Source organism: Lepisosteus oculatus, chromosome 16 (assembly GCF_040954835.1).
Source record: "Lepisosteus oculatus isolate fLepOcu1 chromosome 16, fLepOcu1.hap2, whole genome shotgun sequence".
NCBI lineage: Eukaryota > Metazoa > Chordata > Actinopteri > Semionotiformes > Lepisosteidae > Lepisosteus > Lepisosteus oculatus.
In genome coordinates this window covers 198,604-270,692 of record NC_090711.1, presented here as the reverse complement: position 1 = coordinate 270,692, position 72,089 = coordinate 198,604, and the positions used below count along the sequence as shown (strand labels likewise).

At 41.4% G+C, this 72,089-nt stretch overlaps 2 protein-coding genes and 2 long non-coding RNA genes across 6 annotated transcripts; 2 read left to right on the top strand and 2 right to left on the bottom strand.

Annotated features, from left to right (window-relative positions):
* Positions 1 to 1,864: 1,864 nt before the first annotated feature.
* On the bottom strand, positions 1,865 to 3,109 carry LOC138223318 (uncharacterized). The gene is made up of 2 exons (XR_011181744.1): positions 2,906 to 3,109; positions 1,865 to 2,242 (listed from the first exon to the last, which is right to left on the bottom strand). It is a non-coding gene; the product is annotated as an uncharacterized lncRNA (long non-coding RNA).
* Positions 3,110 to 22,105: 18,996 nt separating this feature from the next.
* sdc4 (syndecan 4) lies at positions 22,106 to 35,475 on the bottom strand. Of its 2 annotated transcripts, none has more exons than XM_015365173.2 (5): positions 35,230 to 35,475; positions 26,206 to 26,386; positions 26,057 to 26,091; positions 25,612 to 25,804; positions 22,106 to 24,862 (listed from the first exon to the last, which is right to left on the bottom strand). In XM_015365173.2, the coding sequence occupies exons 1-5, from the start codon at positions 35,284 to 35,286 to the stop codon at positions 24,711 to 24,713; spliced, it is 618 nt and encodes a 205-aa protein (XP_015220659.1). In that variant the 5' UTR covers positions 35,287 to 35,475; the 3' UTR covers positions 22,106 to 24,710. The 2 variants fall into 2 exon arrangements, with proteins under 2 accessions (XP_015220659.1, XP_015220658.1); XM_015365172.2 differs by having other exon boundaries at positions 26,206 to 26,389; positions 35,230 to 35,473.
* A 335-nt stretch (positions 35,476 to 35,810) lies between these two features.
* On the top strand, positions 35,811 to 42,644 carry LOC107079617 (uncharacterized). Of its 2 annotated transcripts, none has more exons than XR_011181716.1 (3): positions 35,811 to 35,897; positions 38,685 to 38,780; positions 40,065 to 42,644. It is a non-coding gene; the product is annotated as an uncharacterized lncRNA (long non-coding RNA). The 2 variants fall into 2 exon arrangements; XR_001480570.2 differs by lacking the exon at positions 35,811 to 35,897 and adding an exon at positions 36,251 to 36,446.
* A 13,307-nt stretch (positions 42,645 to 55,951) lies between these two features.
* gdf5 (growth differentiation factor 5) lies at positions 55,952 to 61,278 on the top strand. Its single transcript, XM_006639674.3, has 2 exons — positions 55,952 to 56,269; positions 59,312 to 61,278. The coding sequence occupies exons 1-2, from the start codon at positions 56,164 to 56,166 to the stop codon at positions 60,172 to 60,174; spliced, it is 969 nt and encodes a 322-aa protein (XP_006639737.3). The 5' UTR covers positions 55,952 to 56,163; the 3' UTR covers positions 60,175 to 61,278.
* The last annotated feature ends 10,811 nt before the right edge of the window (positions 61,279 to 72,089 follow it).

The window sequence follows — 72,089 nt, the reverse complement described above, 5'->3', positions numbered from 1 at the left end:
GTGTGAAATAAATCATGTAGTGCAAATCACCACATACAGTACTTCAATATTCATTCGATAGTACAATGTGCTGCAGTAAATGCTTTTTTTTAATGACAAAATGCTTTTTCATCTTGGATTAGATCAGGTAACATTTTAAGATCCATTTTTTCCACTGATGTCTGCTAAATTCTTCGGTTATGTGGGTGATTTACAGGCTTGGCTAAGTGCAGCTCCATGGATCCCAAATCCACTACCTTTCTCACTGAGGCCTGGGAGCGGGTGTTTTTCCATGACGTCATGGATAAGTCATGTTATGAAAGCTGTTCAGCTCCAGCTCTCTCATCTGTGCTCATACCTTAGGCTGGACTTCAAAGCAGTTCCATGTAAAATATTCCTAAAGTAGCAAGGATCCAGTACGCCTGCCAGGGGTGGTGTAAAATGTCTGGCAGTTACCGCTTTCTGAAATGTCTCTAACTCCGACGCCTGGCAAATTGGTTGTGGGCAGGCTCTGCGGTCAGCAGCTGACACACTTCATGAGTTTCTGTCATTGTGTGTAGACAGGTGAGCTCTTCTGTGGCTAGAAAGATGAAATAGGAGTTGAGGCACTGAATGTGTTTCTTTTTTCAGTCAAAAATTTGAAAGTTTATGGTCAGACCTCTATATATTGTGTCTTCCAGATTTGAAAAGAGCTGTAAAACCTGACAAAGCCAAGGCACTGCAGCACTGGCACGGCTGTAATGTGAGGATAGACTAGAAAACTGTTGTTCTTCCCGGCACTTATTACGTATGAACATCTTTTCTTCTTTGCCTGCTCTGGGTAACAGTCCAGGCAGTGGTGCTGCATGTGGTGAGGACAAAAACAGACTGTCCAAACCATGACCCGGCGTTGATACCCCTATTTAAAGCAAGAAGGAAATGAGATAAGTAAATATTAAAAAGCAACAGTATTTTCTTTGTACTCATCATAGAAAAAACAGAAAATAATTATTTTACATTTCAAGCTCTGCGTGAAAGTATAAAATTCCAGGATCCCAAAAGCATTTATTTTAAATTAATATTTATTTTATGTTCAATATTGTTTGTTTTTTTATTGTGAAGCCTAAGACAAATCTTCACCCTTGTGAATGGAAGTTATATAAATAAAGATAATAACCTTGCAAGTATTTTCTTGTCATAAGGGAACTATATTGATAAAACTCGAGATGATTAAATTCATTGATAAACAAGGAATCGGCCTGTGTGTTTTGTAGACGGATCCAGCCTCAGTTGAGTTGAGAGCAATGTATTTTGACCAAACTCTTAATCATGATCACCAGTCCAGGGTGTGAATAACCAGGAATGCTCGAAACTGTGACTCAGACCCCTGTCAAAATAGATTGATATGAACTAGATTTTACTTGAAACAGAAAACAAATATATTTCAGTCAAGAATAGATATGTTCTGAAATCATTTTTCATTTTTCATGAAAATAAGATCATTTTTGTCAAATATTTGCAAGGTGATTGTTTACAAAACATACACTCCTGTGTTATGGATCTAGCCATGGGAAAACAGCTCACAGCTCTATTGTGGCTTTTTCATATCCAGGCTCAGTAACAGACGACAGACGTGGAACTGCAAATGACTCCTTACTGGTCTCTGCCATTAGGAAAGTCTTCATGATTCACAAGCACAGCGACTCACACGCAGTGATAAATGGATTATGGGAAACTGGTGCTCTAGCAATAAACATTTCGAATGAATTTACTGAGAGTTCAGTCAGCGTTTCATGTGTTTTCACAGTCCAAGGGTCTCGTTTTGAGTTTGACAGCAAGTACAGCTAAGGCGAAATCCAAATGTCTTTCTGTATGCAGGGTAATAATGCAGGCTTGAAATTCCAAATCAAACACAGAAGCTTTATTTGTATAATGAATCACCATTTATTCTTTTGTGGAGGTATCACTGTGTGCCTGTGTACCTCTGTGACACAAACTTTGAAATCTCTAATGTAGTCGAACGATATGCATTAAATGCACTGATTCATCATGAAACAGCAGGGGAGCACAGATTAGCCTTCTTTTTCCACATCATGGTAGCGGTCTCTGAGAACATGCATGTCTTTTGATGAGTGTAAGACATCACTGCACTGCAGGTGACTGAACCTGAGCCTTACAGATGCACGCTCTGGGGGCAACCCTGACTCGGCTCTGTCAGTCTCACATTTCACAGCTGCTCCTTCCATTGCAGGTTTCCCAGGACGAGGCCCCTGTGCAGATTACACTGACGAGGAAGCAGAAAGACATGGTCATGCTGGAGCAGTTGGCAGCATGAGGTGAGGAACTGAAATCCAAAGGCAAACAAGTTACACCACTGAAAGGAGGTCTAGACTGCGTGGCAAAGTTGCAACACACTTGTCCAGTGTTCATCGTAGTACATCAAGACTACCAGCAAGTCGTGATCACATGGTTAAACTTAGCCTCACAGTCACCTATCAGCGCACCATGCAACAAAGTATACTCCAAGGCCAGCGTACACTGTGCAGGATAAAGGCCTAAAACATATAGTAGTCTTAGCTACAGTGTGTCTGTCTAGCATGTGCCAAGCACAAAATCTGTTATTCATGGCACTGATTTTATAAGGATGCACAATATCTAGAATGTAAAAGGCTTTATAGATGTAGATATATAGATCCTCAACAGGTGAAGAGTGTTAACCTAGTTAGTTAAGTTAATTGGCGCAGCTGGGTACATGAAGAATTCAGGTGGAGTGATCTCTGATGATCTTGCTGCTTTTGCGGGTGAGAACTGTGCATCACTGACTTACAGACAAGAACATGCAGCCTGTGAAATCTAAAGGCACTGATTTCCATTTCTTTGCTGGGAGAAACCCCTAGAATTTGGTACTGCTGCCCTGTCACATGGATATTATGGATTAGTCACTAACCTGTTTAATAGTGAAGCCCAAAAAAGGCTGCTCGTCCACGTCTTCTCAGCGCACCAGAAGGCCAGCAGCAGAGCCTGTCAGTTAGGAGGCGGGAGCAGTTAAGGCTGAGGTTGCCACCATGGCAACCGGGGAAGGAATTCTTGGGAGGGTACTGGGGCTTTAGCTGAAGAACTCATTTCCATCACAACACCGACCCTGGGTGTCGAACCTGTCAGAGAGGAGTGAGCAGTATCATAGTTCACAGGCGCCTCTCAAGTCAGCATCAATACCTTTTAAAATGAGTAAAGCAATTAATTCATATTTCAGCACAGCAGCTATACAGGGGAGTGCAGTGTCTTCTGCATATACAGATGTCTGCTGTTTTGCTGATTCTCAAAGCTATGAGGGTTTAAGTGAAGATGTTTGAGTTGGGAGGGTGGTGAGTGAGAGGGTAGGTCTTGAACATTCTGGGAAAGTTCAGAATAAATCAACTTCATTAGACTTAATGGACTGAAAAAGAGGAATGCAAGCTACACAGAGAGATCTCCACCCCCCAACCCCCCACTGTGATCTCTAAGAGCAATACCGCTTGACTTTGGGGTCTTGAAAACTTTGCAGTCGCCATAACAACTTGATCCCCTCTCCCAAAAAGGCTGCAGTTCATGATCTGGCTGACAGGTGGCAGCACTGCCCATTTCTACATCTTTTTAGTCAGCCATCCCAGGAGGGCAGGCTACCCCCTCTAAAACACACACAGAAAAAATAAAAAGTGGATTCCAAACAACTGAACATCTTTGCATTTCTTCTTTAACAGGGTAGAGCACAACTGGAAGAGCAAACAAACAACCATGGAAATGAAGAACACAAATAATTTTAATCATAAAAAAATGTAGGAATTCCCACTCAGAAAAAGATCAGCCTTGTTTCTGTAATTTGATCACTCGGGTCTTGTTCAGACTTGCTGTCTCCCCAGCCCCTGATTTGTTTGTCTCTTTATCAGATGGAATGCTGCCCTCTCAGATTGTGTTCACTGTACCTATAGAAAGCCTTCCCATTGTCTTGCCCCCCTGGAGACATTATCGCAGAGTGTTCTAGTGCCCCTGAGAGCTCCACTGGCAGGCACAGTAATGTAGGCAGACTTGCACAGGATCTTGGATGTGAGTGACTGGGCCCAGTGCTACAGACCGTGATACTTGTCTGTTGATTTCTGTGAAGTTGTACAGCTTGTTTTAGATTTGTCTAGATTGTCTTTTGTATTGCTGGTTTTTATGTTGTTCGAATGACCTCATCTAAAAACTGCCAAGAATCACAATGTGCAAATGTCTTTTCACTAGAATGTGAAAGGCAAAAACAGTATGACAAATCCTGCCAAACCTGTAGCTCTTCAACCTTTCAGCTTCTCAGCCTGGAAAATGAAGGACACACACAAAAAGCGTTTATAAAGAGTTCAGCAAGTTGCATGGTACTTAATCATATGCATGCTCTGTCACCTTTCTGTTCCCCAGAGCCTGCAGGAATACAAACAGCCTTGAGGATTGCTGCTGTGTTTTTTACAAGATTAATCCTAGATTATTGTGGATAGTTCATGACCATGCATTCCATTCTCTGTTTAGAGATGATGTACAAAATACCTGACGATTGCTACCACAGCACACACCTCAGATCTGTGACCTCTGAACCCTTCCAAAAGAATTGTTTTGCTGATTCAGTCATACGACCAAGGAGAAGTGTAAACACTTCACCCGCATGCAGTGGCTCTGTTTGCCAGGCTCAGCAGGATGCATACAAGACCATACAGCTCACAGCTACACAACAGCGGGCTGTGTTACTGTGGTCCAGTAAGTGGAAAAGACAAAGTGTTTTTACAGCTTTGGTGTTAAAGGGATACAGCTGGGGTTCTTCACAATATCAATACATTTTTATTGCTTCTGGGGATTTCTGTGGGGGCAACAAATTCAAACCCCAATCCCATCCATGAATATATACTGCTTTAGCAAAAAGTTAGAGAATTAGTACTCCTAAAAGTGACTCAGCTGACCTCCAGTAGTGATAAGAGCAGTGATGAACTGCAGGGCGGCGCTGATTAAGGTACGTGTTGTAGAGATGGAGAGCACCAAGCCCACATCAGCAGATGCAGCTCTGAGATTTGGGTAGCAGTTAAGAAGCCTCCTGCAGACTTAATTGCTCTTTATACTCTTGAAGCTGTCTGAACTGATAAATAAGACATTAGTGCTGTTAGCTTCAGCAACACAGACACGCTCAACAATGGTGATGCCTTTTGTGAATCATTTTCAACAGCTTTCATTCCCAGAGCACAGCACACAGAGGCACGGTCTGCTACTACACTACAGTGCTCAGGAATCGGCTAGGTCCTGTTTTCTATTACACTAGAGGTGCTTTCAAAGTCACCCCACAGGTTCTCAGCCAACTTAATTGGAGACTTTATTAAATAATAAGTAACAAGCATATCTAAAATAGTGGTTTAGTTTAGATTTTATCAGACTAAAAATAGACACCACTGTACTTTACACATGTATGAGTTAATTTCCTCCCTGTGATTTTCATATCTTTGAGTTAATCTCTTGTAACAGGAGAAGATATCCACCAAGTCTCATCGAGCTTCACAGACCAAGACTAAATAGGTTGGCTGGTAAGATTAGACAAGACTAGAGAGGATCCTGTCCTTAGAAAAATGTTTGCTCTCTCATGTGATATAACAGGGGTCACTTCACAACTTTCCAGTTATTTGACAAGTAGCTCAACAACCACAAGTTTCACAATTTGACGACAGTTTGTGCTGTCGTGACTGAAGACAATATGAATGTGGTACTTGGAGGTCAACAACATAAAAGTCACCAACTGTGATACATTACGAGAGTGAAGTGACAGCTCTCCCACTCGCTGTTTTCTGGAGCAGAAAGAAAAACAGCCAGAGAGGAGCTGAAAAAGGTCCCTGGTTCTCTCAGGAAACCTATCATATATCTCCAGCTCCCAGTGCTGTTTGCTTTTCATCTTTAGTTCAAATGTTAGAATTGTTATGTACAGTACAGCAAGATAAACATTTACCTTGGGAAATTGTGAGGGAAGGAAAAATATATATTTATATCCTAAATATTTTTTTTTCCATTTACTCAGCTGTTTCTGTCTGTGAGATCGTAATCAAGAACCGTATCAAGAAAATGTGAGGCAGGAAGTAAGGAGCAGAAGGCATTCAGGGGCTCCGGGAGCAGCACTGGAGGGTAAAGGGCCAATCGCTGTCACTGACGAGATTCTCTGCAGCCACCGAACACCATGGAGCACAGTCTTTCCATCCATCAGGGTCACAAAAGTGGAGAACATTAGGCAGCAATAAAAGCATGCTGTGGGGCTGCAGGCAATAATCCACTCAGACTGCATTTCCTCCCCCAGTTTCCAGTCTCACCTGGCCGGTGACCCCCTCGGAGACACACAACCTGCTGAAAATAAATTGCAGGACAACTCACTTCACCTGTCCCAAATAATCAAATAATCTGGACTAAATAATCAGAAGGGGACATTTATTTGGAGTGTATGTTATTCATGCCACATTGTCTGTCTTTAAAGTAAAATAAAGTCAGTAGCTCACACTCAGCTAGGGAGTGAGGTTGGGAGTAGACACCAGGCCCAGGGCAGGTGGGTACAAAACACCTGAGTAAAAGGCTCTTCTGGCTGGGTTCCCCCACATATCCTGGTACAGTGGAAGCTGTTGCTGGATTCTGGAGCAGGGGGATTCTCTCAGAAGGCCCACAGTCAGCCACAGGTGTTCTCATTGTCTGCTGTGGACAGTGGCAGGAAGATGGCTGATGGGCTGGGTTCTCTTCTGAAACACCTGCAGAAGTAGCTGAGGTGATTCCAGGTTTTCAGTGGTTTAGCTGAGACTCTCATGTGGCTTTTACATGAAAGAAACAGAGAAACAGTTACACGGTAATAATTTATGTCATCAGCTTTGACAGATTCCATTGCCATTTCACTGATTCCCTGACACAGTAATGGAAAAGCTATTTGTACGTAGGGAGACAGATTTGCATTTACAAAACCAACTCTTCCACTCGCTATATTTAGCTGCCACCATGTTAATGAAGAAGCAGAAGTGAAAAGGTCAGGAAACTCCGTCATTGAAAGACAATAAAGGAAGTGAGACAACATTGACGCTTGTTCCACAGAGGCTGTAACCGAGGAATCAGCCCCAGTCTCTCTCACTTCCCTCTATTTCCTTGTTCATGGAGCAAGAGTTCAGCATCAACTTTAATGGCATTACAGGAGCTGGAGTCACAAGTTTATCTGTCTCAGCACTATGAACTCAGCAGGCATCAGGCTCAGTTCTGGCTCTAAAGCTCATCATGAGTCCTACTGGACAAAACTGGGGGAGGGGCTGATGATGTCATAGACAGAACAGGACACTGAATGAAACAGCTTTTCTGGTCAGTGCTTCCTTTAAGGGGGTCATGTTTTTACGAAAATGCAAAAGTCACGGACACAATAGAATTTATTTCCATGAAAGACAGAAATTTGGTTTAAAATTTTGTATTCTTGCATTGACCCCAAAAGGCAGAAATGCAGACATTTAGACCAAACTACTCTAACAAGAAACAATAACCAAAACAAGTACGTATTTAAGTTGTTTTTGAGTGGGCAAAATCATAGCTTTGATGTTGTGGCCATGTTGTGGTGGACATGAGCTGGCTCAGCTTGCTGAGGCCAAGGAACAGCAGGGTGTGTCTCCTTTGCTCCGCTGAACTCCTCTCCCAGACCAGACTAGAGTCACAGGTTCCTGAGTCCACAAGACCTCTGACAGCCAGCTGCTTTGCTCTGCTCTGGCGCAGAAGTCTTCAACACTAAGGCCAGCAGCTGGCTGTAGCGCAGGTTAAAATCAGAACTGAGTCCACACAAACTTGAGCTCTAGAGCTCCACTGCTCTCCAGTGCTTCAGACAGATAATCAAGTGTTTCAACTAAGTTCTGATGAGCAAAATCCTCTCTCCCTGTCTCATTCACTGTGTGGGCACCCACTCACTGTCTCTGACACCGGTGTGTGTGTGCAAGTGCAATGGGCTGATATAATCTCGACTCAGAAAGTGACTCACATCAGTGCTCGATCACGACCAGCCCCCGCACACCCCCTGCCTAGAACTCACCAAGTCCTCACTTACTACAGCATTTCAGAACAGGACATTTGTTTAACACAAATATCAAATAAATATCTTTTCTTGGGTGCTCTGCATCTTGATTGACCTTTACTTTCTTAAGAAAATTCATATGAAAAAAAAACAAAACTTGAATTTCTCATTTGAAGAACAACTGTTTTAACTGTTTAAAAGATGTCCTGTAAATCAGAAGCGAAATCCATTATATTTTGAAATGTTACACCTCATTGAAGCACAGAGCCCCTGCAGGCAAGGCCTGATATCAATGCAGTGGGAGGTGTAATACAACTGCATTGTTTCTGCAGACTCTTCACGATAAATTATCCATGATGGTGACCTGATAGCGAGACTCCAGAGCTCGTAAACTGATCTATAATGACTTCCTTTTTTAACAAAAGCGTTACCTGCAGAGCTTTGGAAAATATGTGACACATCACACAATATTCCTATTCAACTGTTTTGTCTTGAAACACAGAAAAGCTTTATGATTCCTTTAGTGTTCATTGCTGCAAGTTGTGTAAATGATCGTCATCATCAGTATGAAAACAACCTGAAAGAGGTAACAAGTTCCTGTAGAATAACTTCCGCTTGGCTTGTACAGAGAGGAAGGTCTTCACTGATCAATCAGTGCTTTGTTTAACCAGACAAGCCAACTCACGATAGACTTTCATTATCAAAGTCTCACAAAGGAACTGCCTGTTTTATAAAAAGCCCCACTAAAGCACCTGGTTCAAGCCATTGCTTGAATAAAACACCTTATGGACAAAATACAGTCTAGCAAAAGTCAGGAATCCATTGACAGCATGGTGCAGCGTCCCTTGACCATGCATGGTATTTTTACCTAGAAGTTATAACCCTTATAAATGTTACAATGAACTCTGTTGCTTTGTTTTGTGTATAGCAAAACAGTTGCATCACAAACGCAAGAAAATCGATCTCACAAGCGGCTTTGACTGTGGCATGATATTAATTTTGATCGCACTAGCTCTAACTGAATGGGACTCATTAAACAAATATTTCAAAACTGTTGTGAAAAGATAAGAAGCAGTAATAATTACATACTAATGTGTAATTATTTACACAACCACGCTGACAGGTGGAATGTGACCTGCTCATGAGGAAACAAACCCCAGTGTTGCTGTGTGGTTGGCCTGCTGTTGACCATGCTGGAGGGTTGGGCTTGCTGTCTTATCTTGCACCTCAGTATGCCAGCTGTGCCTTCTGAGCACATTAGTTGTCCTGGTCTCAGTTTGTACAGTGGGTGTGAGGAATATTTAATGTTTTTCAGTCTGAACCACAACAGATCTGTTCACCTAACAATTCCTGGTCTGGACGTGAGTATCGCCTGCTGCCATGTGGGCTGGGGAACAGGTGTGTCTCTCAGGCTGGAGGGAAGGAAGCAGAGGAGGTGTGCGGCAGCCATGCTGACATCAGTTCTGGAAAACTCACCTCTCGGGCCGCAGTCAGGAATGTCATTCAGGACAGATGCTCCACCCAGGCAGAGTGTCTCATGACACAGGAGACTGGAAACAAAGGGAAATGCAGAGCGAAGGGTTAGGTATCAGAGGCTGCTGCAGAAGTGCTCTCCATGGCCAGGAAGTTACTTCACAGAATGCCTTGTGCATTATTAGGTGCTAATAGTGAAAATAAAGAACTAAAACATCACAACATCAACAACAACATCAATTTGCTAACAACGTCAGCTGGTCCTGCTCCTTTCTTCCATGTCTGAGGGGTAGTTTCCAAGGAGACGTTTAAGCCAGGCAACATGAATATGTTCAATGATGGAGCAGGCACCAGGGTCTGTGTCAGAGCTGCCCGTGTCACATGTTGCGATGCACTGTGCTGAAGCGCTGCACACTGCTGGATGTGATGAGCTCCAGAAAGTGCTTTCTCTCTTTACAGTGCCTGCTGCCATAATCACCAGCTGAGGAGAAATGGCCCTGAACGGCACAGACACTTTTGGGCTCTGGCAGTGTGAGAGTGCCAGCAGTATTAGGGTTCTGGCAGGCTGCACCAAGCAACATGGAGCAGCGGGGCTGCACACTATTGAAGTAAATATTCTTTTACTTTTAAAAATACTCCCACTGACACAGAACCTATTCTTTGCATATTATATGAAAGTACCCTATAGTCCATTGTTGACTGAGTGAATGAATGCATTGATGACATACAGTAACACATTGAAAGAGACCACATTCTTCCTGGGGTTATTTCCAAAGTCAAGTATGGCTAGGATGCTTGTGAGGTGATTTCACTCAAATAAGCTGCTCCTTAGATGAGAGACAATCAATTAAAAAAAATCCCCTTTAATCTTGTTTAATGAGCCTGGAGGAGTTAAGAGATGCTGGCTGGGCCTTCTTCTCTGAGAGGGAGCTCTGCTGCAGTAATCAGTAAATATTATTCCTTATATATACTCACCTGTATAGCATCACAGTGGTCCAGTGCTTAGCACCAAATGGAATTCTAATGTAGCTGGTCTACAAGCTCTCAGGTGTCTGTCAATATATTTGATTATTTAATTCTAAAGTAAGAAATGCAAGAAATGTATACATACACTTTATGCAACAGGCTACATGCCTGATACATTTCCCGCTAGTGAAAATATATTTCTTCAAAGAATGGTCAGAAACTGTTCTGTTTATTAATTCTGATCAAAAATGTTCAGCTCACAGTCAGAACCTTCGGGTAGGGAATAATCACTATGCATTCTCAAGGAAGCACAGGAGGACTTGTTTTGGCTGAAGCTGTGGAAATGTGGCAAAGAAACTCCAAGACGGAAGCGGCACACACCCACTTTGTTATTTGTTAGTGGCTTGCTTTTAAGGGCAGCATTCCCAGGACTGCAAGACCGAGAACTCCAGTAAAAAGACTGCAAAAAGTCTGTCCTGGAACGAGATGACACAGATATTTGATTGCTAATATCAGGTGTGCAGAGCCCTGAAGTCTGCTGAAAAATTTTACCTTGTAAGAGATGATCACGTGCAAATCACATGCACAAACTAAACAGAGTGTCTGCCTGCTCTCTCAGATTCCTGGAAAATAAGAATACCAGCATGGAACATCTCGCACAGGGCACAGAATGGCTCCACTTACCCTCAAAGCACTGGGGAAAAAGGACATGAAGAATCACAAGAGTTCTCACACAGGTTACCTGAGTCTGGGACACAGATACACCATTGTGATTTCAGTGCACGGCACTATGACAGTGTTATGTCCCAGTGTGTGTTCTGTGTGTGTTTTTTCTGTTATGTCCACACTGTTGACCCTTGATTGTTCTCCCTTCCCCATTGGCCAACCATCACACCACTGTAACAATATGATGTCATCATCAAACAGCCCTCAGCCAATCAGAACACATCTTATTCACTATATAACATGGAGGCTTTCAGAAAGGAGGGGCCTTTCGTTTGACTTTGGTCCCGTTCGGTTTTGGTTATCGCTTCGCTTCGCTCCTGGTTATTGCTTCGGCTTCGTTTGTTGGTTTGTTTTGCTTTGTGTGTGTGTATTTTCGTATAGCTTCGGCTTTGTTGTTTTGTTGGATTTACGTTAGTTTCTTTGTACTTTCGTTTGTTTGTGTGTTTATCCTTGTTTTGTCATTACCTTGCCCCAGTGTTACATGCTCAACTTTTGTGTTCTTTTTGTACCCTGCTCCTGTTTATTACTCTTGTTTTCCCTTATTTGTCTTTCTGGTTCACTTGTGTTTTTGTGTGAACTTTTGTATATAAGGTTAGTTTAGGTTGTTGGGTACACTTACACACTTAGTTGATTTTGTATTAGTACACTAGTTTAGTTCGGGTGAGTGCCGTTTGTCTTGTATGGTTTTGGGTAGTCAGTGCATGGTTAGCTAGGGTGTTGAAGACGCCGAAGACCGTGTGTTTCGGGGTTTCTTTTGTAGTCAGATTAGCTTTCCCTCACTGTCCTAGCCAGCTCCATTTTTGTTTATTTTCTTTCCTTTGGCACCACTCTAGTTCCTTACCCTTATCACGCTTCCTAGTCCCTCACCAAAACCCCCCCCTGCTTCCAAAAGAATTATCCTAAATGTTACACCCCTTTTCCCCTAGACACTTGGGGTCGTAACAGACAGCAATGCCCTGGAAAAAACCAACCTGGTCCTGTGAAAAGCTCTGACTGATTAAACTGCACCATAACAGCACTACAGAAACTATACTGCAGTGACTATCTACAGTTAAGCCTCAGAAAAGGATGATATTTTTCCTTGAGAAGCAACATAGATAGAGTACATGGCTCTTTTCATCTGTGTGCCATATTCCTTCATTTTCTTAAAACAACACCTTAAGGCATTCGTTCTTTAAGTGCAGTCTCTTTGTGAGATATTCAGTAAATTCAGTAAAAATACATACTTCAGTGCATTTAAGAACATCAAGATATTCATGATACAGTGTTGCAATACTCAAACTATGTAAACGCCATACACTGAAACAGCTTTACAATTTCTGTGGAAATATCCTCATGCTTAAATGTGCATACCAGAGACATAACAAAACAAGCAACACAGGTCAAAGAAATGCAGAAGAGAAAACGAGCCCTGTAGTAGAAGTCAAGACAACTAGACAAGTTCTAAACTAATGCTCCAGGAAGAAACAGCTCTTTGCTGGCTTTAGTAACAAGATGTAAAAACCAGCTCAAACTTAGAAAAATAGTGATGGAACTACATGTACTTTTTTCATCTCTGAAAAGATTAACATACAATGACCTATCTGAAACTGAGTTATATACAAAGAAATACCCCTTTTATTTCATCCAGGGTGGGTGTGTGTCTCCAGGGATGGACCGGTGGCCTGTCCAGGGTGTGTGTGTGTGTCCTGGGGCGGACCAGTGGCCTTTCCAGGACGTGTGTGTCCTGGGGCGGACTCATAGTTCAACCTTGTTCCTCAAGCATCCAGGTCAGACTTTTGTTGATGTTTAACTGTCAGATGTTTAGTACCAGCAGTGATTATTAATAAAGAACATATCAAGGCTTATTAGTAATATAATCATTTTGAGAACCTCTGTTGATCTTAATCTGGCCCATTGCACCAGCCTTTGTTCCCTGTTGACACAGACATAGGCCTCACTATGTTTTAATTCCTCTCAGCTCTTCTTAATTAGCTGTTCATTGCCACTACTTGACTACTACAGTGTCACTGCTTGGCAATTGTATAACAATATAGTTTTTGTTAAATTTAAGAAGAAATGTAATTAAATATTTTAACTTAACTTAAAAGCTGGAAAAATATATTTTCCATTTTAGATTAAATGTTAAAAAAAGCCAGTTCCTGTGGAATAAATGTAGTTAGACTGTGCTGGCTGTGCCTTGGAGGTGCCACAATCCCACAGGTCTGTCGTTATTCTTGTGATGGTTAAAGGCCAGCAGGTGAGAAGAGCTGTCTGAGGCAGGACTTGAGATCACCACCACAATGTGGCTCAAAGAATCTGAACACAGATCATGAACATTTTAATCAAGGGAAAGAGAAAGAAATACATCTCTGAACATGTTTTATGAGGATGATGGTTAAGGAAGAAGTTGAAAAGGTTAAAGCACAAGTCTGTCTCTTCATTTTTATACTGGATGAGGAAGTTGATAAAAGTAATTGAGAACACGTTGATCAGGTGGAATTAATTAGCTACAATATTATTATTGTTTTTTACCTGCACAATAATAACCTGAATTTCACAGTCAGTCAAGAGCAGTACTTCCTCAAATTTTACTAAATCCTACCTGAACTTCCTCAGTTCTTGTTTTCTAGCCCTTTCAGTGTGTCCTGTTCTCACTAGATATTATTATCTTAGACACCCATATCCGTTTCATGGCTCTTACTACGCTGCACTGTCAGAACTTCCTCATTTTGGGTAAGTCTCACAGCAGTGTGCTTTCTGTCAAATGCTCCAGAAGGCTAATCATTGTATTAATGATACATAACTCAGACTTTTTAAAGAGAAAATCTTTTAAAATTGGGGAATAACAGTTCCTAGTCACCTGAGGAAATGTCCAGAATTTTGACTAAAATGAAACTTGCATGTTTTTTTTTCTTGTTCTCTGCTTGTGGTGGGGGGAATTCGTAAGGCATTTTAGAGAAGAGATATGGACAATGTTTCTGGGTGCCATGCCAGCGGAAGGGAATTTTCCTGTGACACAGCATGGGCTACTGAGGGCACAAAGGCCCTGTGTTGCTTGGTAAGATGCACCGCATACAGGCTCAACACTATAGTCTGCTGATTAGCAATTGTGTTGGTGTCTTCAGGTGTGGTTGTTCTGCTTGTTTTCTTAACGTTCAGAGCAAACAGTGTCTGTGTGCTGATAATATAGAGACTGACTCCATGGCCTTCCAACATTACTCAGTCAGCCTGTCTTTTTTATACCCAGGTAGCAACGTTACTTTGGTTGCTGCCAGTCTGTTTTTACCAAACATTGTAAGCACCCATGGCATCTCATTCCCTATCTGCAACAATTTAATCTGAGAAAAAAAGCAGCTTGATGTTTAATTTTAGTCCACTCAGGTTTCCACTATACATGATTTATAACTAATTAACAACTTTGAAAATACTGCTGTATATTATCTGATTGTATTTTTCAAGCTTTCTTTAAGCCTTGAGGCAAATATTTAACTGTGTTTCTGCCTGAGAACCATCAGCTTGTGAAGCAAGTTTTCATGAAACTGCAGAATCTGCTGAGTGGTGAGCCAGATACTGGCTGCCTAAATAAAGTCACTCCCACTTTTGAACAGATTTATTATGTCAGTCAATAATGTTAATAATTTCTTATTGGTAGTAGTCATTGATAATCAAGTCTTCTCTTTGTTGTCTGTCATTTTGCTAGCTTCAGTTAAATGCAAATGGTATCTGTTGCAAATTGAAAAGAGGCCAGATTAGAGCTGAGCCTATTACAGCCCACTGTGTTTGAGTCTGCTCCTCTCTGCTGCTCATTAGGCTGTGGTGAAGTGAATAATTGCTACAAATCTATTTAGCAGCTGCCAATGTATAGTTTCTGCCACTAAGTTTCACCAGAATTCAATTGAGCAGAAAATTTAATGAAGTTAAAATGTATTCCATATTATGGGTTTCTGTTGAAACAATTTTATTCTTAATTAGGTTTGAGTCTGCAAGATTTTTTAGAGCTAAATTAATTACATTTTATTTTCTGTACAAGGTGAAACAGTTGATAGTATTGTATTTCAACAATGATTTTATTATTTTCTATTAAAATACTAAGGCTGACTTTGGCTTAAAATAGATGGTATGTATGAGTAACACCTGCTGTTGTACTAACCTGTAATAAAGGAGATTCTAAATGTAATTGGAAGTAACCATTACACAAGGTTTTAGTTAATAAATATGGTCTTAAAACTCCCAGATGACAGTATTACTGAGCATGTTAACACTACTCCTGCTGTGACAGGTGCTTTCTAAGCACTGTTTCTCCAGGGCTCAGTGTATGTATGTCAACAGCTTGACTTGCCACTGGCTACACTAATAATGATTCTTCAAATGAATTCCATATCAGTTATGGGAAAAAAGGAAAGTGGGGAAAAAGGGCAGCAGGGGATTTTCATGTATTCTAGTCCATATTCAAGAGAAAGATTCTGGTCTCTAACCCCATGCAGAAGTTTACTATTTCACTTTTTTTATTCAAAAATTACATTTTACCTTGCTCCTTCTTTTCCTGAATGCCACCATCAGAGGGGCCTGAGTACAACATGTTCACGACGTACCTATAGCGGCTTTTACCAAAATATGCAGGAGTAAACCATAAGAAAAAAGCCAGTCTTGTCAATAAGCAGTCTGTTCTGGCTTCAGTTTCATGCACTGCTTTCTAAGAAGAGAATTTATGAGAAAAAGAAAAATCTTGTACAGTTTTCCCATTGCCTAATGTGACCACTATTATTATATTTCATGGACGACACTGCAAACATTACTTGTGGGTCATATTCTAATTTTATTTGGTGTTCTAACCATTAGCCACCAACAGCAAATTAAAATGTCAACAATTCTAATGGAATTATTTATTAAGGAATGAATCATCAATTTATTATTGTGGTCTCTACATTGCTGACTAAAACACCAACCTCTACTATAGCCAGTCAAAGGGAAAGATCTGCCTGAACCAATTTCAAACTAACACACAGGAATAATACAGCAGCTCTGACCTGGTCCACCTCCAAAAGGACAGGCCATCCATTGTCAGAATAAATGCACAATCCTATACTGGGACGTATGGTGAAGTGATCTATCCGAATTTAGGCAAGGTATTCTTCGTAATGAGTAGAAACTGTGATGTAAAACTGTAAGATTAATTCCAACCCAGGCTCCATTGTACGTCCTGTGATCAAAGTGCGTTGTGAATGTGGGAGGTTTGCTGGCAGGTGAAGAACTGCAAGCTGTTCTAAACATTCTCTCCCTCATTTCGGTACAGTCTGTCTGTCAATGCATCTTCATCCTGCTTCTTGCTGTTTCCAAATCCTCTATCCCACTCAGTCTGGGATGTCTGTAAGCTATGCCCCATGTCAAGTCAATGTCTGGATGCCAAAGGAGACAATCGTGATCTCCAGGCCAAGGGCCAGACATAGCTATTCAGAAGCCAAGTCACTCTGTACAATTGAAATCTAATGGGTTAGGACACAGGCTGCCTGGCACCTTCAGGGGCCTAAACAAGGTTCGCCAAATTGCAGTCAGGAATCCTGACTCCATATCATGACCTGAGCTTGGTAGCTCTATATCTTTGGGACCTGATCTGATGCAGGCATCAGAGGACCAGGCTAAACAGAAGCAAAGGTAACGTGTTTAACATAAATCCTCCTTTCTCACGTGTCAGAGGGAAAATATCATATTTCATTTGGATCTTCCGCAATGAGAAGAATAGAAAGAGAAAATACAAAATCACACATTAAAAAAACTGATTGTCTGCCCCAGGAAAGAATACAAAGCCTTTCATTGTTGCACAGGAATGCTTTTCTGAACACACAAAAACTCCTGTGGAATTCATTTGGTATACTGAGACAAACAATGTGCAAGGTCAGATCTCAGCCAAGAACTGAGGAACATACCCAAAGAGGGCACTGAGCCCTGCTAATTTCATCCATGTGGATTCAATTAGAAGGTTTAATTTCCATTAGCTGGGTGCTGTAACACTACCCTGCATCCTGTCTCTCAGTGCCTATAAATGAAGACTTTCACTGATCTTCTCCAGCAGTGGTTTCCTGCTTGACAGTTCTGAGTAAACAAATAATCGCTCTTAAATTGTTCTTGCTGCCAGTGTCAACAAGTCCTGTGAGCCTGTGAGAATATGCATGGGTATTTCTTCCCCTTCAGGGCTCCCTGCACAGTGAACACCAGTGTAAGGAATGTAATATCCATACTGCACAAAATCCCCCCCTCTCCCCTGGGACCTGGAGTCCTTAGGACAGAACTTTCCCACCAGACTGCTGACGTGGGAACAAGGACCTCCTACATCCACCTCCCTTCCTCAGCAGGAGCTCAGGGGAAATGTGGACAGGCCAGTGTCTGTCTTCACTCACTGGGCTGCACAGAGGAGTATGGTCACAGTGTCGGCACAGGACACACTATAGTCACAAGGACCACAAAACTATAGGTAAAGTACAGCGTTTTCCTCTGGTAACCCTTGTGAGCTCTGTGCTAGTGACAGTTTGAGTGAATAGGTTTAGAGCTTTCTGCACTCTTGGACATTATCTGGCTGTTTTGCAGCTGATGACACTGTTCTTTATTAGTGCTCATGCTTATACTCGTTATTTTTAATAACTTTTTTAAAAGTCTACCCATGAAATCACTCCTGTACCGTATGTCCCATTGCATGTTGCTGTTCATGTTTAACTGTGCTACTTCTGCAATGGTATGGTGTGCACAACAAGGAAATCAACTAGATGTGTGTCTGAGTGGAGAGGTGTACAGGAAGCAACCTGTACCGGTATTTCTATTTAAAGACATTTAGTGCAGAGGAACTAGTTCTCTTGAAACAAGAGTTGCATATAACTCAGTCAGACTTCTTTTGAAGGTTTTTTTTTACGAGCAAGAGTTGTCCTTTCCAAGCCCTTTGTATTTAATGAGAGAATAAAAAGATCTCTGAACTTTGTGCTTGTGTTCAGAGCACAGGGGCAGTTGAAGCTTTGTTACACAACTGCTGATCAGTAACTGCAGCCCCATTGTCTCCAGAAGAAAGGAGCTCTGAGTCACCACTAGCACAGTAGGCTGGGGGCCATAGAACTGTTTTAACTGAAAGAGAGGAGGGGTTACAGGGAGTTGTGCCCTTTATTACAGACAGCTCATGGTTGTTATCTAGTGGCCCAGATTAAAGTTATCATTTACAGTAATAAACTGGATTAGAAGTGGCATCTTCAAGACTGCTGCCTGTTCTCAGACATATTATTGTCCTTCAGGCGAATCTTCTGTACTGTCAGTTCTGTGTCTGTGTGTTGTTTGCTTTCCTCAGCCAGCAAGGAAAAATATTAACCACTGTGCCTGTTTATTGCTTCTCCTCTATAATGTCATGGAGAAAAAAAATTACAGGGTATTAAAAGAATATTTTTTGTGATCCATAATTTATTCATACATTTTCAAAACAGAACAAGACAATGCTGCCTTTACCTGCCTTCGAAGAACCAAAGAACCCCTATCTGTCAGACAAATACAATAGAGGTACTGTGCTACACAGAAGCAGAGCTTTGTGGCTCCTACAGCTCTTCCACTGGGTTCAGCCAAACTGCTTTTTCTTCTGTATTCATGGGGCAAGCCTTCTTATCAGCAAAATGTTATCTGGAATGGAAGCTCTCACCCATTGACACCCACTAAACATGCTTTAAGGATCTCCTTAGGAAAACAACTGCAGTTTGTCCAGTAGTGCTTCCCCTTTCATGACAGGCAGCTGTCCTGTTGCAAAATGTTGTTATAATAGTTATCCTGCTCAAGACACAAGGAACTGCAGGTTCAGACATTTGGTATCTAAGATTTTGGCAGAGAGCTAAAGTCTGTCGGATTCTGACTAAACAACTCTGTCAGAATCCAGCCTAGAAGGTATGTTACCTTTACCTGACATCTGTACTTCAGTTGGCAAAGTAAAGAGAAGGATATCATAAACATGGAAGTAGGATGACTTTTAATTGCAGTGTCATTCCAAAGACATTAGATCACCTTAAAAAATAAGAAACAGCTTCTCATCTCTTAACTGAGTAAAAGATTCTGCCTCCTCTCCTTTTCCCGAATGTTAGAACACAGTGTGGCCCCGGGACACATGCTGTTACCCTGCAGCTCCAGGTCCAGAGTTCAGTTCTGACCCTGGAATTCTCTCTCTGGGGGCTGCATGCTCTCCTTGTGTTCCTATGGAGATTTTCCAGGTACTCAGGATTTTTCATGTTGACATGTTGTTTAGGTTTCATTGTTCCTTTCTCCATGCCCTTGCAACAGACTGGCGTCCTTTCCAGGACAAGAACAGTAATGTACTCTCCTTCCTGTCTTGTGCGACAGGCCTTCCAGGATAGGTTCCAGTTTGTAACCCGCTCATCTTGGTGCCAGTGGCTTATGAGGAGTAAAATCTCAAAGGAAAGTATGTGCTAATGTTTCTGGGAAACATAAATAAGTCAGCAAAAATGACAGTCATGGACCAACGGATATGGCGGCCAAGACAAAGACCCAAGTCTTGAGCTCAGTGCTCCAGAGAGAGTTCATGACTAGTGCTATTGGAGTAACTGGTGTTAGAGGTGCTGCTCTGCCCCCTTACTCATCCTGCCAGTGAAATTCCCGCTGTGCTCTTATCTTTTTTTGTAGTGGCTGCAACTGGCTGGTAGTTCCTAGTAATGCCTAATCATATACCAGTTTCATCAACCTGCTGGAAATGCCCAGAATCTTTTTATTAAATCCACATTGCTAGCACAAAGCTAGCAACAACATTTTTTGAAAAAACAAAAAAACAAAAGACCAACAACATGCTTTGCCAACTCGATTGTTCTGTGACAAAAAAAGCTTTAAAAAAGTTTAATACCAAGAATGAGGTAAACGGCCAGGGTCTCAAATATGTGTATGTTAAGGTTTATTATTTGCTTAATCAAAGTGGTGTTATTGAAAATACAAAGTTTTTGTATGGTACAAGGAATACAACCACTCAACTTGTCACCCTACCACTCTGTTACTGCAGTTAGCACCTTCATGTTGAATGCATACAGAAGCTAGAATCGTTAAGGTACAGATTAAACCAGTTGCATCATAATATCACAATGTAGTGGACAGGAAGTCACTCATATCCAGTAGGCTTACTTATGGGCTGCCCTTAAGAAAATCAGTTTTTTGACCAGTTACTTTGTAAAGTGAACCAAACATGACAACAGTCTGAATTAGTGTTGTTTGTGTTTAAATGAGAACAGTTTTTAACTTTTGGAAAGCTTCTGAATGACTGTCTCAACACAGAAAATATTCTGGTCCCTTATTGAGATATGTTCCTATTTAAACCTTTGTGAGGAACTTGAGAATGTTGTCATCCAATTTAATCATAAAAACTTGCATAAAGATTTTATTATTATGGACAGGTGCTTCTCTAAGGGGGGGCGCTGTGAGTTTTCACACTTGGGGACATTCTCTGACCGCCTACATAGTCAGGGCAGTACACTGGGCATTACTCCGAGACGACAACAACAACTCAAATTTCACACGGTTGCTAATCTGGGGTTCAGTCCACAGCAGCTCTGATTAGCCCCCTGGCAGCAGGTGGGCCTGACCTGATCAGGCCAGTGAAGACACGCAAATCTTGCTGTTCCCTGAGTCCTGGAAGACAGCCAGCTTTTTTACACAAACTCCATTAAAGCTCTTTTCATCCACGCATAAGCACCGCTCTTGGAAAACTGCATGTATCGTTAAGTGTATGAACTGCTTCTCCAATCCTGAGACTGAAGGAAATGCATTGTGTGCCTGTCGTGGAAACAGTGCACTCTTACAAGAAGTTACTTTGCAGCCCTACAGTTGCAAAGGGGATTTCTGTGTAGTTTCCTTTCTCTACAGCGCATAGAAGTTGCATTAATAGTTACTGGAAATCACATTGCATAATTCAGAAACTGACAAAAAGGAACTACTTTAAAGACTTGACAAGTGTCACAGAATCAGAAACTCTTTGTCCTTTGAATTTTAGTGGTTTATCCGCTTGTCTTGGGCTGGGCTGGGCTGCTGTAACACCTCAATTTCCCTTCGGGACCAATAAAGTCTTATGTATCTATCCAAAGCAACATATTGAATACCTGTTCTTACAGCAGAGCATTTTACAGGCTCAATCTGTGAGCAAAGTACCTTACCCAAGGGAACAACACCATACCCACAAAGGATGTGAACTTGCAAATGTCCAGTAAGGAGTTCAGAGCCCTAACCACTCCACCACACTGCCACTTGTAGAAGTAAAACTGTGCCTGCAGCCAGAATTTTTGTCTTCATTATCTTGTCAGTTCTTATCTTTTTATTGGCTTCAAAGAAATTTAAATTACAGCCAGGACCTGAATCAGCATGTTTGTTTGGATCGGAACAACTGGATATCGGCACAAAATCCCCTCACTCTAGTCCCAGCTGGGGGTTTCTGCAGAACACCAAGACACGGCTCACGGTAGTTCATGCAGCAATAAGGTAAAATGCAAAGCCACCCCATTCCACTCATCTTCCCAGCACTCTAAATTCCATTACTCTGATGCCACTTTCGATCAGGATCATTCAGTAGGTCTGTGCTTCTGACGCAGGCTGGTTGGTCCTTTGCATTTGTCTGTTTTATCAAATTTCAGCACTCTAATGAGGCGGCAGTAAACACGTATGAAATCTGAGTTGTGGCAGGAGTCTGAGTTTTCCTTGAACTGCTCCCCTCACTCAAACGGTGCTGCAAAGGCAGCTGAACACACCTTCATTATGCACTTGGCTACAGTGTGTCTAATATATAATTTAATTTTGTGTTTTCAACTATGTACCTGGAATGTTAATAATGATAAAACCATTTATTAATTTAATGTAATGTTAAAACATTAGCTTGACCAGAACAAGCCTGGTTTTGGAAGACTCATTAAGCAACTCCATTGGACACCTTAGGAGTTCAGTAAACACTTTTTAATGAATTCAGTAACAGAAAACAGAACAATATAACAATATAAATTCACATATTGTACAGAACAGAAGCCAGACCAATCATGTCTCAAAACACTCAAGCTTACCAAGAAGGTAATAAGACTACCTTCACATCAACACTGCAGAAACAAACATAACATGATTTACAGCAACAAATGGGCTTTTGAAGATGACAACATTCAGCTTTAACTGAACAGATCATGAATGAAAACAAAACATCCCTTTTCTGATTTTAGTATATTACGCCCTACCTGGAAACTGCATCAAAACAAAGTTCGCATCAAGAGTCCTTGTCTCTCACATAGAACCTTACATCTCGCTTACCCCAGCACTCCACTTTTAAAACACTTGAACCCCAAAAAGTCCGCTTTCCAAGCTCTGTGGGCAAACGTCCTGCAAAGGTTCAGACAGGTTAAATGATTAAGAGGCTTAACCTCAGATCCTGCCCACACAAATCAGTATAACAGACTTCTGAACTGGGAAAATGAAAGAGACAAGAGAAGCAGCAGCAGTGTCAAAGAGCTATGGAGAGGAAAGGAGAGACACCCATGTGGCACTGTCTAAAGAAGAGTCCAAGCTGGTGCACATCATTAGCTGACAATCCTGCTCCTGGAGGCCTTGTTTCCATGGGCTTTTAGTCCACTTTAACTCTTAAGCTCAGTCAGTTCATTACTGCCTTAATGGGACTAATTGCACAGCTTTTCACAGGCTTTTCAGGTGCTGCCTCTTAAAAAAAAAATGCAAAAATAGCCCATATCCACTGGTCCTCAACGGGCAGGATTGCCCACATCTGCACAGCTCTATAGATCCTCCACAGGGTGTAGCCATGGAGCACCACAGCACCCACACACCTCTGGGGGCATGAGCTCATGGTAACATGCAGTACTGTTAACTAATGTCAGCACCACCAGCAGGCTTTGAAATGGCTGTAGTATCCTGCAAGCAAGACTATACAGAGTCTAGTGCATAAAGTCATAAGTACCCTTATAGAGGTGAGGAGAATGTGCTGAATTAGGTTTTTAAACCGTATCAGTTGATTGCAAGTTTATTGAAGACTTGTGAATGGAAGATGAAAGATCCACCCTTTCCCAGAAAATACAATCAGATTTCCAGACTGAAGGTACCAAGTTAACTATTAGTAACCTTAACTGTTTTTGTGCTAAAAAATCCCCCCCAAAAAACTTTTTGCATTACCCAGGAGGAATGTTGCCAGTACGAAAAGTGACACCAAGAGAACGGAAGACTTCTTACAGAATTTCTTAGCTTATCAACTGCACATGCTGCTGCTGAGACATGAGGTTTTTTTAAAAAGGTGCTGAACAATAATCCAGGTTATACAGCATTCTGAGGGACTTCTAGAATGTAAACGGCAGCAATCTACCTGGAAAGGGTTAAGTTAATTAGAAAGGCTTGCAAAATCAGATCCACTTTTGCACCTCAAATCCCAGAGCAATCAGAACCTGCAATTTGAAATCAATGCTTCATTGACCTCATCATCCAATGAAAAGTGATTCACATAATTTTGTCTGAAGAGAAGCAGCAGATTTGCCATACAGGTGACGCATGGCTATTTTCAGAAGTAGCCCTGAAGATAGTTTTATTCCTTCTACAAAACATAAATATATACTGCTTACAATGGCTAAAAGAAATAGAAACTCTTACAATATAAAACTTGTTATAAAACTATGTTTCTGAATTAAAAATCTTCAACTACATTATATAAAAATTTAACACATATACAACAGCTTAAAGAGGGAAAAGTCCCAACCTGAAAAAGGCAATAAAATATCTGATAGTTAAATTAATACAAAATTTTTATTCCAGAAATTTCTACAAACCTAGCAAAACAATTTACTGGCAACTAGCACTTGTAGTAAAATACACTTGAGTACTCCTAGAACGTCTCCTCAGAGCTCAAACTCTGAGATGTTCTCCATTTCACAGGGGTTAAAAAAAAAAAGTCAAGCTATTAATTTTGCATATTTTGGCATCTGAGCATTTGGTAAAAGGTTGAGATGACAGCCAAGTAGAGAAATCAAGGGTTCACTGGAAAACAGCAGTTTACTCAACCCTGGATGTTTTAAGATTTTATTTCTGATTAACATATTTGTCACCTTCTATAGCACCAGGATGGATTGCAGTCTATGATGAAAAACTGAAGTTAGCGAGTGCCAGCGTTTTGGTCTATAAATTCGTACCATAGTACTCCACAATCTCTGAAGATCTTACTGCATCATGTAGTGTCGAGAAACAGGCAGGGGAGGGGAGAGGGCTGGGCTGAGACACACAGACCAAGTGTCTGCACTCCCAACCATGGAGCACATTTTAGGGCAAGTGGAGTAACGGTCTATAAAAGCATTTTAATAGTGCACTGGATTTGGCAAATATTTCCAGTGGAGAACATCTTTTTCGGTCACTTTAGTTTGAAGATTTTAAAAAAAAAAAAGTGTTTTGTCACACAGTCTTTTTTTCCTGGATAAAAAGAGCAGTCAGCTCTGACCAATGTTCCTTAGGCATCTAAGTAGCAGAAGGTCTTTGTTTCAGAGGCACCATTGTGAGAGTTTGTAAGCATTTATGCATAAATCTCAGCGGTGGGAGCCTTCTTGTAGATGGGCTTCTTGCCCAAGTCGTAGCTCCCCTCGTCCTTCTTCTTCATACGGTAGATGAGCAGGAGGATGAGGAGGATGGCGAAGAGCAGCCCCACTGCTCCTCCAGCGATCAGAGCTGAAAGACAAAGGAGGTTTAGGACGACAGTTCGTTGAAGTTTTATTAAGAAGTTGAATTGGACTAGAATACGCTTCCTAGAGATAAATGAAGAAAAAAAGACCTTTACATTAACACTGTATTGTTCTGCAAGGGGGGGGTCCACGGTGGGTGCAGTGCAACACTGAGACCCTGGCTTTAATTCCAGATCTAGACGGTTATCTGCAAAGAGCTTGAATGTTCTCCCTGCATTCACATGGGTTTCCTCTCAGTCCAAAGACATACTAGTGTAAGTTAACATGCTTTTGGGGAAATGAGCCCTGGTGTGATTGTGCATGCCTTTGTGCCCTGTGATGTAGTTTGTTCCCTGCCTTGCACCTGTGCTTGCCAGGATAGGCTCTGGCTTCCCCGTGACCCTAAATTGGATGCAATGCAGAGTTTATACGATACCCCCTACACACTTTAGAAATCTGCAAGCTGTCACAGTGGAACCATTGCCTTAGAATAATTCCACAGAACATAACAGGTCTTTAGTATCCAAGTCATAATGCTTCTCTTCGCCCTGGTGAAGAAGTCCCCTGATTAAAGTTAAGATGGCCCAACTTATCTTTTCTACCCGCAAAGTCATTGGTTGCCCATTGGGAGATGTAGAAAACCTGCTGGATACCAGACCCTGAGGTCTAGTTTGGGAACCCCTGCCCTAAACCATTCCATCTTCAGAGCATTACTTTCGTTGAAAGTGCTACCAATAATATCAGGTGTGATCTTACCTGCAAGGACTTCAGTTTTGTTGAAAATGCTCTCTTCTGCAGAATGGGACATCAGCACATTGGTGTTGACATCTTCTGGTCTCATCCTTCCATGTCCAACCTCATTCTGTGCCACAATGTCATTCTCATTAACATTGTCCTTAGGCTGGTCGGGTTTGCTCTGGTCAGGAATCCTGTTGTCAATGATGTCAGGCTGAGGAAAGGGAGAAGAGTCAACTACATCACTAGGCAAACCAGATTACTTTGCCTCAGTGCAACAGCTCTTCTGCCCTTTCATTATAACAAAACATTGTTCTGACTGCAGATTCCATAAAAATTTTACCTGTAACCCAATGGCACCAAAAAAATCCAATACAGTGTTTAGTAAACATTAGGCACAGCACAGACTTTCAAACATTTCCCCAGTGGGAAACTTAAGAGAAAAATACCATTCAAGTCCTCTTACCTTGGATGGGCTACTGCCATGGAGCTCTGGGAAATCTAGCAAGATCAAAAGAAAACAGTTAGCTTACAAAACATTAGAAGACCACTGCAATTTGAAGAGGCAGTGCTGTACTACTTGGGACCACAGATGAGAAGGGGAAGGATATTTACCTTCATCCCCAGATCCTGAGAAATCATCATCATCATCATTCTCGTCATCGTCGTAGGATTCCAGGTCATCCTCAGCCTGGAAGGCAAAATCTGAGCTGTTGGGCGAGTCTCCAGATGCCAGGTCTTCCAAAGACTCTTCTGTTGGTTGGCCAGAGGGCACCCAGGTTTCCGTCTCCCTCGCCTGCTGATCACAAAAACACAAAATCTACAGTTCAGGGAACTTCAACGGAGTACAAGCTGTAAAAAATTAAACACAAATATCACAATGCTACAAGAGCACAACAATTATGCATTCCATTATAGTTGTAAGACAGGCTTCCATCTGCACCTGCTCATCTTGCATCATCTTAACAGAGCTAGAGTCAATCTCCCACTGCAATTCTGGTACCATCCTGAGGATATGCGAGGGGGAATGTTGGCCAGCAGCTATATCACCATGCAGCTCACCACTGGCAGCCAATCTGAAGCTCAGCAGGTGTGAGCCTGGTCAGTACCTGAAAGGGAGACCACCTAAGAAAGTTAAGGCTGCAGCTGGCAGAGGCATTAGTGGGGCCAGCGGGGTGTGCTCACCCTGCAGTCTGTGTGGATCCTAATGTCATCCTTTGGACGAGATGTAAAACAAAGTCCTAACGCTCAGTGGTCATTAAAAAAATACCAAGGCTATTTCTAAAAAAAACGCAGGGATTTTGCATTGTCCTTTACCACTCATGGCCTCCTAATATCCATGAATAGATTAAACTGAATTGGCTTAATCACTCTGCTCTCCTACCAACTAATAGGTGATGTGGTGAGCATACTGGCACACTATGGCTGCATCATCACATCATCCAGGTGCGGCTGCACATTGGTAGCGGTGGAGGAGAGTCCCTATTACCTGTAAAGCACTATAAATTAGATGTCCAGAAAAGCACTTAAGTGTAAGGAATTATTAAATTCTATCAACAGGTAGTTACAGACCAGCCTCTCCTACCTGAAGCCCTAATCCTATTTACTAAAGTTTACAACTTCCCTTTGTTCCCTAGAGGTAGGAGTGGGGTCTACAGGGGTCACTCAAGGACAGGAAGTTAATCAGAGTGACCTTTGCACTCACAGATCTGCTCAGTGGGTTACTGTTCACATGGGACAGGAAACTGAGGAATGCAGGCAGACCAGCTTGGCCAACCAATTAAGACTCTTAAATTTACAGTTGGGGTGCATGTTGGTCAGGTGAACACATTCATTCTTACAGCAAGATTGCAGCTGCTGCAAGTTGCCATTTAACAGACAAAAAATTGGTAGGTTGTGATCAAGCCCCAGACAATGCATCCTTATACTTCTGAATGAACAGGAAAGTTATACAGTTAAGCCAGTGCTAGAGAAGACTGACAAACAGGCAGTCATACCACCTTTAATTTTCAGTCTTTCAGTGAAGAATTTTGCCATTGATCATTTCCATACGTCTTTGATTGCTTCCATTAGTTGAAAAAGGAACAGACTGTGCTCCCTGTCCTGATCACTGCAGAAGAAAGGGGGTGGCACTCTTTGGGCTTCACTGCTTGAACATGTTGACCGACTCAGAAAATTAGCATCCTCTTGAAGATTGAAAAAGAGGGAACGAAGTGCAGCCAATCGTGTCTGGAGCCGTTACACCAGATCCTGTCATGTAGCTCTCAAACTAAAGGCAAAGACTACAGCAGGGATTTTCCAAATGTCCTGTGGAAAGAACCCTGTAAAGGTTTTTTTTTAAAAATAATTCCCCTATCCCTTCCAGAAAAAACACTTAGTGTAAAACTAGGATAGTGTTGATTAAAGACCCTAGTCACACTAATCACATTAAAATGCTTAATAGGTTTACAGCTGGTAGAATGTTATCTGCAAACACCATGAATGAGATTAAACATGTCAAAGCTACATTGTTCAAAACTAAACTTAAAAAAAAACACAGGGGGGTGGCGGGCAGTAGTTTGGCATTCCAAAGGTACAGCAAACCAGAACAAGTTTGGGTTAAGTTGCTTCCTTACACAGTTGTCAGATCACAGTGCTTTAGCAGCGATTACCAAAGCAAGATACAAGCTTCCCTTAAACAGCAGCTGTTCTGGCTGTGCAAATATGTTCACATCTTCACTTAAACAAGCAGGTATACACGGTTCAGTGTCCAACTCCAGCATGGTGAACATTTTAACCAGTTTTTTAAATTGCACCCATCCTGAACTATTACAGAGCTGGCTTCCATTTATTCCTTACAATGTAATTTTAAGTTCTTCTAGTCTAAGTAACCCCAAGTCACCCTCGATTTAAATGAGTCTGCAACATGAATCCTACAGCACACAACTTTTATATACAGAGAAGCAGCTTCCTTAACTAGAATTCAAAACCAGTTGCACTCAATTGTTAAACATGCCTTGGATGGGCTTGCTTTCTGCAGCTCTCTAGCTGGCACTGCTTTAAGACGTTTACTCTAATTCTTCTTGGTCTAGAATACATGTACAGTACATGGGTCACAAAGGTTTTCTGTAGTGTAAGCACATTCCCCCTCCATCAGTACATACAATAACAGCTCTCCCCAGGGCTAGAGCAGCTGAACACACATCTGGAGCTTTGATTCTTCTTCTGTTACGGAAGACATCCTGTTCCTGCAGGCTGGGACCAGTCAGGCTCATTACTACAAACTTAACAGGCACTTCATCTACTTTTAGGAAGTTCAATTCCAAATCAATGCTTTTTCACCCGTACAGCTTTTAAATCGTGTTCCAACAAGAAACATCTGGGATGAGATTTCCCTGGAGACATCAGCAGACAAAAACACCCTCTTTATTAAGGGGGTAAGAGGCTTTATCACGCTTTGGTAAAGAGTGAAAAGCTTTTATCAGATCTGTATGCAAATAACTCTAGCTGCACTTTCATGAAAGCATGAAGCAACTTCCAAAATGCATAGCTCCCCTAACACAGCCCTACTTCAGGCGATAAAAACCAGCAGCAAACAGACCCAGAACATTTGCAGAAGGCAGAAGATGGCCAAGGCAGTACATTAAACTGACCAAAAAGTGAAGAAACTCCTAGTGTTTTGCATTAATTTAAGAGTTTTAACCTTTCATAGTCTAAAACTGCTCACAATGACATTGTTTACAGTCAATTAATAAGGACCATTCATTTCCTTTTAACGTCTGTGGTTTTCCTTTAGAAACTCCACATCGCACAACTTGCCCACAGCAGACTTTCCCCTCCTCCGCGTTCCACATCCGACTTCAAGTCTTGTCCCGCCAGCGCAGTGAAACTCTACACCAACACACCACTCTGCTCCATGCTCATGTATCTTCACTCAACATTTCACATGAACAGGATTTTATTTAGATAAAACAATGAGAGCAAGCAGCAGGAATTTCCAGAGGGCAAAACCTAAGAACAACCCTAATGCTTCACCAGGTTCGACAATGGCAACAGCAGAAAGATTTCCCTCATGTAAGTAAAATAAGACTATTAATCCCAAAGGGAAATTGAGGAAACATCAACACAGAGATTAAAGGTCAATCTAGTACAATTCCTTTGACAAAATGTCTCAAAACACCACTGTTGCATCTACAAAAAGCAGGACAAGTCATGTCCCTTTAAAACATTTTTAAATTGAATCCATGTTCCCATTTATAGAAAATCCAGTAAGTTGGAAATCTGGGATTTTCAATGAGTCTTAATGTCAGTGGGCTCCTTTAAATCAAGGACAAGGTACCCTTCCACCGAAAGCCACCTGCAATGTAAATTGAGGAAACGTTTGCCAAGCAAGGGCTCACAATTTCAAATGGTCGAGGTGCCACACCAAGCCACTCTCTCCTCACACAGCTGTAGTACACTGGTACTGCTTAGTTGTGCTTTTACATTATTCCAGTACTAACCTTCATTTTAGAGTGAGCGAAAGGTGGGCAGGAGACTGAATACAGTAAACAAATGGAGTTTAGGAAAAGCTTGAGGTGTCTTTCATGCAGCCTCTGTGGGGCTTATTTATACCAAAAGCCTTTTTTTCTTGGTGCAATTTCTGTTTGCACATCTTTATTAAAAGAGTACCAGCTGTAAAGAACTTTCCTCATGATAAAAACAGAAACCCCCTCCTCAAAGACTTCCCACACATTACAGAAATCCTTGTAGAGGTATTTAGCCTCAAGTGCCTCCAAGGTTAAAAGCCTGATGGGAGGCTTATACACACATTGTTGGCAATGGTCAGAGTTAGTGCAACAACCAACTCTGTAGTCTGTATCTTTGGTACTGAAAAACCATGTGCATCTTAACTGCAAACAAATTACCATAAGCTCAGCCCTGCCTGGTCCACTTCTGAGGTTTAACACCACAGGGACAAAACAAATCCCTCCCATCTGTCAGCAAAACCCAGAGCATCTGTTTCCCTGGGATAATTACCCTTCGCTCCCATTTTTGTGCACCCCTAGTGGCATCACTCGGAATCCTTACAAGATGAAAACCACATACCCCAAAACATCATGCCGATCTGCCAGATCTAAACACTCATCTAGGGTACATTGCCTAGGAATGAGCCAGACCAGTAACCTCTCACAGGCAGTGTACAGAAGTTGGGCACAGACTCTTACTACGGAACAGTTGTCTTAACACAAGCTGTGAAGCTTGCAGCAGCAAGTTCAGGGTCTCCTATGATCACTGGGTTTTCCAGGTCTTATTACGTTACAACTGCATGCGCCTCTCCCCCCTGCTGTCACTAGAACCGATCAGATTTATCACGCACTTCATCATCCTGGCTCTCCTCACAGGATGGAGCTTTCAGCTCAGTCTTTCAATCTTCTTCTGCAGTATAAGCCAGAGGGCCAAGATTCTCCCAGTCTGTGATCCGCTATTTATAGCATCATGTTTCAGTGTCTTAATGTGAATGGATCCTTTGTGTTGCTTGTTGCAGCACTTCACAGAACCTTTGTCACTCCCAAGTATGAATGTATACATTTATTTTGGAAAAAGATCTAATAACTCCAGAGATCAAGACGGGGAGAGAAAATACCACATCAAAGGCCAGTTTCTTACACAAGACTGCTCTAAATGTAGCAGGTCCTGCCACTGTAGGTGCTAATGTCCAGTGGGGCAGCAAGGTTTTAATCTGAGGTTTGGCCTCCCCTGAAAAGCATTGTACTAAAATGATTAGCTTGGTCCTCTAGCCTTAAGCTCTCTAAATTCTTTGAAAATGGCTGCATTTCGTACGGACATCCTTTATGACAGAAGTAGCAGGTTGAAAATTCCAGATGTAGCCACAACCATCCAACACCTCCAAGATTCTTCAATAATCCCAACAGACTAGACTATCCATTTCCAATCAGGGTCGCGGGGGAGTCAAGCCCATACCAGTAAGCAACAATGGCAGGGTGGGATACATCTCGGACCCCCAGCACCAGTCCCTCACAGGCATGCAACCTTGCCAGGGCCAAATAACCTACCGGTATATATTTAGGCAGTGTGAGTAAATTGAAACACCCAGATGAAACCCACATATTCTCCATCGTCATTCAAACTCCACACAGAATTGAACCCAGGGACCAGTGTTGAGAGACAGCAATGCTAGCCAGCGCACTGTGCTGCCCAGAAGCCAGGACCACAAGAGAAAAGCAAAATCCAGTGTTATTGCCATTTATTTGTTTTAAACCATGTTGAAAGCAGTTTGTATAATGAACTATTTGGCAGTACTTGTGTGGCTACAAAGGCAGGGTAAAGCCTCCAATTTTACAGACCTCGATGCAGGTGCAGTGTTTAATGGAGCCCTAAACAGAGAGGGCTGGGGAGCGATGCGCTGGCAAATTATCTTGAGTTTGGATCAGATTTATAAAAAGAGTCAAACAGGCTAAAACCCAAAGTTCACTGGAATCTGATATATTTAGTGATTATGGTTAAGGGGGATGTTTATTTTCCCTTTAAAAGCCTGATAAATAATATGCCTTAAATCTTTACAAAGAACATGCTTTGCTCCTGTTCTTGTTAGTAAGAACTGGAAACTCACTTCCCCTCTGTGAGTAACTCATCAATGGGCAACTTGGAAACAATTTCTCTGTAGCCTCCCACAGTTTGCCTTTCTGCCTTTGACATTTTCACAGTATAGTGTAGTTCACACCTCTCCTGAACTGCCAGGGGAGCAGGGGGGTGTCAAAGTCGATGCCGAAAAATTATCATCGCCAGCAAACCATGAGCAGTTCACAGCAGACTTTGAGAAGAAGTCTCAAAGTCTTTTGACTTTTTGTCATTTACCCTGACATTTACAGGGTAAATGTCACTGCTGCACAACCCAGTCTAGACTAAGCACATTGTGATAACTTAACTTCCTACATGCATGAATCTTTAAATCAAACCATAGACAAGCATGCAAAACAGTGATTAATGCTCTAAAACATGAAGCTCTCATCTAACTCTGCCATTTCTAGAGTGTCTGAGCACCAAGAGCCGAATACAAAAATGTTAACATAGCTACACACTCACATTTAAAAGGCTGCCTGCAACCTGTACTAATGGCACAGAGACCTCTGCATTTGTATAATCAATAACGGGTGTCGGCAATGTCGTCTTGGCAAACCAAAAATACATAAATTCTCGGCTTTATTAGACTGCCCTTTGAACAAAACACTCTCCCATTGCCAGCATTCCAGCCTCCAAAGGGATTTTATAGCCCAGTGGACAGCAATGCTCTAACCATTATTACATCCTGGTGAAAGTATTTATCATGTTCCCTCCACAGCCTTTCACTGCCATTGAATTAAGCCCAGCAAGCAAAAAGACAGCCTCATTCTAGTGCAAATGATGATCTGCGCTTTATTCCAAAGGAACTGCATTCCACCAGGCATCTGGCAAATAGCGCAGAGCCTACCGATAGCAACAGTCAACAGCTGAGCAGTTGAAGCAGGAGAAAGGACAGGAGGCATCCCGTAGGGTTTGGATGTCAGCAGAAACGGTCACAACAAATAGACGTTGCTCACAACTATTAATCTGCAGAAACATCTTTTGGGTTTCACATGAGAAAACTCAAGCAAGAAGAGAAAGGAGGGGGAAGTTGTGCTTCTGGGAAGAATCGGAAATTGTACATGTCCAGAACCAGCTCGGCCTTCTGTCCTGTCTGCAACGTAGGGGGTAAGGGCAATGGAAGTGAACATGTGGGCTTGGGAGTTTCTGAAATCTACAGGACAACTTTAAGTAGTAATCCAGAATCTGGTAGTTTATGCCACAATCAAACTGTTCCAGAAAAGCTTCAAATTCTTAAGCCAAAAAGAAAGAAAAAAAACCATTTGTATCCAAACCCGACTCCAATCCGTTAGCTGAGAAAGAGGCTAATGAAAAGGCTATGACCATTTAAATCCGTCCAAGTGTGCGAAATCCCAAAAGAGGTCCAGTCAAGGTCAGAAGAGGTCAAATTCCACAGGAGCACATAAAAACACAGAAAGGAAGGAGAGGGAACAGCTTCTGCATGGTGCTGAGGAATGTTACAGACTATTCTTGGCTCGGTGGTCCCGGAAAACTCAGTGAATCCAAACCACCACAGTGCTTTTGATGTTCAAACAAAAATACCCCCCCCCCAGGCCTTTCCAGACTACAATCAGATTTATTTAAATAAGATCTACCTTCTGTACAGCTCAGGGATTACACAGCTACTGGACCTGCAGTAACCATCTGCTTAACATAGCGCAGATCATGCAATATGTTATCCAATTTCCTCAGAACTATAACCAGTGAATTATTGCCTGCAGCACAAAAGGCCAGGGGATTGAGCACTGCATAGCAGCCGGAAGTGAAGAGAGTTAAACACAGGGCTGAAAGCAAGGTCACTACCCAGATAAGCCCTTTGTATTGAGTAGCAGATTACTAGACCCCATCTGCAAAGTGCCTCTATCCAAGGGCAAGGTGTACAATGTTTGCCACCCTGCCCTGCTTTTGTCCTTGGGCAGGCATTCCCAGTCACACTCACTAGCTGGCCTGCAGGTTCTCCCATCACACAACACAATCCTCATGATCCCACAGAGCAGATCCCTTCTAGCCCACCATACAAACGACATTCCAAGGTGCTGCAGGCATCTGCATTTCAGTCTATGGACAATGCATTTCAGGACACTTCCTTAGTGACCACACAGGTCACTAAGTCCACCAGAGCCCACCCCGCCATCCTGAGCACACACAGTCTGACCCACAGAGCACCAGGTGTAAGGAGCAACTGTCCCAACAGACATACTGCAGAAGGGCTGAGCTCCCAGGTGTGTGCATGGGCCACATGAAGACAGCCTGCAAAGAGTGCTGCTGCTATAAATACGATCCACGAATTGAGGGGAATAGGAAAACATAGGTGGGATCACCAAAACTACCCAAGGCTAGGTTAGCAAGGTAAACCCGAGGTGAAGAACAAGGATGTTCAGCATCCCACCAGAACTCTGAATACCTTATGCATTTTATATGTAGTATATACGCATAGTTATTCTTGCCTGGAAGGAGGTGTCGGGGAACTTCCAGCAGGCGCCGAGACGAAACTTGTGGTCCCTGGTACCGCAGCAGAGCGGTGTGGGACATCTACAGATACCCTGAGGTTTCCGATTTCCACACATAACCGCTAAGGCATTAAAAGCGTTTATGATCAACACATTTAAAGCTCTCCGTTTGTTTTCATTCTACTTCACACTTCTAAGAAGCAGCTGAGGGCTTCCCCCTTACTTTAAATTTTCCCTACGGTTTACCGTCACCTAGGGCTCTAGTCACATACCGGACCTGCCTGCGGTCACAAGACTGCCGCTCTTTACACCAACAGTTTCGCAACAGCCGCACACCAATACCGAAACTTTTCAAGGATTGTGTAAACTGGGACTTTGGAAATCGAAATTCCAATCAGGACACATAATACCAAAACACATGTATACATATATTCGCTCGCTAAGAAACCGCTGGGAGAAACGAGTGAAACCCGCTCGGAGACGAAAATATCAAGCCTCCCACCACCGACACCTCCCCCCCATAAACTCAAACACGAGCCGGCGGAGAGCTCCTGATCACCTGCGAGCACACACGCACTGTACTTACCGACTCGGCGCGCACCGAAGCGGCCAGGAACAGCAGGGCCAGACAAAAGCAACGCATCTTCCTCGGGTTGACCGACACGGAAACGGGAACTCGAAGCGTGTGGTGCGGGCAGAACGCGTGTGTTCAGGTACGTGAGTGTATCCCTAGCGCTGTGGACTCCCGGTAGTGCTCTTGCAGTTGGACCTGCTCAGCTCTGCAGTGTACTCACGGGCGGTGCAACACGCGCTTCCGTCTTAAAGAGCCACCGTGGGCCGCCCCGCCCCGCCCCCCAGCACAGCCAATCAGCGGCAGTCCGAAGAGAGTTTTACCGTACTGTGCAGAGCAAATGCGCATCAACACCGGTCAGGCTGTAGAAGAGCTCTCTATTTGCGAATGATAAAAATCAGTTCTTAAACCTGTCAGCAAAAGTTTCGAACATTAACTATTAATTAGGGAAACTCAGGCCACTCCAGGTGAAATTTGCCATATAATGAACAGTGTTTGGTAAATAGATATACCAAAAATGAAAACGAAATGGCCGTACTTTCCAAACATAATCGGTTTGTTTGGTTTCCTTGCGTCATTGTTATTTACGTAAAAGCGTTTTTAGTTCCTGAAGCGTGGAAAAAAAACAAGCCTCATAAATATGTGAGATTAATCAAACAGGATCTTAAACAAATGCCGAAAAAGTAAGTCATTCTTACAGAGTTCCCCATGGCTTTATTTTAACAATCCCTAAATTATGTGAAACAAGATTTTAATGTACTTTGATACAGTATCAGTACGGCTGTTCTTTTTAATAATTATTAAATTAAATATATTAGCAAAGGCATTTAAAATAATAGTTCCAAAAATGTCACTAAAATACCAATGGATTTCGTTCATATTTAAAACCTGCAACTGTTGTTATTCTGCGGCACAATTCAAACACCCGCCTGGGGAGAGGTTTGTCTGGTTTTCAGCAATTAATTATCCTGTAACGTCGCAACAGATGACCCGTTGGAAAGAGTAGGAAAAAGTAAGCTGGTGTGGGGCAGCGGGGGCTTGGAGAGACCCCCTTCCCGATTTTCCGTTTCGCTTTTCTCTGCCCTGCTGAGAAAACCCGATCACGTCACCGCCTCATGGTTTCTGGAACGCCGGTGACGTCACGGCGCTTTCCGGTAAGGGGCAGGGGAGGCACCGAGCTGTGACTGGGACCGGGGGTCTGGCTGTGGTTCTGGGTCAGGCTGCAGGCTGGAGTACGTGTCCGCGGTCACACAGACGGCCGCTCTGCCAATTACGGTTTCATTGCTGTCGAAGGCGATGCACACACGTTGTTTTTGCCGGTCGACTTGTTGTTTAGGTCGCGGTAGTATTTCAACCTTATATGTGAACTGATCGTTATTGACGCCGTGGCCCTGGTTCACGATTAGACGAAAAGCTAGAAGAGTCATGCGATATTGGAACCGTAACATTTATCATCATTATTACATAGGATTCCTTGTAGGAGCACTGTATTATCATGATTTTAATCTGGAACTTAAATGTCATTTATATGTAGTTACTGTATTAATGGGAAATGTTATTCTACGAATTGCAAAAAGCGGGACAGTCCCTCTCTCTCCCCTTGGCCATTGTGGTGTGAATTTGTCAGTAGGTATTATTTGCTGTGTGAAAGAAATTGCAAATACAGTACACTTATCTGCGTGCTGTGGTATGCAGTGCATTAGTCACTGTCAAGTGGGGTTCTGTGGTGGGAAACTCCAGGCACACTGCACTGTTCTGTGTAATTATTACTGAGATGCGGAGCCTGGAGTTGAACAGGACACTCGACTGCAATAACACTTGGATCAGTTTATGATTTCTGGTGTCTGTACAACACCAGGAGTCTGTATGGTACCAGGAGTGTACAGTATATTGTCCCAGCATCCTGCACTGTCCCCAGGAGTGTGTACAGTCTCAGGAGTCTGTAAGGTATCAGGAGTATGTATGGTGTCAAGAGTCTATGGTCTCAGTAGTCTGTACAGTCCCAAGAGTCTGTATAGTCCCAGGAGTCTGTATGGTGTCAAGAGTGTGTACCGTCTGAGGAGTCTGTATGATGTCAGGAGTCTGTACAGTCCCAAGAGTCTGTATAGTCCCAGGAGTCTGTGTGGTGTCAGGATGCTCAGGGGAGCGACTTCAGTGTCGGTGTCTTCTTACACATTGCCAAGCCGTGTTACAAATGGTACCTGGAAAAAAGCCGTGACTTTGATTTCATCTAGACTTAAGTCTATCGAGAGGAATCTAATTAGCACCTTCTAATCAAGCTGAGCCTTGAAGATCAAAGCATGAGGTATTTCACATCCCCCTGCCTGTTGTGTGGTGTGAAACCCCAGTGTGATGTGTGAGGAGTGTGAGTGCTGAGAACAGGAGCTGCAGTTGCCCTCTTCTCTTTCTGACAGCGTGCTAAGTCAGAGCCTGCTGGACACATGAAGCAGCTTGGGAAACAAATGTACTAAACCATTCGAGTCTATAAAGCATCTGCTACACTACAGCAGAGCAGATTTGTACTTGGAAAAGCTATCTCAGATCTGGACTGATGGACTGATGAATAAAATCTCCCCAATCTCTTTTTTGAGAAAACATCTCAAACTGCCTTCTCTCTGCTTCTTTATGATTCAGACTGATACTTAAGCCAGTTAACCTGTCATCACAATCCAAAGACTGCCAGATCAATGAACACAAGATTGATTTAATCTATTTTTTTATTTTACAATCAAAGTTGGAATTTTGCTTTATTTCACATTTCCTTTATAAAAGTTTGTCATGGTGCCCAATGGGAAGAGTAGGACAATGATAATAGCTGTAGCGTGGAAAGCATAGGGTGGTATTTCAAATCACTATAAACACGTGGAACATGGCCGAGAAAAATACATTTTTCAGAAAGCCTTGTAAAACAATACACATTTATGAAGGTGGAGTTTCCTCAAGATGTTTCTTTCTGTCCTTTTCTTTTATAATATAATCTCAACAAGTCTGGGCAAGCTACAAATAAGACTTTTGAGGTCTCTGAAAATAATAATTGAATTGATTTTCTAATAAAATCTGTTAAAAAGGCTAAGGATCTGCGCCTGTGGCTGGAAGGTTGCCGGTTCAAATCCCCTGGCCGACAGAGCAGTCATATTCTGTTGGGCTCCTGAGCAAGGCCCTAAACCCCAGCTGCTCCAGGGGTGCTGTACAATGGCTGACCCTACACTCTGACCCCAAGCTTCTCTCCTTGTCTGTGTGTCTCATGGAAAGCAAGCTGGGGTATGCGAAAAGACGAATTCCTAATGCAAGAAATTGTAAATGGCCAATAAAATGATCTTATCTATTTACTTTAATCATAATAATACTAACAGCAGCACCGCAGTTATATAGAGTTGCCTGATAGTGTGGAGTGGCTGCTTCCCAGCTCTTGGTTACTGGGGTGCACATTATTCCAGGTTTTCTCTGAATGGTTTCTTCCCTCCTCACAGAGGCCTGCTGGCTGAGAGAAGTTTTCCCTGTGTGCCCTGAGACAGCGTGGAGTCCCCTCCAGTTTGCTTTCCCGCCATGCAGCCTGTGCTTCCAGGGTGAGATCCCTGTTTCCTGATGATAGATGGATTAGGACATGCATGAATATATGACAGATACATTCTAAGAAAGTAATATTAGATCACAGCTGCAGAGCTTTGCAAAAAGGTACGGTGTTTGTGTCTCAGTGACTTTTACAGCTGAAGATCTCTGATCCTCTTATCGGCCTGGTTTAAAGGTGAAAACAATTCCAATGTCAGTGAAATCCGGAGAGTCATGGAAAGGGGGTGCATTCCCATTTTAGAAGCAGAAATAAATAACCTATTTTTATCCGCTATTGTGCATGAAGGCATGACAGTGTGGCGTTTTCCCCTTGCTGTGGGAATGACACCTGTCTTTTCCATCTGGATCACCACTGCTGTTTAATAGAAGATGACAAGTGACATAAACAGCCTCACTCCCCCACACCTCAATTCTCATTCTGCACTGCAGTACTCTGAAACCTGAGTCACAGAATATATTACCACTGCGACTGGGACAAAACATACAGCAGCTCAAAATGGAAAGCCTGCCTGGTCCAGCATACAGAAAGACTTCCTGTATCAGTTTCCATTAAAAGTGAGAACCTTCTTTGTAAAAAAGTATTTTCTCCTTTCTTCTTTTATGTTATTTTTACTGGATTTTCCACTTTTAGGCTTAAGTAAGAAACTCAAAGACACATTTTGTGCTTTAAGCCTTGAAAATCACTTCTCTTTTCTTGTAACGTATGTCAGGTTTTGAAAAGAGTTTACATTTTTTGTTAGGCCCAGAGATGCTCATTCGGCCTCTGTGGAGCAGTTTGTGAGCAATGGAACTGACCAGCCCATTAGCTCTTCAAAACCTCCAGAACTCCTCTTTACGATCGGATATTTAAGACCTTAACAGATTGCAAGTAAAAAAGCTATTAAATCAGCTACGTTTATTCATATTCCTATAATTAAAACAGTTTGATACATGCCCAGAAATCATTTGAGAATGAGGTGTGATGCAACATAAATATCAGTAAGTGTGATTGAAATAATAACAGCAATTGGACAGCACACTGACCATAGTGACCTTCTCTGCAGGGGCAGTAAACTAAAAGGAAGAGCTTTTACTTCTATTCAGTGACAGAAATGCACACTATCCATTCCGACAAGCCTTTCTCCTGTGCCAAAGGATGCAGAGTTTGTCATTTTTTTCCTTTCTGAAAACAGTTGTTTTACCCCAATTTAAAGAATGAGTCTTATGCTCTGCTAATTATACAGAGCATTGTAAACACGATGGGACAAAAACTCAAACTGACCAAGGCCCTCGGCTTCCAGCAGCACCTGTGTCCCGGTCAGATGTCAGGACTGAAGTCGGCTTTCCATTTCTGATGAAGAGGGACATCACAATTCCCAGTCCTCTGACCAGCACAAGCTGCACAAAGCTCCCTGCTCCACCCAGAATGCTGCTGTGGCTTCCAACACAGAGGCAGAAATTCTAACGAGTTAAGACGTTCTTTACTCCTGCAGGCTGGATTGGCAGCCTAGCCAATGGTCAATGGCTGTCAAGCAGTGATGTAAAAGCTTGCAAGTCCCACAAGCCCTTCAAACTGGGACAAGAGCTGCAGAAGCAAATCTGTGTTCAATAATAAATTGGAGGGGGTTATGAAAAGAACAACAGGAATTTCCATTTTTAATGTTACAACAAGATCACGCAATGCCAATTTCAAATAATTCAAAATGACAGAGGTTTAGGGCTGCTTTTCCAAGAAATAGACAGGCTTTTAAAATGAAGCCTCTCTTTAACCCCTCATTCTGTTGATGTGCTGATATTAATATCATAAGATATCTTACTGTGTTTGAAAAGGTGCTGAGTAAACCTAAAGTGACAATCGACTTGTTGATGCATTGCATCATTTGATCAGTGTTGATCGTCGTCTGCACTTCTTTTGGAAATGTTAGGGCAAAGAGCTCCCTTGCTATCTTAATGACTCTGAACAAATGTACAACTATGTCCACCTTTGAACTATTGTCTGTGTGAAATGGTGTAATTTAGTCAACCATTGGAGTCCTGTGCCATAAATGTTGCACTGTAATGAGTGCACTCTCCTTTTGTGGTATACTAGGAGGGATTTGTAACAACACAGTTTATCTAAAGCATATCTACAAACTAATCAGAGCATTGAACCACTTGCAAGCCTTCATTGATGACAGCTCTCAGGAGTTTGTTCAAAATCCAGAATCTTTTAAATATTTCCAGATACTGCTGAAATTCTACTTAAGGCCAGATCCCATGGCATATCACTGTTCTGTTTGGGCACAGCTTCCCTGATCATACAATTCTGTCATGATTTTCTGGCACAAAATAAAGAAAGGGTCTTTCTGTTGCAGATTATATATCTCTACTATTATTATTATAGAGATTTAATTAACAAGGGTAAAAGTTTTGCTATATCTATTGAAAAAAAATCAGTCTTGGAATGCAGCTTCTAGATTTTTAGTGGGTTCTTTCACTGTGGAGCATGATATATAGCTAGCAGATATATCACTCTGCAAATCACAACTGGTAACCCACTGAAGCTAAGTAGGTGTGAGCCTGGTCAGTACCTGGATGGGACGCCTCCTGGGAAAAACTAAGGTTGCTGCTGGAAGAGGTTTTAGTTGGGCCAGCAGGGGGCATTCACATTGTGGTTCATGTGGGTCCTAATGCCCCAGTATTGTGACGGGGACACTATACTGTAAACAGGCGCCGTCCTTCGGATGAGACGTAAAACCGAGATCCTGACTCTCTGTGGTCATTAAAAATCCCAGGGCATTTCTCAAAAAGAGTTTGGGTGTAACCCCGGCATTCTGGCCAAATTTCCCATTGGCCCTTACAAATCATGGCCGCCTAATAATCCCCATCTATGAATTGGCTTCATTACTCTGCTCTCCTTCCCACTTATAGCTGATGTGTGGTGAGCGTTCTGGCGAACTATGGCTGCTGTCGCATCATCCAAGTGGATGCTGCACATTGGTGGTGGTGGAGTGGAGTCTCTGTTACCTGTAGAGCGCTTTGAGTGGAGTGCCCAGTGTATATAGTGTAAGCAATTATTATTATTATATCTGCGAACTGTGGGTTGTGAACCCTTGGATGGATTAGCTATTAACTACTTCAGGGGCTAGATGGGCAAAATGGCCTCCTTCTGTTTGTAATGTTCTTGTGTTCTTATAATCAAGAAGAACCAAAAGCTTTATGTCAGCATTGATCCTACTGTGGATGAGCTGGGACTTTAAACCAATAATGGTACAGCAATAAAGAGTTAATCAAATCAAATTAGAGTTGTCAGTAATTCAGCTTCAGTTCAACGACATGAAGCATTTTGCAGGCCAGACTGAGGCTTTCACAACGAATATCTAATGATTGTATAGTAGTGAGAGATTCATGCAGATGTGATCAGTGTAGCCTTTCCTCAGGCATCCCACCGTGCGAGGAGAGGTCTTTGTTCAGGACGGCTGCTGTGCTGTATCTTCAAAGAGACCTGTACAAGGGAGCCATTCAGTGCGGGGGAGTGTGCAACACGCCTCCCACCAAAGAATAGACACCATTATGTGCTAGATGACTCGTCTGGGCCTGTTGTCCTTAACTAGCTGTGCTGGGTGGATAACTGCCTTCCTCACTGCTCAGGGGCCATAGTCTGTTAACATCCTCAGGACATGATTAAGATTCTGATATTCTTAGCAAACCAGTTACACTAGCAGGTGATACAAGGAGCTAATTGAACCCAGAATCTCTTCCAGTCTCTTTCATTGTTGAAAGCAGCTAGGGTATCGACTTCAACAGCATGGCTGGGTAGCTTGTTCCACACCCCCGCAGCCCTCTGTACAGATGCCCCTCCAGTTGCCAAGTTCTCAGTTTTAAATGCACCTACATGTTTTACTAATGGAATAAAACCCTTAATATTGTTTAATTAAGTAGAACTGTAGAAACAGCTACAGTAATATATAATTACATGAGATAGTAATATAGTGTTTAAATATTTCTGTCTATGGATCAGTAGGTGTCTTTCTTACATCTTGACATGAATGTCCATAACCAATGCCACACTGTGGTGACGGGGAACACTGTGCTGTATGAAAAATGTTTGGATGAGATGTTAAGCCATGGTCTGGACTACTTATTTGAAGATCCTAGGGGTGTTAACCATAATGCCCTGGATGAACTATTCTCTTGGCTTGCACAGTCTTACCTTCTTAAACTTCTCTCTTAACTAAATTGGTAAAACAACTTATTTAACGTCTCTCTTTGATCTGCTGTGCAGCAGGGCTGCTGGTGCAGAATGGTCTTTGTGTATCACTCTGCAATTCAGTGGTAGATGAAGCTGATCCCCTCCTGTAAAGCAAAACCTTTAGAATCCTTTGGGATGAAAAGTGCTAAAGAAATTACTGTTTACTGTCTTAAAGATTTAATTTCCAGCTTAGTCTTCGACTTTAGGGCAGTAATTGAGATGTCTCCTATAGTGCTGTGATTAAATGGAGAACTAATAAAAATGTATATCCACAAATAATTGTATTTATCTGGTGTTCTATAGAACTTTGTAATAACATTTTTGTAAATTAAATTTTCAAGACATGGAGAATTGATTTCCTGTTCAAAAAGCTTGCCCCTTGTGATAGAGCTCCCTCTAGTGATGTTGAGTAGTTATGCCATCATTGTTTCTTCTGTTCAGTCGTTATTATATGCAAAACATAAAACGAAGCATATCTCTTATAAATGCAAACAATTCATAAAGCTATTATCAGGAAGATGAAAATCTTTTCTGCAGCAGGTGACCTGATTTTAGTGAACAGACATGATGGAGAGCAATTGCGCTGATTAACATTTGTTATCAGTACAGCTGTTCAAGGCATCTGCAGTGCTAGTCACAGGCCAGTCGTGCTTATGTCTGCTGTACATCTGAGCATGAGTCTCCCGTGTACATGTTTTATGGTAGCAGGTTGCAGGCATAGTCTTGTGAGATTCAGCCCTGTTTCTCTCATAGAGCCTGTAAATGTTTACTAGTCTCTGAGCCCTAGATGACACAATTAATTCCAGCTCATCCCAATAATATTCAATGGGGCTCAGGTCTGGTGTGTAGGGTATCCACAACATAGCTGTCCATTCTTGTCTCAACAGAAAGCTGGACACATATTGGCCTGCTGGAATTTCATCTGTCAGGTTGATCCTGCAAAAAGGACAACAAGTGAGGTCCTCTGACAGGACCAGTGTAAAACTGCGCAGCCAGGTTACCATCAGTCACTGAAAGAGGACTGGACACTCCTGGTCACACTACTGCACTTAGACAACACCGCTATGTCGCTGATGGACTGTGTCTGGTTGTATTGTTTTGCCAGTTAAATCACTGCAGGCTGTCAGTATCTCAGAAGGTGAGGGACATGTGCACTGTCTTTATCCAGCCTCCAACATATTGGTGGCACAAAGGGGTCTATTCTCTGGATAGGTATGGCTTGACATGCAACAGACAAAAACATCTCTTCACCTGTGCCCAATCAGCTCTTTCACTACTGAAATAATTTGGTGCCCTTTCAACAGTCAAAACACTTGTACTCACAAGTCAAATCACGTCAGTCAAGAACGATCAATTAATCAAAATTATGCCAAAATGTGTTTAATTTATTTTTCTATGAACATGCAGAAATAGAGGGATTCTTCTTTTTTTCATAGGAGTTTTACTGATATGTGCAGAATTCCCCTGTGCCCTCACCGACACAGCAAACGTTTTGCAGGATTGTCTAACTCATATGTTGTTACAAGTATCACTCAGCCTTCATTTCCCTGATTGGTTGCTGTAGCACAGTCAACAGCTTTGTCTGCCAAGCCTTCTTTTTGAGGATTGACACCCAAAGCCACGTTTAGGAGCAAGGCTTTGATAATTGTCATTTTCAGACCTCGGGCCTCTATATGGAACTGCTAAACCAGCACATATTTGGACACGTCTTTTAATGAGAACACAAACGAAAATCTGTCTTTAAAGAAATTCCTTGCTTTTCTCTTTCTGTTGTTTTTATGACCTACTTTCTTATTTACTTTTCTAGACCACCTGCTTCCAGGATCAATGATAACAGGGATCAAGGTGCCTGTAAATCCAAGTAAATAACTCCTGAGCTTTTACTGGCAAAGTGAAACATAACAAAAACAGCCTCTGGCCCCTATCTCCCACCCAGGCTCTCATCCCAGTGCAGGCTGAGGGCGTGGACTCCTCAGGTGGGCTCTCCTGTCTCTTCATGCTTGTGACTTACAACACTGTTTTCACACAGAGCCCAAAGAACTCTGCCAGCCCGGAGATGGAACATGGCAGAACTTCAGATGTTGTTTCGGAAAAGGAACAAGAGTGGATTAAACTGAAAACTTGAGCCTGAAGGCATTTATAAACCCAGTACTTTATAGCAGAGGCTTCTTGCTTCTATCCAGTAATAAGTCCACTGGTTACAAAGGAATTAAACATGCTCATTCATTTTCCTCTCCACTGACCCACCTACAGTATGCAACCTCTGAGCTAAAATGGCTAAATTCCCTGTAGGCTAGAAGTGTGCCCTTGTTCCGTCTCATTTCAAAGGGGTGATATGTCAGCCTTTTGGTGCTTTTCTAAGAGCAAGGAGAAGAATCTTTGAAAATAAAATTTTTTTAGACATCATCTGAGATACAGTCAAGTTTTCGTACTAAGTGTGGATGTTTTGAAAAGTTCAAAATGCTATAATAGTGAGTCTTGATAAAAATCATAATTGTCCAGTTATCTTTATCATCTAAGGTTTTTATAAATCTAAGGTTTTTGATGGATCACTGGGTTGTTCAGAAACAATTGGATTGGTACTTGAAATGAACTCCCTCACATGGTTTCAGAATTACATAACCAATCTGACATTTGCACAGAGTTGATTCCCGGTTCCTGCTGTTCTCTCCATCTATATTAAGAAAGTTGTTCAGATCCACCAACACTATGCCAGTGATACCATCTTATACTAAACTGAACTCACTTTATTATCAGTAATGTGAGATTTGTGCCTCAGTTTTGACAACAACAGGATTGCTGTAACTGTACTCTGATGAAACCCCTCTGTGTATCCATTAGTTGAAATGTCTGTTGGACAATTTTACACTAGAAATGCTAATGTTTTTATAGAATGGCCTCTAAAGAAGTTTTTGGAACTTGATGTCTGTTTTCCACAAGATTTATCATTTATCATCATTGTGATCTTTATAATACATGTTTTAATACAAAATGAATCAAAAGATATTCACACAAAGGAGGGATCTAAGGTCTTTTGCAAATTCATCAGCCCCACCTGGGAGACACACGGCAGCCGTTCTGCACCAGCAGATCGAGGTGAGGAGTGAGATGCCATTATTTACACTTTATTGATTGTTCTTTTCTTTTTTTCACTGACACTGATATTCTCACCTGACTGATATGGTAAACTAAAGGATTTTTCTCAAAGTCTCATTTTAATTAAATCCTAGTCCCACACCTCTCTAAAGGTCACTGACAAAAACAGCACATCCTTTATAAATGACATATCCCAGTTTCTTGCGTTAAAAAGCATCTTCCAGACCCCTGACTCCAGACCCCTTTTACTTTAGTTCAAGAAAAGACTATTCAATTCAGCTCTTTTTATCCCACATTAACACTAGATGGCGACGTATTTCTACATTTCTTCGTCTTCTGAGATGGTTTTCAATGTGCAGCCAGCTTTTCTTAAAATAATTTCGACTACCCAGAACAGACCATTTTGTTTTCCTTTTCAAAATCTATATGTCATTGCTGGGCTGTGAAGTTTGTTGTTTTTCTTGAGATGCAGTACTGATTTTTCCATTTTAAGGAGCTCATCCCAGTTATTTAAGGTCTTTTCCTGTCATATCAAGAAGGTATGTGAAGTATTTAGGACAATATGGACAGATGTTTAAGAATGGTTGTAATGTTTTTCCATTGTCATGAATCATCCCATGTACTCATTCTGTGAGTTGCCGTGTAAATGAAGCACAGAAGGTAATTTGTAGGAATTTTTGTTTAACCCAGTAAGTTACATGCTGTCCAGAGCCCATTTTAGAAAGTGCCTCAGCATGAAACCACAAATCTTTTCAAGGTGTACAGTCTGTCTGTTGGTGGAAGCATATTTCCAGGATGACAAGAATAAGGGAGCTTGGTGACAGTCTTTAAATGGTATAGACTTAGTCTCTCCCACTAGAGCAGGTTTTTAACTTGAAAGAAATAACAGTTTGCGGTCTCTAGTCCTACAGTTAAATGGTTTGAACACTTACTGTCACCAGGCTCTCATGATTTCGGCAGGGCTGGGACTTGCTCAGGTGACACGCTGGGCTCAGCCAAAGGTGCCTCTTCAATCCTGACCTGTGTTTGAAGAAAAATTCAAAAAATGCAGACAGAATTGGCAGAGTAAAGCAGGGCGAGAAAAGCAGGGAATAAAACAAACAGTGGAACATATCCCAGACGAGTGCAGGTCATCCCGCAGGCTGAGAGTAATCAAGCAGTCCTGTAGGATGTGATACTGACAGGTTCATGTTACGGCATTGGTGATTTGCTGAATCTTTCACACTTTCATAATTCCCGTTTTCAGCCACTGCTGTCACTTTAAAGCATAGAAACCTTATCCGAAAAATAAGGGCTGACCCTGGGATATATTAATCTCATAGTGATAAAAAAGAAACCAAATTATTTGATAATTGCACTGGTATTTGTTCAGCTGTGAGGCAGCTCTGCAGGCAGTTAACATTGTCATATCTCAGCTTCTGTGTTTTGTCAAGATTAACAGCCAAGGGTATAAGCTGTGCCGTAATGACAGGGTTGGGTTAATCTGCTATTACTTTAAAAATGAAGAGTGTAATGTCTATTTACTGCAGGATTCTCTGCAGGAGTCTTTTCTGGAGTGTGAGAGATAATCGAGATTATTTGAATAGAATGAAAGCCCCACAAATGAATGGAAATAACAATGACATCATCTTTTCACAAGCAGGGAAATGCTACATGTGCATAATTATCATTAGTAATTTAATATGCCATAACTCTGTTTTTGCCTGCCAGGTCATGCTACACTAATTAGAGATTGAACTGGTCAGTGTATTTGTATTTTGCATGCTTTGAATATTTGAATTTCAGACAGTATTACTCACTAGCTTTGAGCTATCACATTACATCGAAAGGTAGGAATGAATACTGCCACCTTTTTTCTATCTGTCTGTCTGTCTAAGGAATTCTATATGAGTAATTGCCAAGGCTAATGCTGTTTCTTGGCTAAAAGCAGACCTCTGTTCTTGTTCTAAAACACTGCATATCTTACTGTTCTCTGTTCCAGGAATTATTGCCTTTCTGAACAAAAACGGATAATTTTAAACCAGCAGCTGCTGTCTTTAACTTTGTTTCTGTCTGTGCAGTGTATAAAGACACAAGTCACAGCTCCTGCTGGACAGACATGCAGAAAATTGCTTGAAAGGTTACCCAAAACAAAACAACAAAGACAAATGAAGGGGTGTGAATCACCTGGAGTTATTGGGTGTGGTGGTAATTATTAGTGGTTGAGTTTCATTCATAGGCTTCATTAAAGAGACCATTCACAATCCCAGTTCTGTTCTTCCATGCCAATCGCCAGCACATTGGTTTATTTTATCATCTTAAATCTATCGGTTAATACCTGTATATTTCCAGAATAATATTGTGCCTGGCACTGATTGCTAGGAAATGTATCCTCACAAAAATAAACTAAATACAGTCCCCACACTCAGTAATTTAGGGCCTATGCGCAGAGAGCAGTCATGGCGTCAGGAGAAAAAACGGCACTGCAGAATTGCAAACAGCTTCTGGGAGGCGCTGTGGGAAGGAGATCGCGGACCGGCTCTGCAACCTTGGAGGTAATGGCGTCTGGGCAGCTCTGCCAGACGAGGCCAAGGCCTAAAGACCAACGTGAATCTAAAGGAAAAGGCCCAGAAATCCCTCTCTCAGGTTACCCTTCACCCTATAGAAGGTGTCAAGACACATCCTTGTGATAAATAGGATCATCTGAACGGACAACATAAAAGTGCAAGATTGGATCTGCTTTGATTCTTTGGTGATTCGACTTTCTTTTCCTGACCCGAACTCTAACTGTAACCTAAAAGCATCTCCAGACTGGCAGAGGAAATGAAAATCTGTTCTCAGTGACTTATCTGGTAAAATAAAGAAATGAGTCATAACTGGCTAGCAAGTTTTTTTAAAGAGCACACATACAGTTTGTTCATTTTGTCAACTTTAGACACATTGGAAGATTTTTTAGTGCTGTCAGATGCATGTTTACCTTGCCTGAAACCCTTTGAAGACTAGGGGGTAATGTTTAATACCAATATGTATCATCCATCCAACAGAGTATTAGAGTGTAAAGTTTATAAACTCCTTTTGGTTTTTCCTCACTAGTTCTGATGCACTGTGCCATTCTCTAAACCCTGTTTTCAACGTTTGCTCCTGGAACGACTGCTACCATGGGCCTTTTCACTCTTTTCCATTCTTTTCAGAAGGATTAATGCAATTGCATGCCGACTTGAAACATTAGTTTATTATAACTGAGAAAGGGCCCTAAAAATGAGGAAAAGCAAATGACGGAAAATGCTAAGGAACTCTGACAAGATGCTAAGACTTTCACAGCTGCTGAAAAAAAAACACAAACATTTCCATCCCGAATTTAAGATGAATGGAGCCTAACCACTCAAAGCCACAGGCACGCAAAGCAAACACCTGCAGTTCAGGTGGAACAACATGGCTCAGATATAGAGACTTCTTTCTTCTCCAGACTCCCTCTGAAGCCAGAGCCAGAGCAGCAGAACTACAGCAGGCTGCTTGTAGCTTCTTCTTCTTCAGCAGGCAGAGATAACAAGGACCCAGGTGAAACCGAAAATTAGACCCACCTCTTATTGTGCAGATTACAAGTTCCATGACAGATCTATGTCCTCTTCAGGACTCCTGGAAACCTACAGCTTCTAATTTCAATGTTGAGTTGATTAATTTCTTATTTAATTCTGTCTACGTTCATCTCATAAAAACCACCCCAAACAACATGATACAAGTTCAAATCCTTGATACATGGTCTTACAAAACATTTCCAAATAGAATCTGATGAAACACCATGGGCCAAGAGTTTCCAGGGACCAGGACGTAAAAAAACATGTCAGAGAAGAACAGACTAAAGTTTTTTCTAACCTGTGTCCTGAGCACCTGCCAGGTTGGACTGCTCATGAGAGTACAGTGTACCAATGCTGCCTAATGTCTGCTAGCTGCAGAGCTGAAGCTACTCCAATAATTAATCTAAAAACCAAAGGGGACTCTCTCATTTGCAGATAGTTAACACTATCTGCCTAATAGCTAGCACTATTCTCTTCTGCCTGATCATGCCAAGATTTTCATGATTTTAAATGGTGAAGTTTTAACCTCTATCCTAGTAAGAGAAAAATATAAATAAGAAAAGTTAAGATGCTGTAAAAACGCAAGAAAGGTTTCAAATGCGAGGAGGCCATTTGAGCCATCTAGTACTTTAGGTAGCAGCTAATTGACCTGGATATTAATGATAATTTACATGTTACTAACAAAAGGTCCATTGTTGCATGCAGATATATTACTTTTGCTATTTAGATATTATTAATTTTAAGATGCTATTTCTAATAACTATAATTAATCATAAATAAATGGAATGCAGACTAGTTTCAGTTAAAAAATGAACTGAAGTTACTGTTATGTTACTGCTCAGAAGAGTATCTGCTACAGAACATCGTCTTGTTGCCTACTTCAAAATAAACAAAATGTTGCACTGTAAATATGAGATGAAAGACTATACTGTAGTTCTCTATGTGTAATACATTGGATAGCTATAGGATGAGAAATTCTAGAAACTGTCTTAAAGAGGCATTAGTGCTGATCCATCAATTCATTTCCTAACTACTTCATCCAATTCAGAGCCTATCCCAGCAAGCAATGGGTGGAAGGCAGGATACACCCTGGACAGGATGCTAGTCCATCCAGGCCACACACAGACACAGACACACACTAGGGCTCATTTTCCCAGAAGTCAATTAGCCTGCCAGTATGTCTTTGGATAGCAGGAAGAAACTGGGGCTCTTGGAGAAACTCCACACAGATAGCACCCAGGTTTGGAATTGAACCAAGGACCCCAGCACTGCAAGGTATCAAAGCTAACCACTGCTCCACAGTGCTACTGTAACTTACTGGTGCTCATGTTTAAATCAATTTCAGAACATTATAGCTGACCTAAAGGTATTGTTCATGCATTTTCTGTAGAGCCCAATGCACAGCAGTACAGTTACCAGCACTACTTTGTTTCCTTTGGATGTAAAATACAAGAATGACTGGAATCTTCTAGTACTTGAAATCAGAACCATCCCAGCTGATGTTCTGGCAGGTCTGAGGGTCACTCTAGTTAAATGTAACAAACAAAGCATATTCAGCACATTGCAATGAAATTTCCTGATACTCTTAAGCAAGGGTTCAACAAAACATTCCGTGTGAATCAAACATAAATGAAAATCTACATGGGGGGTTCTTTCTTCTGCCAACAGAATGAAACCTCATGTGATTTATTTCCAAAGTTGTCTTTATACAAAGAGTAGTAAGTGTCTAGATCAATCTAATCAATCTTTTGTTGAAATTAACTGTTATGGTATTTCAAGAATTATTTGGATGGGGGTACTGGGACAGATTAATTATCAAATCAGAACCAAATAGGTAAGATGGGTGCAGTGGCCAACTCTTGAATGTGTCCTTTCTTATGTTATTGCTAGCTGTGGAACAGGACACAGTGTATAATATGCAACTTTTTAGAGAGCTAACTACCAAACATGGCTAATTATAGACCCTCAATACTAAGAATTTCACTGCTTAGATGACAAAACCTGGGCTGTTCCACAAGTATGTGATCTTGCTCTGCACCAAACGCATGTCACAGGCTCTGTGGGCAACAATCCCTCTGGCCTTTGCTTCAGCAGAGAAGAACTCCCATCACAGGGGAACTCTTGGGCTCCATCGCCACAGAGAACGGCTGCGCCTCACAAAGATTCCACACCTGACCATTGGAAGCAGGGTGTGTCATTCAACGAGGACTTTAACATCTCTGCCACCTAGTGGATGACCAGAATACTACACTGCTTAGAGGGTGGATATAACATTAAATTCATTTGAAATTTGCAATAGGAGCGCTTTTCAAGAGCGGAATATAAGACAGATAGCAGACAGGAGGAGAATATTCAACCTATCTTGGCCTCATGACATATAAAAATCTATCTTTAAGGTACAGCTCACACAGAATGATAGAGGAGATGGAGAGAAAGGGTTGGAAAATGGGAACAGTGACCCCATTACCTCTGGAGATGTTCACTAGCACAGGGAGGTCGGGAGCAGAGGTGAGAGCTTGTGTCTCAGAGCTGCAGAGCAGGAGTTTGTCAGAGAAAGGGAGAAAAGCAGCCTTTTCGAAGCAAAGGAAGTCTTTCATGAGTGAGCTATTATTTAATATTTACAAACAGACTAACAGTGACAGTAGCAGTTCAACTGTTTTCAGTGAAACTAGACCGTTATGAATGTAAAGGGGACCATGAGAAAGTGAAAAGTATGATGGTCTATTGCAAATTGAAGACTGTTTTAAAAACACATTGAATTGCACAATGAAAAGAGTGAAAGATGTTCATCGAGTAATGCATAATGCAATGCTGGAATAGGTTTCAAGGAAGAGAGAGAATGAATGGATCTAGTGTTGCAATCTTATGTCAGTTTTAAACAAGCAGTAGGAGGTGGCCAGAAACAGAACACTCCTGACATCTATAGGTTATTAATTAATTTACTTTTCTTAGTATTTCTAAAATGTTCACAGCATTTAGAACATTTATATTTGTCACAGAAGTATTCTCTGGAAGGCTGCAATGTAGCAATGCTGAGGGTAGGCAAACACTGGAGAAAGAACTGTAAATATTTGCTCCTAGATAAGTATCAGATCATATCAAGAGCCATCCAAAGTCAGACCAGCACAGCTGTGATCATCAGTGATTTGATTCTCCTTGTCAATGTATCTTAATGGAATATGGCTAATCTAGTGACACTTTATTTGGCATTAAGGCGACCCACTTCAGTAGTCTGCCATCTCATTGCAGGACGTCCTGGTCTGTTCTGCACTGAAACACGGGGGAGATCCAAAACACTTCATATGTGTTAATGGGGAAATTACTCAGAACGCTTAATATTGGAATATGTCTGATAAAAACATAAAATCTGGACAATGCCAAATGTATTAGTAAGATTTTTTTTAAAATCCAGAGAAAGATTGTGATAATGATTATCATACATATTGTCATTTTCATTCTAAAAAATAAAACAAAACATTTAAAGTTAACTTTTTTGAAGAAACACTTTTTTTGTAGTATCTGGTTACATTTTTTAAGCAGTCATTAGTGGGGATGAGATTAAAAAAATATTATTAATCTGATTGAAATCTGATTAAAAAGACTGTCACTATCTTGTTCTGCTGGGATAAATCAAGAGATAAAATAGGGGTCACCCCAGGCATTCTATGTCTCTGTGAGGTAAGAGGGCTTTTTGATAGAAGAAAAAGTGTGATCACTTCAACTGTAAATCTTATCCTGCATTTGCCCCGTAATTGTTATGCACAGTGCTACTGAAACATTCAATCTGCAATTAATTAGTAAATTTCTACAGTGGAAACAGCTTTCTGATTGCCTGTAATTTGTAGGTATATAATCACTTGTGACTGATTCTCACACAGAGAATTCTGAAGGCTTGGCCTGTTCAATGGGCTGCAGTCAGTTTAGAGAGCTGGCAGGAGAGTTCTCTAATTGTTAAAATATGTGGATGAGAGAATAGGAGTCAATTGACAGACTATAAAAATCTCAGTAGGATAAACCACACAAACAAAAAATTCTTAAAAGAAAAATCTGCACCATAACTACAGTACATCATGGCCAAGAGGCGCACTGACTGGTGACAAGCAAGAGTGCTGGATCTTCACTGGAAAGAACTGGAGAAGAAGAGGGGACACCTTACTGAGAAAACAAGCTTGACGTCTCCCAACAAGCTTAGTAATTCTATTACAGCAGCTCTTGAGCGCTAAGTGAGCTTATTGTTTTGAGGTATTCTAATTTCAGTTCTGCAGAGTTAAGTCAATGAACATTTAAATAAAAGCAGAAAAAATCACCCCCCTCCCCCCAAAAAAGCCAACATATGTTGTTTTACACAAACCACAGGAAACACGACAACCTTCCAATTTTCAACAGTGATTTCTGTCAATTAATTATTTCTACTGCACAGTCTGTTATATTTATGACATGACTTAAAACCGGAGACTTTATAGCGCTGTAAATCCATGCAGCAGTGGTTGCCCCTGGGAGAGAACCCAAGCAGGGTAATGAGGGAGTGAGAGACAATGTCAGGACTCTGAACCTGGGCCGCTGAACGTACAAATGGCATCACGGAGCTCAGAGCCTGACATGTCAGGCAGACCAGAGTATTCCAGCACCGATCAGATATCCCCGTGCCTCATATGTCTGTCCTAATGTGTGTAGGGAATGGATTTCTGGTCTCAGTTTTTCTTTCAATTATTTTCTCTTTCATGTAAAATAATAAGCATACTACTTTTTACATGGAGGTGTCTCCCATGTCAAGTCAGGTTGTTTGACTGTTCAGAGTGTATTTGGTATTGACACACTTTCCTCTGACTTGCATCAGCTGAGGTACAGCATTGGCAGGCTGACTGAGTTTTTTTTTTGCTTTGACAGATGAGCACAAAATCCTGAGGGCCCTGTTTACCAGTAATGTGAGCAAATAGAAGCCGAATATCCCGCGAATTAGGTTGAGAGAAAAAGGTGTTTAAAACACATGATGGCAATCAGGCTTCCTGAAAAGATGCATTTTTTTTCTGTTCACTTCTCATAAAAAATGTAAAAATTTGCGGCTACAAAGTCTAACCTTAAAATTATATTTCATCCCAATGTTTCAAATTAAATAGTCTAAGTGGGACATAGTTACAGCATATAGGGCAATATATTATTGTACCTGCACTTTCCATTTATAACTTAAAAGATTTACAGTTTAGAAATTTAAAACGCACATTTCTGTCTTAGCCTCTTAACCCTTTTGTTTAAAGAAATATTATGGACTTAAGTAAACGGCTTCTTTAAATGACATAATGCAAAGAATTGGTCTTAGTGGCTTTTTTCATGTAGAGCATGACTCATAGCTGTGGAAAGAGCAAAGAAGATTTTAAAAGAAATATATTGCACTTAAATTAGTTTGGACAGCATGACATCAGAGAGTAATTAAATTGGTTTTTGTTGGAATTCCGTTTCCAATTCCTGAGTTCAGGTTTGTAAAGATTTCTGAGCACCTGCAGGTTTCTGTGTGTGAAATATTTTCACTGGACGACGTTCAAAACTTTGGAGAAAAAAAAAAGACTTTTTTTTCAGCGGCAGCATTACGCCATTCTCCCCTCTTGGAAAAACTGGGATTTAAACAAGTCTCCTACAAGATATCGGGCAGAATTACAGGAGTTTAAGGGAAGTCGAGCTTCTCCTTTCAATGCAAACCGTTTCCCCGGATTGCTCTCTCTTTGGAAAACAGAACAAGGAGCAAGCGATTCGTATCACTATGGTTCTGAATAGCAGAGCTGGAGAAAACGGTTTGCTAAGCTTGATTGTCCAAAGAAAACTTAATTCGGGTCTGCTGTTGCGCTTTTGCAAGCTCGTTCATGTTTTCTTATTTAAGACTGGAAGAACCTGCGGAGATTTCTTTCTCGCTGAGATTCAAAGGAAGTTCAGAGGATGAAAATACTGAAACGTCTCCCTCTTTTATTGGGGTGCTGGACTGTGCTATACCTGGATTTCGTCCCAGCGGCCTTGAGCCCGACTGGGACCGCACACAGTGCATCTGTGAGCAGGCTAGAAGGTCGCAGGACTGGTGGAAAGGAAGGAGCCCCTCTGTCTAGGGGTCCCGCTAATTTGATGGTGGGGAGTCATGGTTCAGGGACGCGAGCACCCTCGAACGGAGCTCGGATCACTCGAATCAGATCTGGACAGCCACTGATAAAGGGCGACACGTCCAAGGCGAAAGCCGCGACTGCAGTGACAGCACACGGCGTCCCAGGAGGGGCAATTCATTTAGGTAGAAAAGAAGCGGCTCGCTCCTGGGTGCCCGCGCAAATCGCGCTCACTGGCACCAGCTCGCCGCTGGGGAGCAAAACACGGGCAGTCCCCGAAACTGTCACGGTTCCTGCGAGAACTGGGCAACAGCACAAAGCGGGTAGTCGAAAGCAAGGCTCCCCGCTAGCGCAGAGGAGCTCCAAAGCGCTGCCTGGCCAGTCTGCGAGCCCCAGGGACTTCTCCACGCACCCCCTGGTGACGCCCCACGACTACATGCTGTCCCTGTACTGGACACTGTCCACGGGCGAGGTGAACAGCAGCGCGCTCCAGGAGGCAGGGATAGCCAACACCATCACCAGCTTCGTGGACAAGGGCCAAGGTAAAACAATGTATACATGTTCTACTGTGACTGCAGCTGCTGCTGCTACTGCTGCTGTTAATAATACATTGTGCAGGTATGTGTGCTTATGTAACGAAATTAAGATACATTCAGTTTTAAAAACATACTGTAGTTGAACTTGAACATCAGAATTTACAGGTATTTTCTAAGACTTATTTTAATTCTAACGGAAGACATTTAATATCGACTTGCTATTTCTTGATTCCAAAGAGCAGCTGTCCGATGAAATCATCATCATCATCCAGTATCAGTTTAATTATTGCGACAACCCTTCATGCTTAGAAATGAGCTTCATCATCACTACATCAATGTGTGTCCTTCTGTTAATACAGTGGGAGACTGATATTGAGAAACGTTGCCATATTCCAATAAAATCAGCAGTATCAATGATGCTATTTATTGTAGATTTTTAATATACAAGTTAAAGGTAACGAATTTTGGGGCAATGAAATATAAATATACATGATGGTCCTTAACTAATAATTAAACAGTCTGGACGAAAACATTCATTATTCTGTGGAGATTACCGTTTACACTGACTTGAGATTGTCCACTACAGGACAGAGACTGTATTGGGGTTCCGTTCGCAGAGGTGATTTGAATTGCATTTACTTTCCAGACACAAAGGCTCTCAGGTCAGATCCTGCGGCTTGTTCAAATCTGCACCGCATTACCGACTCAACAGGGTGAACGAGTGTTTAATTGAAAAATTGGTATCGCCAACACTATTTCTGCAATAAATACAGCACACCGGAAACTTCGAAAGTACCTTTAGTTTATATTATAGATTCTGCCTTTGATAAACACGTTGTTCATTCATAAATTTGGCCGCGGATGTGGACGTTTTTAGTCTTACGATAAGTCTGTTCGTAGCGGTTCTGCTGTAAAGCTTTGAGTCACGGAGCCGAGCGCTACTGAAGCGTCTTGGACTGCGATTGCTTCACCCTTATACGTCCCTGTTTCAGTATTATGCATAATTACACAGCTAGCGTGGTTAACCAGTACGCAAGCCAACATCTTGTTGGACCTGAGCTAATGTTTTTCCTTCTTTTTCGTAATTGTATTACAGTAAATTGGTGCTGCTTACTGTAACTGGCTGAAGTCAAAGAACTGTCAATTTATTGCCTCCACATGCAATTTAATTTAAACAACTCAGGAAGGTTCCGCTACAATTCCCTTCGTATAGAATGGCATGAAGGGAACTTGGGCCAAAACTGAGAAAGCACGCTTCTCTAGAGACCCTCAATCGCAGAGTTAAACCCGCATTTTGTACCTAATCCCTCTGATAGAACCATTTAATGTTCGACCGTCAGTAGCGTACATTAAATAAACTGCACAGGGCTCACATTTTCCCAGCCTCTGACAAGCGATGACAAGCTACGTAGTTTGCCAAACCTTTGGTGGTGTCTTGTGGAAAACAAACGTCCGTGTATCAATGAAAACAGAAATGCTTGTCAACGAATGGCTTTTCATGAAAAATGAGTGAATTTCAGGTTTTTATTCACTGTTGGGTTCGGACAGAAACTTGTTTCAGATTTCCACAGTTGTTTCTTACCGTCCCCAAAGCATCGCCGCTCTTCTGGCACGCACCCCACTCTCTCGCACACATATGTATATAATATATGTGATCGTTTTTAAAACACACCGCAGCCCTCCAGAGATCCCGAGTGCTTGTTCTTCATTATTTGAGGCAGAAATGCTCCTCCAGCACTCGAACAGCCCCCTGCCCCCAGGTGCTGCTTCCAGGTGACACAATGTCACTCCTGTGGCCCTTGCTGGCTCAGTGTCTGGCCTTTGAAAACTAAACAAACATATCGCATTGGGGTAGGTGGCCTCCTTAATGTATTGTTTTTTCTTTACCAAGTAAAACAATTTAAAAGAATGTTAAACAATGTTTGTTTAATATTCATAGCCGTTAAATGTTTACATTTCGAGTGGTTAATGTAGTTTTAATTTGAGCTGTATTTATACAAGTTGTCTTTTGTACATTTTAGGCCTGACCTTTCAGTGTGTGACTAAATCTTGCATTGTGTTAGACCATAAATCTCAAACTCAGAAAAAGACGAACTGCTCAAATGTTCTAAATGTCATGAAGGAAAAGTTTGTTCTGTGTTAATAGCATACATATGAAGCCATTTATCAATTTGTATTGTATTTTGTATGTATGCATATGTTTTGTGGTAGATTTCTGGCATGATATTTATAATTTTTTGCTTGTGGTGCTGTTGGAAAAAATAACAAATATAAAGTGTGTCGTATTTAATCTTGTAATAAACTCACAGTTGTTTGCTGGGTGGTATGAATGATGAGATATGACTCCTTGAAATACTATACATTCTTCCCTCACTTCAACTTAATTTAAGCTTTACTGTATGTTTGCATCACTGTGCATTGTCCAAGTTATAGACCGTAAGTCCAAATGTATTCCAGAGAAACACTGATGAACAGCAAATACAGAGCGTAAGGGAGCTGAATATGTACACATAGATTCATTCTGCTGTATGAGTTCAGACACATAAAACAATCAATTTGTGTCAAAAATGTTTTTATTGTAATGCTCTCTTATTCTATAATGATTTCTAGCTCTGCCTGGTAAGCCTATCAGTCACATAGACTTCACCTAGTTTCTTTTCAGTATGTTGCTGATTACCCAAAATGTTTAAACCTAGAGAAAACAAGGAGATGGTGAATGTCCAGTCTGATCCTCAAGAATCCAAATACTTCAGTGTATCACTGGCCATTGCTTTAACATGATGTCATCGATTTTAATTGTTTGACCAGTTTAAAAAGTAATTTCTTAACTTCATTTTTTAATCTCTTTGAGTTACTAACTTTTAAGTTAAAAAAAAGTAGTTGTGCTTTTCCTTGTCAAGATTGCAGTCTGGCAGACTTTCCTCTTTGCTGGTCATAAAGAGGAAAAAGAGCCATAGAAGCAAATGACTACTAGTACTGAGTTTTAGTGTATCCCCATTGATTAAATGTCCTACATTTCTTACACGTTAATCTCTTTGCCTCTTGCAGATGACCGCCTCCCTCTGTTGAGGAGACAAAAGTACTACTTTAACATCAGCTCCCTGGAGAAGGAGGGCGTGCTGGGAGCTGAGCTGCGCATTCTTCGGAAGAGGCCGTCTGACCCAAGGAAGGCTCGATCAACAGGGGGGCTGTTCACTCTCAAGATCTTCACCTGTCAGACTGGCAAACAGAAGGCATCTCTTCTCCACTCTCGCAGCATTGAGGACCGTGATGTGCCTAAGTGGGAGGTGTTTGATATCTGGAAACTGTTCCGGAACTTCAAGAACGTGGTCCAGCTCTGCTTCGAGCTGGAGGCCTCTGACAGGGGTCGGCCGGTGGACTTGAGGAGCCTGGGGTTCAGCCGGCTCGGCAGGCAGGCCAAGGAGAAAGCTTTCTTCCTGGTCTTCAGCAGGACCAAGAGACGAGACCTGTTTTACAATGAGATCAAAGCTAGGTCCGGCCATGACAACAAGACAGTGTACGAGTACCTGGTCACCCAGAGGAGGATGAGAAGAGCCCCCGCCTCCCGCGCCAAGAAGCTGACGAAGAACCCCAAGCCGCGCTGCAACAGGAAGCCCCTTCATGTCAACTTCAAGGAGATGGGCTGGGATGACTGGATTATTGCCCCGCTGGAGTATGAGGCCTATCACTGTGACGGGGTGTGTGACTTCCCCATTCGCTCCCACCTGGAGCCCACCAACCACGCCATCATCCAGACACTCATGAACTCAATGGACCCCGACTCCACTCCCCCTACCTGCTGTGTGCCCACCCGACTGAGTCCCATCAGCATCCTCTACATTGACTCTGCCAACAATGTGGTCTACAAACAGTACGAGGACATGGTTGTGGAGACGTGTGGCTGCAGGTAGCAACGCCAGCCCTGTCAGGGAACATGCTCCCTTTCACCCAGGACTCAGAAAGACTGAGAGAAGCGATTGCTGGCTTGTAGCTGTCGTCAGGGCACCACACCATGTGTCTTGAGCGCCTTGGATAGCTTTCAGGAAGTTAAATAATTCCATAAAAATGAGGGCATACCAAAGTCAAAATGTAACCCAAAGTGTTTCAGAATGTTTCCTTTTGAATGTGTTTCTCTGGCCCATCGGGATAAGCACAGTAACTGGAATGTTTCATATTTCCCAGACCAAGAAGTGGCTGAGTAACTTTGTATTCTTTTCTGAATCAGCCGTGTTAGCCTCCTCCTATTCCTGTGCAGACAAGGACTTTCTGATACTCTTTTGAACTGATCAAATTAAGAATCTTAATACCCTAACAGGAATAACCATTGGCTGTTGCAACCACACATGCTTTTGCGGTTACAATCCTGCAAATCTGCCCTCAGTCCTTATGTTGAAAACAGTAGATAACAGTATTGTAGAGCATTGTTAATACAACATATATTAGAAGATGTAAACTTCAGAATTCAATGTTTATATATTTATACTTGTTTGAATGAAATGAAGTGATATTTTAATACAGATTACAGACCATCATTTTAATAAAAAGTGTTGTCCTTGTAAAATTTACAATGTGATCAGCTCACCGGTGACATTCTTGCAATGCAAATATGGATGAAACTGTTCCTATGGAAGATCTCCTGGTCTTCTCACACAGTGTGGACCCTCCTGCTCTGTCTTGTAGGTCAACACTGATCTGTCTTGTTTGTTTTCTCTGAGCTGCTGTTAAATATTGTCTCCCTTCTCAAAATTGTCAGCTGGTTTCTTTTTTCTTTTTTACAATGTTACACAACAAGGAAAGAATAAAAATATTGCAGTAGTTGTTAATGAATTTTCCTTATGTGAGTTTAATAATTGTGTACTAGTATGCCCTAAATCCAAGTGTTTTTTTGACAGTTCAATAACCATATTATTATTGCTGTTGGCTGCATTTTGGAAGAGTTTGTGGGTTTTTTTTCATTTACAACGACACAAGTTGATTCACTAAAATACATGTTTTCCAGTAAATTCTAAATACAACAAATGCAATTGTTGATATGTTATTGCATTTTTACAGCTTTTTTACTTCACAGTTACTCTAGTAAATTGCATGAAACTCACTTACGTATGAGAATCCTACTGGGTTTAGTATAGGAATGTCTTTAGTCATAGTGCAAAAGATGCCTGAGTTGTGAAGTGCCTTCCCCATCCCTTTCTCCATAGCAGAAATTCTCCCACCGGCCTAACAGTATATTGATATGGAGAACATTTCTCTCACAGCTTTGTGGTTGAGAAGGACAAGACATCCACATTTGACATCTGTGGCTGTTGGGTGAGATGTGCTTTATTCTGCTAAATTGCTTGTATTGCCTTCCCTGTTCAGTGCCCTATGGACACTAGGTTTGGACACTGGTCCCAGAGGTTGTGAAGACTTAGGACATTGGATTCCCTGGGAAACAGAAAGCTATAAGAACATAATAAACTTTAGCCTGGCTCATCCAGCTCTTTTGCAGCCAGGAGACTGAACCTAGTTCAAGAAGACTATGAGCAAGTTAGCGGTCCAGTTTCCCTGCTTAGATAATTAATACAAACTGATTAATCAGAATAGGGAACTGCTCTTCAGTGGATCCTGGGAACTGTTTTAGAAAGATAATATCCATATAAAATGAAAAGATAAGTCAATTATTTAGTATAATGGCAAACCCAGAGTTGAATTAGAATTAGGGCTAGGAAATAATGTAGTCTTAGGCTTACTATATGTGATATGGTAAAATGTTAAAAGGCAAGTGTTAACTATTTAAGAATTCTGATTGATGATGTCTTAGGATAAAATCTGAGAACATTTTGAAAAAAAAAGTGTTAGTATTGGTGAGTGTAAAGAATTCAGGGGGAGTACATTCGATGGAGCGCATAAAATACATGTATTAAGTGTTAATTTATGTTAAGATACCTCAAGGTTACTTTATTAATAACTTGTAGTAAAACTCCAAACCCAAACTTAGATCACTGGACAGTGAGACTATCTAAAATATTTAATTTTCTGTGTACTTTGCAGTTTGAACCGATTTAAGAATTGGAATTGAATTTGTGCATTCCCGATGGAAAAAAATGTTTAATCGGATTATACTCTCTGGACTGTATAAGGTTGTTTTCGTGATCACAGAAAGGTCTGCAGCTTAAGCAGAAACATGAATTGTTTACAGGATTATGTTCCAGTGTCACTGTTAGCTGCCCTGGATTGTGGCAGAGTGTCAGAGCAAATCAAATGCTACAGGATCAAGTGGTATGAAAGTAAAGTCTTGTATTTCCAGATGTAATCAGAAACATATGCATGATCCCATTCAAAGAGCCTTTAAGAGTAACCTAATTTACTGCTAATTGCAGCTTGACAATGGCTGTTGGAGGGAGAGCAGTGCTGCCTGCTCTCTGGGGCACAGTGATGGGCAGCCACTGTCCTGAAAGCACACCTCCGGCCTGCATTCTGTGCTGTGGTTCCTGCAGTTTAGCCTCCTTGTCGGGTTTATTATCAGATCTGGCTTTATTTTCCATGACCGATGTTTAACATTCTGTAAATTCAGGCTAGAATTTCCTTGACAGATGTTGGAATTTTATCATGGGACAGGCCAAAGCTTGGAAAAAATCTATTAAATATAATTGCTATCTGGCAGTGAGCATGACACCTACATAATCAACACTGATAGTATAAAGACTATCACACACCCCCCGCACACAAGTTTTTGACAATTAATTCAACACATTTATTTTTATGAACTGCCTTTGTACTTTCTGGCAAAGAAGAGATTCATATTTTTCTAGATTATTTTTTTAATTGTTTAGAATTGTTTAGAAATCTTTAAAATTAAGATTCAGACACTTCACAGAATACCATATGCTTGAAAGTATTGTGCTTCCAAACTGTAAACATAAACAGCTGTGAGATGTAAGATAAAGATTTGGTATCCAGAAAAACACAGCTTTTCTCTGAGTTAGCGCTCACTCTGGCTTCACATGTTAGGCTGATGTTTCCTTATCACAGAGTATCCTTTCCAGGACGGCTAATTTCATAATTTCACTGCCTCTTTCTGTTCAGCATCCTCACAGAACAACAGATTTATCACAGGGTTAATCATATCATAACCATGTAGGTGCCGCAGATTTTATAACAAACACTTTGGAAACTTGGAAACTTTTCTTCTTCACATACAGTATTATCCCTTTTCTTGTTTCAAGTCCTCTTATCTTCTATATTTAGTTGCACATTCTTCTCCTTGTGCATCGCTTACGGTTATTCATGCAATACTTTTTTTTTATTTGAAATATATAAATATTGAAGATAGTAAGATCTGCTAAGAAAGATTTATGGTCTCTCTTCTGCCGGCATAATCATGCTACAGCATGCTCACTGTCACAGAGCACGGACAGACCAGAGATGGATGTTGCTGATGTTGCAGTGGAGTCCTAGTGTGGACAGTATGTTCTGTGTAGCTCTAGTGTCTATTTGGCTTCCTTGTGCACAGTCATGCTCTCTGTATAGTGTTGTTGCAGTGAAACAGCTGTTGATATTTGTTTTCTGCAGGCAGGACCGTATCCTTTGGGACTTACTGGCGCTGCATCAACTCTCAAATGAACTGTACTGGAGCTTGCATTGGGGTTTAAATAGAATACAGGTATGTTTTGTTAAATTTTATTGCATTTGGCTGAAGTATGAAACTTAAGCCGAGTGGGTAAACAGAGCGTTATGCCATTTTCAACAATGCTTGCCCGTTAGTAGTTGAACGGCTGCCTAAACTCCATGTACACAATTATGTCATTTCCTGCATAAAATACGCATGTGTGCTGTGTAACCTATAGTTCAGCAATTACAGTGGTATTTTGACAAGTACTTGCCCGAGCATAAACCTAGCTGGCTTTGCAAAAACACATGGTATCAGCAGTGACCAACCAGCACTGCTCAGAAAGGAGAGCTGCATCTGCTCCTTCTTGCACATTGGTTTGAAATAGTGTCCCCCTTTGCATTTTATTTCAGGGAAGTATAACATTTCAATACTTTTCACTACGAGAGTTCTATTACAACATTTGTGTTTCTGCAGAGAATTACAATCTCAACTATAATATTCTCCCGGCACCTCTAACATAACCACAATAAATTCAATGCAGACTTTACCTGTACTATACATATAAAAAACAGCAAGAGGTGGCATGGAATAAAACTGAAATAAGAGGATTTTGTTTTACTTTTTTCTGCTACAAGATATGGCCAAGAAACTGTAAATGTAATTTACTCAGCAATTATACTTTATTCATTTATTAATCAACGGTTTGGCACTGGGGCTTAACTGGAATCACTGGGTGTGATTCCATGCTGGGTCATCTGTAATGTGAAATCTGCATATTCTTTTCTGGTTCCTGGTGCTTTCGCTGGGTGTCCTTGTTTCTTCTAATCCTGTCCAGGCTGCAGGTCCACTTTATACACCACGTTGTGAGCCTCACCAGGATCTGTCTAATCACGGACAGGTTGCCTGATATTCTACTGGAAAAATATCAGGATCCATTTAGAGTTAGAAAGGGGGAAACACATTTTGCACTGGAATAAAGGTTCAGTGTCCTCTGTGAAGATACACTTTAGTTGACTATTCGTCTCCTGATTAAAATCACAACATTGGTATGAGTCTTCAAACACCTCTCCCTTCCTTCAGCTGCCATGTGAGAAGATGGGAAGGCTTAAGAAAAACTATGATCGATAATTCCCAACAAATTCCACATTGTTTTCAGTGGAGGCCTAGAACAACTGTAATGCCTGGGGATGAATTTGCTGGATGGATTTATGCTGTGCCCTAATGAATTGGTCTTTTCACCTTGGGAAATCTACACTTGAATGCTGGCCAGACCAAAGTAACCAAAGAGAAGAAAAAGAAATCAGCAATATTTATTGAAGAAAAAAGAAAACATCAGTATGTCTCTGGGACATACACTCAGCTAATTGTGTGCTCAAAGCCAATTATAAGATCTTGCTTTGAGGTCGAGCAAAGTACCAACAGAGGATTTAAGGCACGTTTAAACCTGTAGCAAATGTTACTTCAAACGATGTAATTTTTGTAAATGTGTGCAAGCTAGAAGATTGGTGTACAGGTTGAAGTGTGACTGGGGATTTAGGAGTGTTATTAAAAAGTGAAAGGTTTAGAAATCTAAGCACTCCAGTCCATTAGTTTAGATGTTAACAGTTCCTCTCTTTCTCCACAGTCCTCTGCACAAAGGAGGGGGATATGTGTCCTGTGCCTGGATAAATAAGATTCCAAGCTCGTGTTTTTCTACAGGCACTTCTGCATTTCTGCACTCCTTGCTGTTGCACTGAAGGTTGGAGCTGAAAAAGCCATTGTGCACGTTGTCCGGACAATGTGATTTTGTTTAGTCTGAGGAGGCAGCGGCAGGGAGGAGCCCATGGTTGGTGGTTTACAGAGAATTTTAAAACTTCATCAGCTGCTTTTTTAGTTGTAATAAAATAACAGTGGTACTCAGAATGTTCACGTACCATTGGGTGGCTTTGAGGTCCATGCAAACAGCAGTGGTAGTGTAATCATGCTCTTGTTTGGAAATAAGAAGACTCTGAAGAAGAATATGAAGACTTTCATTGAAAGTGAGCACTATGATCTGATCACTTTATCAATACGCTATTTCAACCCTTGGTCACATATGAAATATGAAAACATGAAATATAACTATTTTTATTCCAGTTCTGAAACTTCTGTGTCTGTACCATCACATTTTTATTATCAATTACAAGTATAAAATAACCAATAATCTAGATCGCAGGACATGATTTAAAAATAAATGTCCAGGTACAAACTGTATACATACAGTATTTTGTCTTTATTCATTCCAGTAGCACTTCGGCAGCTGAGCTGAGCATTTGACACTACCTCAGGCTGCTCAGAGCACAGAGGTGGGCAAGCAGCATCTCATGAGTAAATACTCCCTGACCTTGTTGGCCCACTGGCTCAATGTATCTCAAGAATGCAATGAATATGAGAAAGACTAACAAATTAGGAGCAGGTGCAGTAGCTGTTTTTCCACTGTCCTTCCAACAGGAAACAATACATAAATATTAGTGCAGCAATATTAAAGCAATCTGTCTTGTGTCTTCCGTGTTGTGCTACATGGTCTCTGCGTCTGTGCTATTCCAGGGAAAGATATGCTGCCGGATGTTCTTCATATATGTTGAGGATACTTTGTAGCAACCAAAATAAATTGCGTCTTTCATGACAGGCTACCATGTTATTGATATCTCATGGCTTCTGTCGAGCCTGAACGTGCTGAGAAGATTGAAAGAACAGAAGAAAAGAGGCCATTCTGGTCATTTAGTTTGATACCTGAGCTGGAGCCCTACTTAGAAGAGGAACATGTTAGCGCAAAGTGTTTATTAATTCTTTTTTCTAACTGATCAAAACACTCGAAAAGCAAGCATTTAAGTGTCTGTCCTGAATTGTACATACAATGACCATGATCTCTTCAGGCAGTAAGGCACTTTGAGAGGTCCTGACTGGGTATTCTTTGGTGTTCACTCCATCTTGACGGAGCAGTTTTAAACTGCTTGATAAATTATATAAATTATGTGACCTGTTAGCATGAGCACCAGCTCAGTAAGACTGCCCAGTGGTTCACAGAGGGACAAAACAAATGAATAGATTGCCATCCACCCTTGAGCCCACTGAGTGGTAATGTCAACATTGAAAGAGAGCTTTAAAAGGGATATTAAAAAGAAGAGGGTAAGTATCCCAACGTAAGTGTTTTTATCTGGCAATCTGGGTCTGAGTTTGAACTGTGGTCCCGAGAGCTCCCAGACAAGAAGCAGTCTGTTCCCAGTTCCTACTCTCTCAAATTCAGTTGTATTACTTTCTAAGAGCTGCTGCATCTGGCATTTAGAGTAAACTTTGCACATCGAGGGGCCTCAGGTCACATGATCACACTGACATTCTCACCCATTACTAGTCATTAAGAAAACACAGTTTTTCTCTCTGCAAGGTGCTAGGCAAATACAGCTTTGTGAAGTAAGAAAATATGTGCTCTTTCTGAAACCATTTCCTTTTGCACGGCTTCAGTCAGAGGTGGCCTTTATGAATCGAAGAATTAAAAAAAGAAAATATTTTCATAAAGCAGTGATATGGTAAATCTGTTAGCATCATGACTGATAGCATTAAGAAGTGCTGGAAGTTACTTTTGTAATGCTGCAAGTGATTATTAAAATAATATCATATAAAGGGCTCCTTGCATATCATCGTTGCCTTGTATTTATAAATTGCATTGCATTACTAAAGGCTTTCAAATTGTCTTAGAATTAGAAACAAGATATATACAGGTACTGTATATGAGGAATAAAGGAAGTCTTGTTGGTAATTGTGGTGGTTAATTAAAGCAATAATGACGCTATGTGTAGAAGCTTCGAGTTACGTTTCTAGGTAAGTACCTGACACTATAACATCATTCTCAAACTGGCATACAATTCTTCTTACAATTCTTTCTTTAAGGATAAGTGCGTATCCTGGCTACGGTGCTTACTGACTGTAACAGTGTTATTGCATACCTGCCCTTACAAATATCTGTTGTAGAATTTAAGGAGCTAAAGTTTTAAAATTCACACCCTCTTCATTCCTGCTCTATTCATCTATCTACTTTTATAATGACATTTTAAAAGCTCACTAATTTGCCCACTTTCCAGTAAACGATTTACCCACCACTGCAGGTGTGGTGGCACCCCTCCACACTCTGTCAGGCCCTGGATTCTGCCTGATAGCACTTTGTCTGTTTCCGTGATCATTCATTATCTGCCAGTGGTGCAAAGCAGCTGAAGGATTAGAGCACGCTATGGAAGCAACATTATTTAACAATAGTAAAGAAAAACAAGAAAGAAGGACTTCAGATACCAGTTTCATGTCTTTGGCTCTATCTCCTTGGCTAGAGAGACGATAGTGGTGAGGTATATTTGGGAATTGGAGCCTTTCCCTCAAGTATTCATTATTATTAATGTATTAATTTATAAAACATCAGCAAGGCACTGCAGCAAAGACAGAAATGTATATTGTGCGGCATTGAAGTAAAAGTAGGGCTTCACCTAGCTTAATCATGACTTCTAGTACTCAGTTATATAAATTGCATGGACCTTTAAAAAATCCAAGGAAAGCAGTCACTAAAGTAAAATTATTTTTTGTTGTTCTTTCCAAAACATGTTGATGTTTTACATATTTAGAAGGGTTCTGTTAACTAGAAGCTCATGTTTATAGGCCATGCAGAGGTATGGACAACCTTCTGCTCTATATCTGCAGTTAGAGAGACTAGACTGTCTCAGACATGTCACCCCCTTTTTTCTTTGTCACAGCTCCACAGTCCCCACCTCTCAGCTAAGGGCTGCTGTGACTTTCCACACATGAGTTGTGTGGACAAAGGCCAGCACTCCATGCGGGGCTTCTCAGCTCTGCAAATAGAAGACAGATGGGGTACCAGCACAATATAAATGTGCTCAGAGAGAGCAGAGAACAGAGAGAGGGAGCAGAGAGGGGAAAGGGAGAGAAATACAAAAGACTTCAGGTCTTGGCAACATAATTGATACTATTGTTTCACTTTCGGAGAAGTGGGACTCATGATGATAGTGGGTATTTAATGAAGGTGGCCAATGAAGAGAGGGTGAAAGAGGGCCTTCTTTCAGGGAGCAGTGGAGCTGGCCTGCCGTAAGGTGATGACTGCCACCCTCTGAGCTGACGAACAGCAGGCTGCTTTTCCACACTTTACTGAATGCATTCATTATCAGGCTAATGACAGGGCAGGGAGCTAAGTTTATTAATCCTTTGTGCTGATCGGAGGTGCTGGGCTTTACACCGTTGTTGGGACATAAGAGCCATACTCCAGCTCCTGGCCAGTTCCTAGTTTGAAAACCCCCAATATAATTATGGGAATTAAAAGTCTTTACCATGATATCCTTGTCTTTTTAAAACTGGATTTTTTTGGAAATAACCTTAATGGCTTATGTTTATCTATTCAATGTTTCTCGAGATTCAGTTGTGTGTGGAGTAGTAGAAATCAAATTATTAAGAACCAGTTTTTGTGAAATAATAAGTGAACCCTTAGTTGACATAGATGCAGTTAAGATGCTAATTGTTATCACGTGGTTAAATAATTTGATTACAAGTGAACCAGGGATTAGTTTGGGCAGGGAAGGTTTGTTTCTGGCCATTATATAGGACATACGACCTATATACTATATTTAAGAACCCTACAGAGTGGTGGAAACATGGCAGATGCTCTTCAGTCTATAGAGGGTAACATAATGATTTCTAAAGATTTAAGTCTCTGTCCATCCACTGTAGGACATACAGTCTGCAAATGGAAAATATTCAAGACCCTGAGACTCTACCCAGGACTTGTCATCCTGCCAAGATCATCAGGGGATGCTGACTGGAAGTGGGTTCTGCAGCAAGACAATGATCGTAAGCAGATCTACAGCAAAAAGGCTTGGATTGATCAGGTAAGTATGACTTGAAATGTTATGGTAGGACCCGAAGCAAACTGTTCATGCTAGGAAATCTGCAAAAGTTACTGACTTGAAGCAGGTCTGTAAGGAGAAATGGGCCCCAATTTCTTTAACACTGTTGCAAAGAGAAGGATTAACAGTTGAAGAAAATACCTTTTCTGAAGTCATTGGTGCACAAGGTGGTTCCTCCATTTTTTGAATGGTTCACAGACTTATTCATGCAAGGATGTTTAGTGTTGGATCAAATAGAAAGCAATCCATTTTTTAACTGCTTCTTCCAAGTCAGGGTCATGGGGGAGCCAGAGCCTATTTCAGCAAGCAACAGGCACAAGGCAAGGTACACCCTGGATGGGACACCAGTCCATAGCAGGGCACACACAATACAGACATGCACAGTCTCACACCAGGACCCATTTTCCCAGAAGCCCACTAACCTACCAGGAAACAGGAGCACATGTGCACTCAGGGAGAATACATACAAAGTCCCCACAGACAGCACCCCAGGCCAGGAATTGAACCCAGGGCCCCAACACCACAAGGCAGTAATGCTAACCACTGCTCCACCGTGCTGCCCGGGTGTTGGATGATTGTTATTAATCCAAAAATATCGTATTTATTTTTTTTACCTTTAAATCAGGTTACCTTAATCTTTTACTCAGATTTTTATGAAAATCAAATGTTTTGGGTCAAAGAATATATTCTCAGCACTGCAAGTGGAAGCCAGTCTTACTATGAGCTACAGTATGGCCAGCGTTATCAGAAGATCTGAGCTAGTGACCAGAACTACTGTATGTTGTGGGCTGCATCACGCTCCATCCTTCACAGCATTTTGCTAATTTTTCAGTGAGTAGACTGAAATCTCTCTGTCTGCAATCTTCCCAGTGCAAATTCACTTCTGCAAGCAGGTGTAAGAGAAGTTGGAAAGAGTTTCGGCAGATGTAAGGAGTGAACTAGATTAATTCATATTTATGAAATTAATGTCTTCCTGGCTAGGAAATAAAATACCTCCAGAAGAGCTGTGATCCGAACAGCAGCAGGCTGTGTTGGTGGTTCATCATAACAGAAATGGCTCTCCACACGCGCAGGCCCTCTTAATGGGTTTCTACTGGTAACAAGACAAAAATATATCGCTTGAATGCTTTATTTGAAGTACTTGCAGATATGAAAATATTTTGAATATTAATATATCATAACAATGAAAGCCATATGTTAGAAGGTACAAAAGCATTGCCATTTGATTTTGGGGATCAATTTTCGTCCACCAACTCTGGATTTTTAAAACTTTTCTGCACTGCTCGTTATAAAAAGACGATGTTTTGGCCAACTTTAGCATACATGAATAATATTTTGGATACCACAGTAATCGGTGCTTGGCATCGAGAAAGATTTGGCTTATTTGTTGTGAAGTTTCGAGAGGTCTGTTATGAATTGGTACTGAATGTGAATTGAAACGGAAGTGTGCGCACATTGTTTAATTATTTGCTCATTGTTTTTACTTGCTTGTTGATGTTCCGTGTTTTACACTGAGTTGAACAGGCTTGGTGTTTGATTCCTACCTCCACGTGAGATTTAACTAGACTCAGAGGATCTCCAGAGCAGCTCTGAGGGCAACAGGGGCAGTACTTTGGCTGCCTAAGTACTGCATATTGATTGCAACACTGCATGACCAAAATGTGCCCTGATAATTTTGCCAGCGGAATTATACATTTCTATCTTCATTTATAGGCATTTTCCCAATTTTAATGATTTCTTCATTGCACTCATGGAACTAATGCTTTTAATATAACTTTAAAAAAAATTGTATTGCTTTTTAAAAAATACTCCAAAAAACAAAACAACATTTCCGCACCTCACATAAAATCCACACTTCTGTCTCACTCTGTGCCACTTTTTTCACCCTCCTCCCTAGAAAGCCTCAAGTATAGTCAGACAACTGCAGGGGAAGCCCCAGGTACACAGCAGCACCCCAGATTTCCACTGTCTCCCAACTGGCACCGTGGATCCCAGGACTCAAAAGTACCATAAATATAAATACTTATACATGACAGCAAAAATCAAGGCTTAACGGTGTAGAAGACCTCTTGATTTCTAGGTGTTATGTAGTTGTTGCTTACACAACTGTGTGCACTGCCTTTCTGAGTTTAACTGAGGTTGCGTTTGGCTCACACTCACAGTGGCGAACAGAATTTCTACTTTTGACTCTCTTTGTTTAAGCACACAGTAGATTTCAGACAACAGATCATTGCGGCAGTTTTCAGGAGAAAAACGAAACATCAGCCTCATTTTTACATATCTGGTTGTACAGATGATTTCATTAAATGTGAAACTTTCT

Coding starts and splice junctions, on each gene's coding strand:
- sdc4 (XM_015365172.2), bottom strand. CDS start 35,286: ATGCGTTGCTTTTGTCTGGCCCTGCTGTTCCTGGCCGCTTCGGTGCGC. Junction 26,390..35,229: donor CTTCGGTGCGCGCCGAGTCG/GTAAGTACAGTG, acceptor TTTTGTGATCAG/CAGGCGAGGGAGACGGAAAC. Junction 24,863..25,611: donor CAAAACTGAAGTCCTTGCAG/GTAAGATCACAC, acceptor TTTGTCTTTCAG/CTCTGATCGCTGGAGGAGCA.
- gdf5 (XM_006639674.3), top strand. CDS start 56,164: ATGCTGTCCCTGTACTGGACACTGTCCACGGGCGAGGTGAACAGCAGC. Junction 56,270..59,311: donor CTTCGTGGACAAGGGCCAAG/GTAAAACAATGT, acceptor TGCCTCTTGCAG/ATGACCGCCTCCCTCTGTTG.